The sequence below is a fragment of the Taudactylus pleione genome, unplaced genomic scaffold (assembly GCF_031769625.1).
Source record: "Taudactylus pleione unplaced genomic scaffold, aTauple2 ptg000372l, whole genome shotgun sequence".
Lineage (NCBI taxonomy): Eukaryota > Metazoa > Chordata > Amphibia > Anura > Myobatrachidae > Taudactylus > Taudactylus pleione.
Window position 1 is genome coordinate 13305235 of NW_028284773.1, and position 72089 is coordinate 13377323.

The 72089-nt window shown below is 42.8% G+C and overlaps 1 protein-coding gene across 6 annotated transcripts; it reads left to right on the plus strand.

Moving 5' to 3' along the window:
- Window positions 1–3945: 3945 nt before the first annotated feature.
- TMEM44 (transmembrane protein 44) lies at window positions 3946–58608 on the plus strand. Of its 6 annotated transcripts, none has more exons than XM_088444751.1 (10): window positions 3946–3979; window positions 9706–9832; window positions 11586–11679; window positions 15617–15774; window positions 21518–21604; window positions 39549–39719; window positions 39916–40071; window positions 43697–43798; window positions 44135–44311; window positions 57900–58607. In XM_088444751.1, the coding sequence occupies exons 1-10, from the start codon at window positions 3960–3962 to the stop codon at window positions 58110–58112; spliced, it is 1305 nt and encodes a 434-aa protein (XP_088300877.1). In that variant the 5' UTR covers window positions 3946–3959; the 3' UTR covers window positions 58113–58607. The 6 variants fall into 6 exon arrangements, with proteins under 6 accessions (XP_088300877.1, XP_088300874.1, XP_088300875.1 ...); XM_088444748.1 differs by lacking the exon at window positions 3946–3979 and adding an exon at window positions 4030–4137 and having other exon boundaries at window positions 57900–58608; XM_088444747.1 differs by lacking the exon at window positions 3946–3979 and adding an exon at window positions 4037–4435.
- The last annotated feature ends 13481 nt before the right edge of the window (window positions 58609–72089 follow it).

The following is a 72089-nucleotide window of genomic DNA, read 5'->3' on the forward strand; positions in this document are numbered from 1 at the left end:
CAGCAGTGCAACTACCTTTTAAGTCACAACAAAGATTCTATCCATGGTCCTTATACTTCGTTCCCTCCAACAACACTTCCATACCTTCATAAGTTTATTTCATGTCTACTGCATAGGCCAGAGATACTGAAGGGAGTTTGTTCCCATTATGGAGTAACACTGTTTTCAGACTACTCTTCGAGGAATCAAACAGTCGCCACTCACTGGTATTGTGCTGTACACCAAACTCAATTATTAAAACGTTATCAATCAGTGCACACACACACAAAATTATTCTTTAAAAAAAAAAAAAAAAAATGTGGCCAAAGAGGAATCTTTTTTTTTTTTTTTAATTAAACTTGAAATTGTACCTTGAACCAGAAGGTTCCTCTGTTGCAGCAGGATGGGTAGGGGATGCCGGCGCTTGGAATCCCAACATCGGCATCCCAGCAGAATTTGGATACCGACACCTGTTGTTGAGTATCCCACAGGTTCTCAAACTCGGTCCTCAGGACCGCAAATAGTGTATGTTTTCCAGGTCTCCTCACAGAACCACAAGTGAAATAATTAGCTCCACCAGTGGAACTTTTAAAATGTGTCAGTGAGTAATGAATATACCGCTGCACCTGCTGGGTGACCTGGAAAACGTGACCTGTGTGAGGACTGAGTTTGAGAACCTCTGGAGTATCCTAACCCTCACTCCCCGATGCCTACACCTAACCCTCCTCCTAGTACCTAACCGCATCCCGTTGCAGTCTAGAACCCAAAAGTTTGGCTTGTTATTTTGACCGTTTTAAGTCACAACCAAATCATTTAATTCTTCCTGTTTTATGATGTGAGGTGATGGGTGATACTCTGCTGTAACTTCTGACTCTCTTTCCTCCGATGTCCCCAATTCACTGGTACACACATGCAGGAAAGGAACAGGCAGTCCTCCACTAGGCTCAGGTTTTTTGCGCTGAAGACACTCTGTGATATTTTATAGTGTGCTTAGTTCCACGTGGATGCCCAACAATATTAGTTAGATAAAATGAACAGTCAGTACAGTGGTCTGTAAGCTCACACCATACCATTGGGAATCTGTATGATTTACCGCCGGACCCATGGAATCCCGGCAGAGGAGAAAATCCTGATCGTCCAAGGTAAGTAATGTCTAACCTAATTGTACCCCCTAACCCTCCATTAAGGGTGCCTCTAAGTGCCTAAACCTAACCCCCCCTTCCCTGCCGCCTAAACCTAAGTCCCCCCCGGGGGTGCCTAATGCTAACCCCCCTTCCCCTAGCCTAAACCTAACCTCCCTGGGGGGTGCCTTACCCTAAGTCCCCACTGGGAACCCTAAACCTAACCAACCCCCCCCCCCCCCACCACTGCTATCCGCGCTCGGCGTCCCTTTGATCGGGATGCCGGGCGTTTAGATTTAGACGCCTGTCATTTAACCCTCGCCGGGATTAAGCAGTCGGGAAGCCGGCTGTCAGGATTAGGTCCGCCGGCTTCCCGACTGCATACCTACCATTGGCACAATGAATGGCATCCTTTCAACCATTCTGTCAGATTAGTTACGCAGGTGGGGTGCCCACATTTTATCCTGGTCACCAATAGCAAGTACATTTTATAAGCTGCCTTTTTCAAAGCCCTAATAGACTTTCTTTGACTTTTTGCTGTGAACTTACCGCATACATAACAAAAGTTATCAGGATGGCTTACACACCCAAAAAGTTTTAGCGGCTGCCGTTACTTCACATGTGCTTACAAACAGCGCAGAACATGTACTCCCGAAGATACAAAATATGGAACACAAGAAAAGAATACCAATGATTTAAAATGGAGAAATGAAAATAAAGGTAAGATTGCTACTTGCACTGGTCAGTGGCAGTAGTGTGAGGGCCATATATCTCCTTATGATGATCAGCCAAAGGGCTCGGACACAGAGAGATGGAGGCTCTGTCACGAAGCAGTGTAAAGCATGCTGGCCTTTACACTGACTCCGGGTGCCGTTTTAAATATGTACCTGCAACCCGCCGGGAAGCAGCGGCTTCGTAAATTTTGCCCTCTGTCTCTCCTTAGTAATGTTCCACACTGATATGATCCATCTCCTGCACTCACAGTCACAGGTATAGCTAATGGTGAATACACACGGTCAGATATGTCAGATGAACGATTTTTGACTGTATTAAAATGAATGGAAATCGTCCAAAACTGACTGTAAACACATCAGATGTCAGATATCGTTATCTGACCATCGGGAACGCGCATCTTTCATCGTTGCACACGTCAGATTTTCCTTCAGATATGAACGATTTTTACAATAGTTAAGCTGCATACACACACAACGATTTAGTTAATGAACGATTTTAGTAAACTATTTTCTCCCTTGAAAAAATGAACTAAAATCGTTTACTAAAGTTGTTCATTACATTTAAATGAACATAGTAAATGAACGATTTTCTAGAACTACAAACGATTTTTGCATATTCCCTTACTGAAAATCGTTGAGTTGACAAGTCTGACTGAACTACAAACTACAAACGTGAACGCGCATGAACGAAAATCGTTCATCGTTTCACTCAGAAAGTGAACGATTTTTACAAATGATTATCGTTAAACGATATTGTTTAACGATAATCGTTCAAAAAATCGTTGTGTGTGTATGCACCTTTATCGTTCAGATCTGAGGAAAAATCTGACCGTGTGTATGCACCATAAAGCTGCATACACACACAACGATTTTTTGAACGATTATCGTTAAACGATATCGTTTAAGATTTTCTCCTATGTACTAATGCTGATTGCTCCCCATTAGAGATGAGCAAAGCTGCAGAGTAGTTTCACAGTGGAACAGGCCATTTTGTGGAGGTGTAATGTTTTTGCAATGCAAAATTCCACTTTGCTATTTGCCAGTCTACTGGGTATATTCGGGGTTGGAGTTTCACTGGAAAAGTGAAAAACCCCACAATCAAATTTGAAATGAGGCAAAAAAAAAGTTTCAAACATTTCACTCATTTGGCACATCATTAGAAGGCCCTATAGCAAAAGTTAGTAAGGGCCCCTATGTACTACCAACCAATGGTGAAAAATGTACACAACACATGTTACCTTGATAAGGAAGATGGGCTCGGCCCCATAGCAGCTGCACCCTTTGCACCTATGGTAGTTACACCCATGGGCACATGTAGTATTAAAACTTAAACTGGGTACACACTGAGCGATGTGTCGGCCCATCGGATCCTGGGTACACATCAGAACTTATTCCACTCCATTACACTGCATGTGCTAATGTCAGGTTTGATGTGTAACACATAAAACCTGACGACGTCGTATGTGACCATAGGGGCGTGCATATCCACTGTATTGAATTATAAAAATATTTCCAATTGCTCTAGTTAAATATTAGACTACATTGCAACATACTATATGTTGTATTTTATACAAAGATTTGATTGCGTTATTAGCTTAGTCGTGTTAGGGCCGCATCTAGGGGGGGACTGGAGGAGCACGTGCAACACTGCCAGTGTCCTCCAGCCCTGTGCCACGTCCGATGAGATTTTATTACCAGCGGGCGTCTGGCTCCTTCCCTGCAGCGCCTCGGTAGCCGGAGGCTGGAGTTCTCTCTTGAACTCCAGCTTCCGGCTCTCCCCACGGGCACTATGGGAGAGACGGCATGACTTCTCTCCCATAGTTCCGAGGAGCAGCCAGGCGGACCGGACGGCGGCGGACGTAGTAGTGGGGTTTATGGTAAATATTGTTTTTTGGGGGTTTTTTGTGTAAGCGGCACTACTACAGGGACATTACCATAGGGGCACTGCTACAGGGGGCATTACTATGGGGGAATTAGCAGGGGGATGTCAAATTACTGTCTTGCCCCAGGTGACAAAAATCCTAGTTTCTGCCCTGGCCGTGCAATTAAAATATAATCACACCCGGTAATGTTTTGTAGAAAACTGGCATTTACAGCCGCAGAACTAGAAAAGGATTGCAATGCCATGTCTCACATGAGCAGCAGGTGAGAGGGACAGACTTCCTGCTGCACCTGATTTCAGGGTGGGGCTGGGACGGGAGCCTGCAGCACTTTATGTCCTGCACTATGCAGGGACGTATATACGACATTTATATACGATTGTGCTGCCCGCAGTGTACACACATATCACCACCTACACACAGGTAACTGATGTGATCACAACATGCAGGAATCACGTTACACAGACACGATATAGATATATACTGCTAAGGACTGTGCGATCACACGACTAAACATGGGCTGGCATCCAGTCTCCATGGCGTGAGGCTCCCGGAGACGCATGGATAAGGTCCGTAATGCCAGCGTGGAGGACGGTCGGAACTCTAATTTCGGACTGTGGAGCTGGGACTACTTGATCACCTGCTTCGCGGACGAGAAGATCTGTGTGTCGTTCGGTCTGTGGCTGCTGTCCTGTCTGTTCTGGCTCACCTCCACCGCTCTGTAATGCTCCCTTTCTCTTACTATGCCCAGTCAGTGCTCTGCTTAGGTCATTAACTTAGTGTGCAAGATGAAGCACCGAGGAATGGGGCTCTAGCAACATTCTAATGGTAGTTAAAGCGTTGATGCCTAATGTGGCGGTATCTGGAAAGAATGGGGTACTGAGTGGAGTCACTGCCGGTGCGCACACATATACAGGGACGGATAGTGCTTATATTGCAGTGCGACAGTCGCAATGTTTATTGAGCTATTAGTGATTCACGTGACAATATACTGTAGAGTATAAATATGGGTTTTGTATATTAAGTCTATATTTGTAATGTTGACATATGGTCATATTGTGGACACTGTTTTTTTAGATAAGTATGCCTAGCCCTAACCCCATAGCCCACAGGTTCTCAAACTCGGTCCTCAGGACCCCAAACATTGCACGTTTTCCAGGTCTCCTGACAACATCGCAGGTGAAATAATTATCTCCACCTGTGGATCTTTTAAAATGTGTCAGTGAGTAATGACTGCATCTGTGCAGCAGTTGGGTGACCTGCAAAACGTGAACTGTGTGGGGGTCCCGAGGACCGAGTTTGAGAACCACTGCCATAGCCTATGCCTAATTCTTACCCAAATGCTAATGTCGACATTTTAACTATTTGCCACTGACAACAATATGACTGTATACCTAAAATACTAATGCAAGCACTGTCTATCTGCCTTTATGAGCTTTGTGATCTTTGTAGAAAACAAAACTTCAGTCTTTATACATTGTATTATCCAAAGTAGAGAAAAGCACAATAGAGTTGTATTGCATACCAGAGTAACCACACAATGCAGGATGATTATATAGATCTGAGTGACAAACAGGCGGAAACACCACAGATAAAACCATATATTTAATACAAATTCTCGGTGTATATACTGCACAAACCAATATCATAAAACGTTGGGCACTCCCTTCAAATGTTAACTCATTTCAGATTGTTTGTCCTTGAGGACACACTAACTACAATTGTGCATTAGTTTGCATAAACTTTGCAGTAGTGAATCTAATATATAGGGGTTGGCTACAGGATCCCAGCAGTCAGAATACCGACTCCTGAAGTAAGTAGCCTAACCCGACGTATCGCGGAACATTGAAGGCCGCCGACTGGCATATCTGCTTTTCCGATCCCATCGCTGGATCCCGCGGGCGTCTGTAAATGTATGAGAGCCCTAACCCTCCCCCTAGAGCCTAATACTTACCTTCTGGATTCTGGCGCCGGTATTCTTAGCGCCAGCAACCCAACTGCCGGGATGGTGACTACATCCCATATATAGTATGCTCTAGGACAGTGTTTATCAAACTCGGTCCTCAGGACCCCACAGGTCACGTTTTGCAGGTCTCCCAGCAGGTGCACAGGTGTAATCATTACTCAGTGACACATTTTAAAAGGTCCACAGGTGGAGCTAATTATTTCACTTGATTCAGTGTGGAGACATGGAAAACATGCACTGTTTGGGGGTCCTGAGGACCGAGTTTGAGAACCTGTGCTCTAGGACAGTGTTTCCCAAACTCATTACTCAGGGAGCACTAATGGTGCATGGTTTCATTTTTTTTTTTCTAATTTGGTATATTCATTACTGGCAGGGCCGGATTGAGGATCTAAAGGCCCCCATACATCAGTAATCGATTGTGGCAATTCTGCAATCGATTGTGTATAAAAATCTACAATGTATGGCAGTGATTCCCAACCTCGGTCCTCAAGGCACACTAACAGTCCTGGTTTTAGTGATATCCATGCTTCAGCACAGATGGTTAAATCAAAATAACTAAGGTACTAATTAAGTCACCTGTGCTTAACTATGGCTATCCTTAAAACCTGGACTGTTTGTGTGCTTTGAGGACCGTGGTTGGGAACCACTGATGTATGGGCTTCACAGATCGCAGATTGCAACCAAAAAGTGATTGGAATTGTTAAATCAGATTGTCCAACATGTTGTGGGGCCTATCCATCAGCGATGGATTGCCACGATCCAGCGATGCTGCAACCCGGGATCGCAGAAATCCAACATGTTGGATTTTGTCGATCGCGATCAAAAAATGATCGTGATCGTCAAATCGAGGACATTTAACATGTAATATTTCAGTGATCCTGCGACGGATCACGGAACTTCTATTTTGGTCGGCCAGAATTTCCACCCGGCAGATCGGCATTTCCGCAATCCTGCGACGCGATCAGATGTATGGGCACCTTTAAAATTTCACAGATCGATTGGGGCTGTAAATTGCTAGTGTATGGACATGATCAGCAGATTTTCAGACCGTTACTAGTAAAATGATGGGCCTTTCAAGATTGTCAGATCTGTGTTTGCTGCAATCGATCTGCAAATCACTGAAAAAGATCTGTAATGTATGGGCGCAGATTGCTGGATTGGGAAATCCTAACATGGTGCAATATATCTTCAAATTGTTCAATTGTGGTTTTCAGATTGCTGATGTATGGGGGCCTAAAAAAACCTCCAAATTTGGACCCCTTACCAATCTTGCGACAATGTACTGAGCGCTGCTGAACTCGCTCTTAATTCTCAGTGGATGGCTGAACAGAACAGCCAACATGACCAAGACAAGAATGATTACGTGACCCTCAGTGGACACTGTGGCATTTTACCAGTTACTAGATTCTAATTTAGTTGTATTCTAAGATTAATGTATATCCTTAACCCCTAGTATTACTATTTTATTATTGTGTATATAGCCCATTTTTGTGGAATCTGGTTTAGCTGCACCATTTGTAGTTTTGCACCATATGGTCAATGGTAATTCCAGCAGTGGATAATTTCTGTGGTGCCCCCCACTTCCCTTGATGCCCTAAGCATGTGCTTAATGGTTAATCCAGCACTGATTACTGGCTGACACAGGTGGAGCTAATTATTTGTTATTCTGTGAGGAGAACTGGAAAACATGTACTGTTGATGCTCTCTGAGGAAAGAGTTTGGGAAACACTGCTCTAGGAAATCTCTGTAGCCTGCTGTCATTGGTGCAATTATAGATTTGGCTGCTGTGTGGGCCAGAGATAAAGGGAGGTCTTTGTCATTTGTATCTGCACCGAGCCCCTAAAATAATAAAAATGTCATGGTTTATGGCCGATGTCGAACCAGATGGTTTCCCTTCATCGATGTCTAAGCGTTACCGAATGTTTTATTTTTTTTACAAGTTGCCGTGACACGGAACATATCTCCGGCCCCAGCACCCGCAAAGCCCCATCCCCAGGTTCTGATTGGCCCACAGGCCAGTTAGTCAGAAAACATGGATGACAATCGGTTGGAGAAACCATCGATGGTCATCTGTTGCATGGTTGGTAGCCATCGATGTCTACTTGCTATTTAGCCATCGATGGTAACATACCGATGGCCATTCCTAGTTTCTGCTGCTGGTCTCTTTGCAACCCCTTTCCCACAATTCCCCAAACAACTCGCACACAAGACCAATCTATACCTGGCTGTTAAGGCTCCTGCATTGGAGACCTAATTAAGGGTCATTAAGTAATGGATTTGACAACAAATACAATTAAAATGTAATATTGCTATATAGAAAGATAGATGTATGTGTGTATTTTTATTACAAACTTTCAATAATAACTTTTTGTCCATAGAAGCTTCTGCTCAGTAGAATAGAGCACATTACAGTTTTGTAAGCATTGAATCAACAGACCTCCTATAATTAAAATAAGTTATAGTAGAGGTTCTCAAACTCTGTCCTCAGGACCCCACACAGGTCACATTTCCCAGGTCACCCAACAGATGCACAGGTGTATTCATTACTCACTGACACATTTTGAAAAATCCACAGGTGGAGCTAATTATTTCACTTGTGATTCTGTGAGGAGACCTGCAAAACATGCACTGTTTGGGGTCCTGAGGACTGAGTTTGAGAACCTGTGAGATATAGTTATACATTTCTAGAGCAGTGGTTATTTCAGTTTTGATTCTGTGAGGAGACATGGAAAACATGCACTGTTTGGGGTCCTGAGGACTGAGTTTGAGAACCTGTGAGATATAGTTATACATTTCTAGAGCAGTGGTTATTTCAGTTTTGATTCTGTGAGGAGACATGGAAAACATGCACTGTTTGGGGTCCTGAGGACTGAGTTTGAGAACCTGTGAGATATAGTTATACATTTCTAGAGCAGTGGTTATTTCAGTTTTGATTCTGTGAGGAGACATGGAAAACATGCACTGTTTGGGGTCCTGACGACCGAGTTTGAGAACCTGTGGTCTAGATCACAGGTTCTCAAACTCATGTTTTCCATGTCTCCTCACAGAATTATAAGTGATATAATTAGCTCCACTTGTGGATATTTTAAAATGTGTCAGTAGTAATGAATACATCTGTGCAGCTGCTGGGTGACCTGGAAAACGTGACCTGTGTGGGGTCCTGGGGGCCGAGTTTGAGAACACCTGGTCTAGAGTGACATTTACATTTTCATAGGAGCTCTTGTAGAGATGTGCAATATTTTCCAGTTTGTTTGGAATATTTGCCTCATTCTGTATTTGGACACGCAGTTCTTCACTTTTACTAAAGGAATTCTGCCTTTCGCTGCTCTGTGTGGAATTTCTTCTATTATTTTTTTTCCAGCCTTCCTTTATGTTTCTCCCACATTACAGAGCAGAATGACATAGTTATTGACACAGCTTTATTTATACTTCTGCTAATTTAAAGCAGACTTGGAAGAATTTCTTACCTCTACAAAACAGAATGTTCTGCTCCAAAATTAGCTAAACAAAATTCCATCAAAACCTCTCATCTGTTGTCTTATCTTTGCTGTGTTATCCTTCTTTTTTTTTTTTTTCTATATAGTAATGTTTACTCATGGCGCACTTTCCACATTGTAAGCCTGATGCAGAGGTGGACGCTCATCCCATCGCGGCTGTGTCTGTGTACGCAGTGGTACTGAGAATTTATACTAATGCCGCAGCCCACCAGCTGCATCTCTAATTCACCACTTGTTTACAAAGACCCACAATCAAATCTTCTGAGCAGCTTAATTGATTTAAGTAACTCAGGGAGATGTATCAAAGTTTGGAGAGAGATAATGTACCAACCAATCAGTTCCTAATTGTCACTTTACGGGCTGTGTTTGAAAAATGACAGGCGCTGATTGGTTGGTAATTTATCTTTCTACAAGCTTTGATATATCTCCACTAATTACATAAATCAATAAACTTATTACTATATCTAAATTCCACTTTTGCCTCAATAATGCTAACAATGTCCTTTTCATTCTTCATATATCTTTCAGACAGTTATACTTAAGATGCAAATGTAAATCCAGCCATGAAGAATCAATATTTTGGAATGTTTATGGATTTTTTGGTTCTATGTGTAATACAATTGGGGCCCTTTTGTCAAAGCAGCTCACCATCCAGGTATGTACCATAAAGTAGTGTATGGACGTTGCTGTGAAAGGAGACCTGTCCAGTAATGATGTTTCACACTAAATGCCATTTAAAAGGATGTAAGAATTAGCCACAGCTAGAGGTGTAGCGTGGGTGGACCAACCAGAGCTCATACTCCGAGTGACGGACACCCAGTGGGCTCTCTGCAGACACCAATATAACCTCCCTGCTTAGCTCAGCTGTGCAGAGAAGTAAATATACTGTAGCAGTTGCATCTACTGCACCTAATGCCCCTTTCCTCCACGCTGCTCTTATGCTGGATTGCAGCTTATGATTCACTGATAGGCAGGGAACACAGTGAGGAGGTCCCTGAGATCCTAGCCTATGTTTGAGGCTAGATCCGAGTGGGTAGAAGAACCTGTGACGTCACGGGAAGGGGCAAGACCGATGAGCACTATCCATGTGGACATAGAGAGGGAATAGTAAACTGCCTGAAGCGTGACGAGTGTACACTTTGGGTCCCAATTTGAACCTTGCTCCTTCCCCCTACCATCGCAGGTCACGTGGTTGTGACACCAAAGGTCCCCCAGCCCAGTTCACTTTAAACCTAACTTCTAGCCTATCAATGATAGGGAGGTGCATTAAGGGGCGTCGGAACGATTTTATGTCGGGACGGGAAGGGGGATACGCACTCCGCGCAGGGACTGTAGCGGTGGCCGTGGGCGGTCGTGCTGTGCTTTATAGCAATAGGTTGCACAGCCACTGCAACGCATGTAGGAGGTGGTGTAATGTGCGATGTTTTAACTTAAAGACCGCACATTACACCTCCTCCTTAGGTATGGTCATCGGTGGTTTTCAATCGATTGTGCCATTGGTGATAACCATTGATGGTACAATAACCATCTGTGGTGAACCATCAATGGTTTGCACCACTCGATGACCACCACTGCCGGGTGCACGGCAAGCCGCGTGCCAATCAGAAACTGGAGCGGAGCTATTCGGCCAACAGGGGGCGGGTCTAAGCGCCATTTCATGAGCGGTAAAACAAAACCATCAGGGTGCCATTGATGTCAGAAAACCGTTGGCTCTCTGCAATCGTTGGCAAAACTATCAGCCATAGGTAGTAACCCATCCATATTTGTTAACTAATAGATGGTTGATGGCCATCCCTACTCCTCCTCCTTGCGGTGCAGTGGCCGTTCTGATGCCCATGAGTGCAGCAATAGCTGCAGGGTCGGACTCCAGCTTCTCTATCTACGCCGCTGCTGAAGGTTAAAAGCAACGGAGGATGGGGGATTGACAGGTTTGTGTTTGGGTGGGCAGCGGTGATGGGGGCTCTGAGTGCCATGAAACGTTGCTACACCACTGGTCACATTAGCAAAAAATCCAATGCTGTGGAGCCAAGTGGCTCTCTGCAATATGACTGAATCAATTTATTCAGCAAATAGTGAAGACAAAACAAGTGAATATATATGGTCCAGAGAAGTGTGCATCCAAATGGACCACTTAACATAAAATAGAAGACAAACTGATGTGATAAAGCTATTGTTCCTCCTATAAATCCACTTCTATGTAAATATTGCCATACTTTGATATAACTTGAGATATGTGAATGTAATTAGTGACCCATGTATAGAATACATTTAATAATATGCCAGGACTAAATAGCATACACTAAGTTATTAGTTTAATATTTGTATAAATATTTAGATATTTTAATATAAAGTATTTTTAATGGGTAAATTCAGTTTGTTATATTTGATTTTTTTTCTTGCTTTGATAGGTCATCACAGGGGCGTATATGGCATTATCAGATGTAGTACACTTTATATTAACATTATTCCCAGCATGCAACTTCAATTATAAAGTGAAATCAAGTAGGTACTATATCTCCAGTTCACTCCAAGTACAGAAAATGTACCATTCACTACTGCAACCATTATTTATTTTGGTTTAAACTGATTACCGTTCACAAAGAAACATCATGTCATGTTATGGTAACTATTGTAACAAGTTTATTTGTATTTAGAGTGTACTATTACCATATTGGTTGTATGGGGCATCTGGTCTCTCTTTTTTTTTTTTTTTTTTTATATGTTTTATTACCATATTAAAGACTACCTATACTTGTGAGATGGTATATACATGGTGGACGTAATTAAACTTCTCACTATTCGTCTATAGCTTGATCTAACAATGTCCCCAATTTTGTTAAGGAGACTAATTAGGACAAAAATATCTTTATGAAAAACCTTCCATAAAAAAGAAGAAAGCGCTATCAGTTGGTTAGAATTGAAGAATTTAATTATTTAAAATTAGTAATACCTTTAAAATAAGTGTTAGAGATTGTATTTGTTGTGGACCCGGGGTGGTAACAGGAGTAGACACCAGAACAGGTTTAAACTGAAAGGTGGGTTGTTTAATGTGAATGTTGGTAGACATTAACAATAAGATAAACTAAAGTCCAGTAATAAACAAACTAATATATGTGGCAGGAGGGAACTGTAGTGAGTGGGAATAAACAAATGTCCAGATCAGTGACAGAGATGAATGAGGTGAATCCAGATAGACTGTAAGAGTGAAGTGGATATCCTGGTATGCTGAATAGTGGCTTAGAGGAATATCCGGAAAAGCTGTGATGATGGCTGAAAGGGAAATCCGGTAATGCCGTGATTATGACTGAAAGGAGAATCCTGTAATGCTGTGATTATGGCTGAAAGGAGAATCTGGTAATGCTGTGATGATGGCTGTGCAGGAATGGGTTAACTTAGGAGCCAGGTTCAGGCAGGAGTGAGTCTGGTGGAAGGGGCGGGACTGATCTCCAGTGGAGTGCAAGGCAGAGCGGTGCAGGCTATGCAGGGAGCCGGAGGCTGACAAGGAGCTAGGGCAAGCACTGGAGCAAAAATCTAAGGTACAGGAGCGCAGAGAACTCCCTCTCACAGTTGATGCTGTGAACACGTTGCACTGGCAACTACAGGGCGCTCCAATCACCCTTAAGTACCCAGTAACGAAACGTGATAGGCCAGAGAGAACAGGTCACCCACAGACGATTGGCCTGCTATATCACATGGCCAAAGAAAACATGGTGGCGCTGTGACGCCGAGACGCCACTAGACTTACCCTTGCCAGGATGGCCCAACATTGCGTACATGCAGTGCCAGTCTCCACACACCTGCTCCCCCGCCAGAAGGACTGTGCCACAGCGCCCTCACCGATAAGGACCGCAAACCTCCATGCCGAGAAACCCTAGTCGTGACAATAAGGAATGGTCCTAAATCATGACAATGGTCAAAAAGACTCAATATAATCCCATATATGAGAAATGTCAGATCAATACATTTGTTCAAAAGTGGCTTTCCAACAATTACATAATACACATATTAATTATTCCACATTATCCCGTCTTAGTCATAACTTATACACATAATAATTGACAGATTTATGAAAAGTTAAAACATTAAACCTTGAAAGCGTACTGCAAAAAATCTCAATAATAAGGCCTTATTTATGTCCCAAAAAAAAGGGAATTCCCAGCAAGAAAAAATTGTTGAATATACAGTCCGTTCAATGACTCGGTGATGATGGAACTACTGCTAATTCTGGGTACACGGGCAGGAATCTGCCTCCTCTCACCTCCAGGCCCCAAAGCAGCTGCATCCCCTCCATCACCCCTGGGACAGATTTTAAAGTGATGGATGTTTTCTGATTTATTATTGCATCCTATACAGAGCATTCTGCATCGGATAACCGGTCAATCATAAGTGTTCCAAAGGTGTTCTAGTCAGGATGTCGACAATGAAAATGCCGACACCATAATGTTGACATTTTCAAAATGCATGTTGACAGTCACAATATTGACACATGGAATTATGGTTAGGCTACAGTTAGAGTTAGGTTAGGCTGCAATTAGAATTAGTTTTAGGCTGTATATAATCCTGAATGAAAACATTCAGAACATATCGACATAAGGAATATCGACATTCTGCATGTTGACATATCATAGCACCCCTGTTACAAAGCATTCCCAGTAAAGCGCAATGCGTGTAGGTGTACGGATGTAAAGTAATGTGTATATAAAAGATAAAAATAGACTGCGCTAGTCAACAGAATAGCTACTATTAAGAAACCGGTATTTTGTTCAAAACACAACACACTTTAATATGTGAAACATACAGAAATGCATAAATAGGTTGAGGAGTCGTCTTCTATTCAATAACATAAGGTGCTTGATTAAAAATGAGATATTAATGCTGTTTCCAGTATGTCACCCCAAGATTATATTCTATCTACGGTCAGAGGCTGTCGGGGTGATAGAATTCCCAATATGAGGTCCCTCTTTGCTACAGCTTTGGTGGTCAATTGAAGATGTCTGTGTCCATTTGCATGCATGCTAGTAGTAGGTGCCAACAGTATAAGGAGCCACTTCATCTAAAGCTCAGGCATTGGCTGGTTATAACTCCCATGTGTCTGTTCTGGATAATTGCTGATCGGCTCACCAAAGGGCTGGTGCAGGGCAATACAGGGCAAACCATTGACGCGTTTCACTATGAACGAAGGAAAGTGACTTGCTCTGGAAGTCCATTATACCCCTTTCACACTGAAAATCCTGGGTAATTCACTTTTACCCGGTAATTTGCTAAACAACCCAGGATTTTCCCTGTGTGAAAGGGTCATCCCGGGACTAATGTACCGGGTCTCCGAGCTTGGTTTTTTGCAGGGTCGTAGACCGGGGAATTAAGTCCTGGGTTGACCATTTCACACAGGGAAAAATCCCGGGTTGTTTAGCAAATTACCGGGTAAAAGTGAATTACCCGGGATTTTCATTTTCTTGTGTGAAAAGTGTATCAGACCGAAAATGGCGAAATGCCGGGTAAAAGCTGGGGGTTTTTGCCATTTTTTTCTGTCTGAAAGTGGTATTTATTCTCATCGCAGACATCCCTAATTGTTTACTCAATTGCATTCCAGATGGATCCGGTTGTTTCTTTGATTACAATCCGCTCTTTTGAAACCTACATTGCCTTACAAAGCTATCATAAAAATCAGTTTAATCATAATTATCTTTTTTTTTTATGATTAGAATGTATGCATGTATATATATATATATATATATATATATATGTATATAACAATATTTATCTGAAATAAACTAGGAGAAGATTTTAACTCAGTTAGACTTATCACCAAAACAGTGTATCCACGAAATGTGTATGCACATTTGTATGTAATATCGCATTTATACCGAAATTCCGGGTCTGATCCGGAGGTTGGAACAGGGTTCCAATCCGGATTCAGACCCGGAATTTCCCTGACGCCGACCCAGGATATTCCCGAGTCAGCGCCGTTCACACCGGATCCGGGTCTACATTGACCCGGCTTTTCCAGCGTTGAAGTGGATGCTTGGAGAGGACATCCTCTCCAAGCGCCACTGAAGGCGGGCAATCGGCAGGCATGCGGCACGATCCAGGTCACCCTGACCTGGATCGCGCCGGTTACACTGCAGGGTTTTACGGGTTATTCCCGTGTTAAACCCTGCAAGTTACCTGGGTTGGATTGCCGGGTCACTCCACCCGGAAATCCAACCCTGTCCCCTTTTACACCAAGGAGCTACCTGGGTTAACCCTGTAATAACCCGGGTTTTGGCTCTGGTGTAAAAGGAGTATAAGAAAATAACTTTGAATAAATGTAGCCTTACTGTCAGGACTTATATAAAACACTTATGAAGGTCATATTAGCAGTAGATATTAACAGGTACACTTTATGAAATATTTTACAAGAATTTCAGAATAAACATATATTTTTTTAATTATTCTGTAGGTCGCCGGAATTCCAGAGCACGAAGACAACTGAAGCCTATCTTACCTGCTCTGTCCCTCTCTTTGTGTATAAGTTTGGGGTATTACTCGTTATTTGTAAACGATCCACCTGTAGTTCTGCATTCTCCCCATAGACGGCTGCTGGGGACAGCTCTGCAGGTAATTATCCTCTGCAACTTAGTACATACAACTGTATAGACAAAGTAGTGAGTGTGATGTTTAATCTTTGGCAGGAATAAATATTGTGCCTCTGCTGATCAGTGCTCTGTTATAGAACAAAGACATTGTTGATATATTCAGTGTTTTCTTTATTGTGCATCTTGTTTTAAAACACGTCTGATTTTACGTTAAAAACCTTCTCAAAGACATTCAGAAAAATATATTTCAATACTAATTATTGGAAATTATGTATTCAAGCTTTATCAATTGCAAATATAATTTCTAGTTTAATACCGATAATCGTTATCTGGATTGGTCTGAATTAAACTGTGCAGCAGTACAAAATCCATTTATTTCCAAACTTTTCAGGAAGAATTGTAAATATTTCCTACAATACCATTTGTTGGAATGCACATCGGGGCTTCTTTGGCAACAATGGTGGAACTGTATTATTATTAATAATATGATTATTATAAAAAATATAGAACTTACAAAAATAAGCAGTGCTTTATAATGACACAAACAATACAGTATTACATACAAGGACATGAAACAGAAGTTGCTTAGATTACAAGAGGAGTGTTGGAACACTTGGTATGTAAGGTAGCGGAGGTTTATGGTCATAGTTTCTCTACAATCCTAGATCCATACTAGGATTTAACTTTAAGGCGTCTATGTACTAATAATCACGGTACTGCTGCGATTATTATGTACTTGACTCGCCAGGGATATTTTAATTTTTAATAAAAATATCCCGGCTATGTACTACAGGGAACTCGCAGGGACAGTGGTTACGGTAACCACTGTCACCGCGAATTATATCCCTGGAATATAGGAGACTTCTTTCACTGAAGTGAGAGACTTTCCCGGGGGAAGCTGACACTGCGCCTGCGTACAGCGTCAGCTTCCGGAACTGCCCGGGGCTGCGGGGGAGAGATTGAAAGATCCCTCTCCTGCACCAGGAGGCCCCATAGGCAAACAGTAGTTTACACCATCTGAAGATGGTGTAAACTACCGGTGCTAAACTGTGAAAAGCTTCGCTATTGATAATAATGGGGACCATGATCTGCAGCGCTAATTAGCACTCTGCCGGAGTTTTCTGTGAAATCTCCTGCATTGTGCTATTAGTACATAAGATAGATACATAAAATTATGCAGAAACTGCAGTTTCTGCATAATTTTATGTGAAAAACGGCTTGATACATAGAAATCAGTATGGCCGGCGGTTCGATAACAGCAGAGTTCCCGGCAGCGGAAGCCCGACAGTGCTGGAAATCCTGATCATGGATAGGTAAGTACTAACTAACCCAGTGTTGGCTAACCTTGACACTCCAACTGTTATGGAACTACATAACCCAGCACGCACTGCTACAATTTTGCTATTAGGGCACGCTAAAACTGTGGCAGGGCATGCTGGGATATATAGTTCCACAACAGCTGGAGTGTCAAGGTTAGCCAACACTGAACTAACCATAACCCTCCCGGGGGGGTGCCTAACCCTAAGTCCCCCCCCCGAGTGCCCTAAACACCCCCCCCCCCACCCCCAGCGCGGCTGTCCGCTCGCGGTGTCCGGCATCTCTTCGATCGGGATGCCGGACGCCTGTCTCCCGGCGTTGGGGAAATGTCAGGCGTCTACATCTAGACACCCGGCATTTCATCCCTCGCTGGGATATGACAGTTGGGAAGCCGGCTGCCGGTATTAAGGCAGCCGGCTTCCCGATTGTATACCGATACTTAGGCCCCTAAGTCTCATATTTATTATCCTGCTTGATAAAAATATCTTGTAGAGAACACAACATGCATTTATTCTCTCATAAAAATTGAAATTCGACAACCTTTAATCATTCGCTTCACATCTGGAGCAGTTTGGTTTCATCTTTCAGCCATACATCCATTAATGCAGCTGTCAACATTATTTAATAAACTGAAGATTCATCCTGTGTCCAGTATACTGATCTCTTGTTATAGAGTTTTTAATATGTGGTATTACCAGGCTGGTGAATTATCTATCTCAACATTGCAGCCATTGTTATTGATGCATCAGTGAATACGCAAAGCCTTGTGTCTGGCAGGAGTCCAGTCTATATTACAGCACAATGAAACTTTGTTATCAAGGGACATGCAAAGACTATACTGTATTTATTATGTAAGAACATCTAAGATAGCAATAGAGGACAAACATAAAGAATACAAAGATAATGTACATCTATTTACTGAGCCTTTAAACTTTTGCTTCTCTTTAAATACTTTTGTCTTTTACATACAAGCAAAAAACCCTCAGTTTTAAAGTTATATTAGATAGAAGAAAGTTTGCATTATCATTTGCAGATATCATAAATATTTCATTTCCTGTTCAATGCTATATTAACCAAGTAATTTCTCAAGATATTTGTGGGTTTAGGGGCCTATTTATCAAGCTATTTCATAAAATTATTTAAAAACTGCAGTTTCTGCATAATTTTATGAATTGTAGCTTTGTACTAAGGGGCCTATGTATTAATAATCGCGGTACAGTCGAGATTATTGACAATCCAACTCGCCATGATTATTGTCATTTTTAATGAAAATATACCGACTATGTACTACTGGGACCTTGCGGTAACCATTGTCCCCACGAGTTATATCCCTGGCATTTCGGAGTAGCCTTTCACTGAAGTGAAAGACTTTTCCAGGGGAAGCTGACACTCCGCATGCGCACAGCATCAGCTTCCGGGACTGGCTGGGGGCTGCAGGTGGAGAGGTCAAAAGATTTCACAGAAATCTCTGGCAGAGTGCTAACTAGTACTGCAGATCGCAGTCCCCATTATTATCAATGAGGGACTGCAATCTCAGCCCCAAGTACCAAGCTCCAGAAAGCAAAGGTTTTCAGAGTTTGGCCCTGTTAGCTTACACCAGTGTTTCCCAAACTCATTGCTCAGGGAGCTCTAAACAGTGCATGTTTTCCAGGTCTCCTCACAGAATCGCAAGTGAAATAATTGGCTCCACCTGTCGATCTTTTAAAATGTCAGCCAGTAATGTCTACACCTGTGCACCAAGTAGGAAAAATGGAAACCATCCACTCTTATGCTGGCCATACACAAGACCAACTTTCATCAAACCATCCAACTAGTTGGTAGGTTGGAATGAAAATCCGGTAATGCATGGGAACAAATGACAATCAGCCATTTGCTCCCAAACACTGGAAAAGGGATGAAAGCTGTTGTTCAGACAGTTGTTTAAATCAAACCGATGTAACCAACTTCCCTGAATGACCTTTTCCGTGTTTTCTGGTGTTTGGGAGCAAATTGCTGATTTAGACCCTCCAACTATACCGATGTGGCCGGTACAGTACCGTTTTTTAATGGTCTGTACCGGCAAAACAGGCGCTGTACCGATTGTACCAGATGAGTACAATCTCCTGAAATCTATAGCAGCGCTGCGGGGACACAGACTCCCACAGCGCTGCTGAGTGACAGGTGGCTCCGTCCGCCGTAGTTCTTGGCAGCAGACGCTGACATTACCACCAGGGCCAGCTGCCTCCAGCCTTCAGTACCCGTGGACACGCCCCCTTTATATATGACCACGCCCCTGTACCGGATCGCAACTGAAAGATGTTGGAGGGTATGCTGATTGTCATTTGTTCCCGTACATTACTGGATTTTCATTCCAATCAACCAACTAGTAGGATGGTTGGAGAAAAGTTGGGCTGGTGCATGGCCAGCTTTAGTGTTCTCTGAGTAATGAGTTTGGGAAACACTGGTTTACACCATGTTCAGATGGTGTAAACTGCTTTATGCCTATGGAGGCTTACAAGCAAGAGAGGGATCTTCCAATGTCTGTCTTGCAGCATATCCGGCTGGTGGCGGTAATTGATACTGTGTGCATACGCAGTATCACCTTCACCCAGAGAAGTCGTTCAGACAAGAAAGACTTCAACTAAATGCCTGGCTAATCACTCGCAGGGAGAGCAGTTTCCTTACATTGGCTGTGATACTGAGTTGAGACAAATAAAAATGATTGAATTAGCACCTGGACAAGCCATGTTGCAATGCAGGGGGTGCAAATAGCATTTTTTCATGCCTGGTAAATACTGCCTCCATTTGCATGTAGCCCACAAATACTGCACAGCTTTATTTTTACACTGCAATTTAGATGTGAGCTAGAACCCGCCCCTCTCAATCTAAATCGTATAAAGTGTGAATTAATCCCATTATATTCGTGAAGTTTTAAAGTAATAGTAATAAACAAACCACTGACACATTGGGTGGGTGAGTGATGCACTATCTCTATGTGGGGAGGGGGGGGGGAAGGGTAAACAGAACTGTGATTGTACTGGGGGTGCAAATAAGGCCGAAGTGGGGGAAATGTAAATTTATTTCTAGTACTCTTGTACAGACACAGTGCTGATAACTAGATAATTTCAGGTGGAGTCCTTTTGGAACACCCTTTTAAAATAGTATAATTGTAGTACACCATTATACTCTCCAACTGAATGTGTGTTGGCATCTCTCCAGTAATTATGTTTGCTTTACTTGTATATTGTGTCTGTGGTGGGCGGTGCCTTGGGGCCTCCAAAAGTGAAACAACCTGTAGGAAGTCACGTATTAAACAGCTCGTGTAACCACCTAGTGGGCATGTATGCAATGTGCTCCCAAAGAGATGAATATACTGTACATTTTCAAGTGTGGTGATATGGAAACTGAATAAGCATTGTTCAAGAAAAACTCAATACAATCATGCTTCAATGCAAGCACACACAGACACAAGTACAAAAGAGTATGGACATGTAGAATAAAATAGATTTTTATTTCTTTGGGATGTACAGTATTCCACAAGTTAGATGCATCGTTTCAATGCCTGTAGGTAAATACCCTACAAATGTAATAAACTATAGACATATAATTTTTCTTTACGTTTTAGTGCCACATCATTAATGTATCCAGAATTATTTTTTAATTTTATTATGAGTAGTAGCAGCAGTTTTTATGTGTTTTTACATATATTGGGGGAGATGTTTCAAACCTTGGAGAAAGATAAAGTACCAACCAACTGTTAGAAGCTCTCCCATTGTATGGCAAACGTAAAGAATGAGCATGTAATACCCCTTTCACACCACATTCCCGGTTCGCAACCGGGATTTTGTACACTGATCCATCCCGGGTGAGACCCCTTTCAGTCTGGTGGCCCGACCCGGCTTATTGCTGGGCCGATGACGTCACCTCCATCCTGTGCCGAGCCAGCGGATCATCTCTAAGCGCCAGCTCTTCCTATCCTGTGAACAGGACCCGGGTCGCATAGACCCGGGTTACCCGTTCACACTGCAACACGAACCAGGTTCAACCTATGTTCAACCCTGCTCGTTACCTGGGTTGAAATGCCAGGTCGCTGCACTATAACCTGTGTTGCTGCGCATTCACGTGAAATAACCCAGGTTATTGCTGTCAGTGTGAAAGTGGTATTGGTAACCTATTTCATTCATCTATTGTGCAATTTCTCTATTTGTATCTTGTGTACTGTATGTACAGTCACATTGTCTAAATGAATGGACAAATAGTACACCTACTATTGGTTACATAGCCTTACCACTATGGACTGCATTTAAATAAGTAACAATATTACAAGGTAAAATGTTTGGGTCTCGTCGGCAGCTGCTGTGAGGATAATATTGACAAATAATACTCCAACACATCTGTGCAACTATCGCCTAATTGAACTACCTCACTGGATGAAAGACTTAATAACCTATGTTTTGTTTTTTTGTAAGGAAAATACAGATGTTGTGGGATTTACACTTGGGATTTTTGCTGTTGTTGTATCTTGGACAATAAGAGTGCCTGTCATCACTGAAGTAGTAAGTAGACCTCTCAATACGTCATCATCGGCATAGTTGCCTGTTGTCCATACAGTAGTTGCAGACATTTTGTCCCTGGAAGTTTTGTTTCTAAATACGTATTTTCATAATGACCATTGAAGCCACGGGCCTGAGCCATATGGCTAAAATGGCGGAAGCCGTTAAACTTCCCATGCTGTGGTGCCATCAAGGGGAAATGTTTGCGCTATGCACGTAACTTCTAAATATGTAGACAAATGCTGGGCAATGGGTACTCCCATTTTCAAACAGTTGATGGCTGGTGCAGAATAGTTAAGGGGGAGATATATCAAACCTTGGCGAGAGATAAAGTACCAACTTATCCGCTTCTAACTGCAATTTTACAGGCTGTGTTTGAAAAATGATAGTTATAAGCTGATTGGTACTTTCTCTCTCCACTTTATTTCTCTCCAAGGTTTGATACATCTCCCCCTAAATCCCAGTGTTGTGCAGCTTGGTGGCCCAGTGATTAGCTTGCTGCTTCATAGCACTAAAGTATTTGGTTCTATTCCCACCAGGGCCCTATATGTGTGGAGTTTGCAAAGGTTTCCTCCAGGTATTCTGGTTCCTCCCACAATCCAAAAACCTACTGATGGGTTAGTTGGCTTATGGCAAAAGATTAACCCTAGTGTATATGTATGTGTACACTGGAGCAGGGACCGGTGTGGATGACCAAATATTAAAGTGCTGCAGAATAAGTGTGCGCTATATAAATAACTGTTAATAATAAATGTACTGAATTTGTAATAATAGTATTTTTGATAGTCGTATTTTGTGATCGTATACCATCAGACCATGCACGACGACCATGGTCACTGTGGCTGTGAAAGCTATTTTATTCAGCTGGACCTCATGGGCCTCTCCAAGGTTATCTACTGTTACACGGCTACTTATGGAACTACTTTGTTTTGATAGAAAAGCCACCGTCCCTGCTATTGAACAGGGGGTAGTGTGGTTTCCTAGGAAATGGGATTTTTTTATTACTCGGTGGGATACCCAGACTCAATCTCACATGTAGAAGCTTTTTGAAAATACGACATGGTACCTTTACAGAAAATTGGATAATGCCCCCTAATTGATCCTATGTCTGCTTTTTGTATGTGCTACATCATTTGTTAGTTCACATCACTTGCTTCCCCCCCCCACTCCCCCCAATATTTTTATTTATGTTGTTTTCTAAGTGTTGCATGCATTTTTGCTCTTCTCTGACTAGTACTGTATGTACGGCACTTCTTGTGTATAGATGGACGTTTCTTGTGCTTGCCTTGTGCACTTTCTTGAAAAACAAAGACAAGTTTAAAAAAAAAAAAAAAAAAAAAGTGTTGCAACACGTCTAATGGTAGGTACACACTGGGCGATATTACTGAGCGACTGCACGATTACGACATCGTAATCGTGCAATCGCTCAGTAAACGTGCACAAATCGTGCACTTTTATGTCGGAAACGACCAGTGATGCGCACTCCCGCTGGTCGTTTCCGACATTGTCCATCGCCTGAACATGCAGCACAACCTGACGACCTCGTCAGGTTACTGCATGTTGGGGAATGGGGGAGAGAGCCCGGCGCTGAACGATATCGTTAATGATATCGTTCAGCGGCTGTGCTCAATGTCACGAACGACATTGAGCACAGCCTGCCGGGGAAACACTACACGATATCACTCAGGGAGCATATTGTGTAGTGTGTACGCACCTTTAGACCCTGACATCTGAACTGCACAGGTTAGTGCAGCTGGAAACATACATGCTGTGTATGGAGGAAGGTGACGGGCTGGACTAAATTGCCTGGGAGGACACATTTTGCCCACTCCTGCTCTAAAATTATTCCATGTCAAGTGATCCAGGACAAAAATGACCTTACCATTTTATTTTTATTCTCTGCACACATTTATTACTGTCTGTAAGAGTCTCAAATATATATATATATTTTTTTTTCAATAGTAAAAAAAAAATCTCCTGTAGTTTCTGAGTTATAAGGGTGTGAAACGTCAACAATCTACAAATTGTGGCACTTGCGAGCATACAAAATAATAATTGTCTCGGACATATAAAAAACAAATTTTCTTCAAAACATAACAAGCTTTAATTTGATATACCATATGACTAGGTATAAGGAAGTCAACATTTCAAAGGTCACAGTTTCAAACATTTAAATTTAGATTGACCAAAATCTATGGTTTAAAATAAAAAAATAAAAAATTGTTTATTCCTTGATGTTTTAAGATTGAGATCCCAATTTTAAATTCGGTATGGACAGTGTAATCTTATGGTTTTAGTAATTTTTGCTTTTAGTAACATATGAAAATTTCGGATTTTGTGCTACCTGGTAATCAAATATAAAAAAAAAATGTTGACTGTTTTGGGCTTGCTACTTTCTCTTTCATTCTAATCTGGTGAACACTGACGTTGGTATATGAGGGAGAGGCTGAGGAGTAGGCACTAATATAGTTAACTGCTGAAACTCCCCCACCCTTATGTACCCTACCCCTAGCTCCTGTTATTTTTTAATGCCTGCAGGAGGGGCACGAAGTTAGGTAAGTTTAGGATTTTATATTTAGCTTCTTTATTAGGTGTCTGAATTCCCGTTATTGGATCAGACTAGGTAGGTGCGGGTAAAAGAAAAGCGCAGGTTACCAGCATATGGGAGCCCGACGCCTGGCATACCGATCGAAGTTAAGCCGGGAGGCGGGCGCGGACAGCCGCAGGGGGGAGTAGGTTAGGGGCTCCTGGGGGGGACTGAGGGTTAGGGTTAGGCTAGGGGAGGTTAGGATTAGGCACCCCCAGGGGGAGGTTAGGGTTAGGCCCCCCCCCGGAAGACTTAGGTTTAGGCTGTGAGGAAGGGGGGCTTGGTTTAGGTACTTAGCGGGGGGTTAGGGTTAGGCACCGCTAAGGGAGGGTTAGGGAGGGGTTTAAGTTAGTAAATGGTTAATATACTTAATCGGGATCTTCACTGCCGGGTTCCAGCGTCCGGCGGTATTTCATACCGATCCCCCTCAACCCTCTCAACAACGGGACAAGATACCACTTGGACGAATTTTGTCAGATCCTGGCCTCTATTGCGGGTTGCCTGGCGGTCCTGGCTGCTTTACCCCATATGGGGTTACCTCAACAAACCATCCTTCCCGCTCAGGGTATCCCGCATTGTTTGCAGTCTACTCCTGTTCCACAGTCTGTAACTCCCTACCAGGGATTTCCGCAGTATATGCAATCCCCTTCGGTATCACAACAGTCTGTCAGTCCCTGGAAGGGACTAACACAAGCTATACACCCTGGGTGGATGTTTTCTCTAGTTCATTTCAGAGTTTGGCACCTCCCTCTTCGGCGTTTCAGACCATGTTGCGGAATGAAAGACCTAAGAAGGCATCTAAACGCCCTGTATTGTCGTCACAGTCTACACAGCTATCAGACACAGCAGTGTTGTCGGATGATGGGGAAGTGGATGAGGCGTCTGATTCTGATTCCCCTTCACAGGAGGTGGAGCCTGAATCAAGTTTTAATTTTCCGGCTTTGGTGCGGCTGGTCCGATCCATACTAGATATAGAGGATGACATTCCTGCCCCTAAATCCAAATACCATTAGTTTAAACAGGTAAAGGTGACTTCGGCAGTTTTTCCACTCTCTGATCAGCTGGTAGATCATATGGCGGAGGCTTGGCAAGCACCTGGTAAGAGGTATCAGCCGCAAAAGCATTGGCCTCATGTTATCCATTCCCTGAGGGACACTGTAAGAAGTGGGAATCACCTCCTGTGGTGGATTCTCCTGTTACTCGCTTAATAAAAAGTGCCACGCTGCCCATGCTTTCCATTTCTTCCTTGAAGGATTCTACAGATAGGAAGGTGGAGATGTGACTGAAATCAATTTATTCTCACTCTGGAGCGGTTGCCCGTCCGCCCATGGCTATCTCATGGATGGCTAAGGTAATAGAAGGTTAAGCAAATGTTCTGGAGGATACTTTGCCCAAGGAGGCTCCTGAGACTCAGAGGTCATTGGTGGGCCACATTAGAGATGCGGCTGCTTATATTGGTGAGACTTGTTTGGATGCCAGTCTACTGACCTCCAGAGTATCGGCCGTGGCTGTGTCTGCTCGCCGCTCCCTGTGGCTGTGCTCCTGGTGGGCAGACGCTGACTAAAAAGGGCCTGGAGGCCTTGCCCTACAATGGGGAGATATTGTTTGGCCTGGACCTGCACAAAATTGTAGACACACTGGGGAGATCTAAATCGGCATTTCTGCCATCAGCATCTGCACCTTCCAAGGCTAGAATCTCTTCCTTTCGGTCCTTTTGTCCTCAAGGAAAACCCAAAGGAAAGTCTTTCCCTAGGCAATCTGCGACCATAACTACCATCAAGCCTAAGAAACAAGCCTGGAGTGCAAGACGCCCTGCTTCCAAGTCTGAGGATAAACCCTCAGCCTGATGGGATGGGCTTCCCACTCAGTACCCCCAGTGCTGGTGTCAAACCAGCAAGGATGATTGGTTAAATTAAGTGGCTCTCAGGTATACGCTCTGTCATTCCCACTGAGACCTCCCCACCAGTTTTTCTGTACAAGCCGTCCTTCCGACAAGAACAAGGCCTTGCAGATCCCGGAAGCCATAGAGTCCATGCTGAAATCAGGGGTAATTGTACCAGTCCTAAAGAGGGACTGGTTATTATTCTACTCTGTTTCTGGTTCAGAAGCCGAATGGGTCTCATCGGCCTATCCTCAACCTCAAATCTTTGAACAAGTTCCTCAGCCCAAGTTCAGGATGGAAATTCTACATTCTATCATACTGGCTATGGAACCTGGGGATTACATGGTATCACTGGACATTTAGGATGCTTACCTACATATCCCCATAACGTCTTCTCACCAGCGTTATATATGGTTTGCTATTCTGCACCAACACTTCCAGTTTCGGGCGCTGCCCTTTGATCTATCCACGGCTCCAAGGGTCTTTACAAAAGTTATGGCTGTCATGGCAGCCCATCTGGGGAGTCAGGGTGTACGACTCCTGCCATACCTGGATGACCTCTTGCTAGCGGGTTCTGCAGAGGTGCTTCACCACCACCTATGCCTGACTATCGTTTGTCTACAAGCGTACGGGTGGCTGTGAGGGAATTAGGGAGGACTTCTTCCAATTTATCAAAGGATGGTTCATTTGGGAGCCTTTCTGGATTCTCATCAGTAGAAAGGCTTCCTAACTCCAGAAAAGACCTCCTTGCTGCAACTGCGAGTGCGCAGATCTCTCCGCAGTCGACGGTTGTCCATACACTCGGTGATGCAGGTTCTAGAATCCATGGTGCCCACACTCGACATGGTGAAATACGCTCAGTTTCATTCAAAGCCCCTGCAGTGGCTTACCCTCTGCAGATGGAATGACTTGGCCCACCGGATCAAGGGTCAGACGATGGTGCTCTCTCCGGAGGTGCGCCTGTCTCTGTCTTGGTGGCTACTGACACCTTATCTCACAAACTGTCACCCCTTCTGGATCCTGGACTGGGTACTCCTCATGACGGACACCAGTCTCCGGGGTTGGGGAGCAGTGACCGGGCCGCACTCCTTTCAGGGCCGTTGGACAGCAGTCAAAGCAGCCCTGCCCATCAACATATTAGAACTTCGGGCCGTGTGCAGGGTCCTCAGGTTGGCAAATCACATTCTGCACGGAAAGCCTATGCAGGTTCAGTTGGCTTACATCAACCATCAAGGAGACACTCTAAGTCGGGCAGCTGTGACAGAAGTGTCACGCATTCTGACATGGGCAGATTGTTGTAATTCCCTGCCTAGATGAACTGCTGATCAAAGCTTCATCAGTGCTCAATCTCTGCAACTCTCGACTTCCACGGCTGGGTCCTCAACCTGTCCAAGTCCAATCTGGTCCCTGCTGGGAGGATGGCATTTCTGGGCATTCTCTTTGACACCCTGTGTCAGTGTGTGTTTCTGCCAAGGGGCAGGTACGAGTCATTTTTAAGTCTTCACAGGGTGTCCATACTACGCTGCATGCAGCCACATTTGAGGCGGTTCCTTTTGCACGCTTCCATTCCTGACCTCTTCAGAAATTTATCCTGCAGCATTGTAGAAGGTAGGATTCCTGCCTAGATCATATCCCCACCCCCTCCCCCCTGTCTTTACAGCCGCACCGATCCCTGAATTGGTGACTCTGCACTCCCAAACTGTCCAGGGATTGTCAATTTTTTCCTTGCAATAGGACAAAAGTCACAATAGATGCCAGTCTCCAGGGTTCCACTTCCAGGGGGTTTGGTCACTGGAAGAGAGAAAGCTCTCTATAAATGTGCTAGAACTGCGAGCAGTTTTTCGTGTTCTGGTACAGGCACAACATTTTCTCAGGGGCAGGCCCTTACATGTACAATCTGACAGTGCCACGGCGATGGCATACATCAACAGAGAAGGAGGAAACATGGGCAGGAAGATTTGTACCGCCCATATCAGCCATTTTTATTCCAGGGTGAACAACTAGGAAGCCGACTTTTCTCAGTCGACACGGGGTGAAGGTGACTATTTTTTTTTTTTTATTATTATTATTTTTTTTTTATTATTATTTCAGATAAGCAATTCTATCTCTCTTATACCTGGAGCATTTTTTCCTATATATAAATTTTAATTAGTGTGTCTTTTTATGTCAATTGGAGTCCTATTAAAATATAGCAACACTAATTTTGCTGGGACTTTATGTTGAATTCTTTCAAAAAATACAGATAAGCCATTTATATTTATTTTGGTACGGGTCCACTTATAGTTATTTGCACTCATTGGTGGTGTTTCACACATTATTGCACTAGGAGGCGCCCTTGTTTTATTTCAGATTTTAAGGTGTTGGTGTACACTTGGATGAGGAGCTTGGCCGTCCCTTTCCTATGCATTTAATTTTTTAGATTGTGTTATAATTATGGTGAGCCCAAGGGACCCATCACTTTAAAAAATTGGGGTCCTACTCCACTGTTTTTGGGTCCCATCACCTATTATTGGGGGCTAGGGCAGGCAGCAGTTGGTACAGTGCTAGGGTCAGGTAGCAGTTGGGATAGAGAGGGTTAAGGGCAAGCAGCAGTTGGGGTAGAGCAGGGTGGCTAAAGGCAGGGAGAAGTTGGTAGAGCTGGAGCTAGAGGGCAGTAAAGGCAGGCAGAACTGGTGATAGGGAGGGGTAAGTGCAGACAGCAGTTGCAACAGTGCTGGGGGCAAGGAAGAGGTTAGGGGCAGGCAGTACTAAGGGTAGGGAGGGGTGTAAGGGTAGATGGCTGGGATAGTATTGGGGGCAAGGAGGTGGTAAAGGACAGGCAGTGCAGGGGTAAGGTGGGTGGTGCAAACCATTTACAGTCATGGTAAATGGGAAATACACACCGCTACGCAGTCGAGGACAAGGGAAAGAATGCACATCGTTCAGACATATCATGTCAGCTGTGCTGCTCAGCAGATGGCAGATATATCTGCAGATATATCTTGTCGTTGTGCTGTGTGTACACTTGCAGCAGAGATTACAGATGATGGTGGTTCAGTGTGTATGAACATCCATCATTTGCAGATATATTTAAGGTCACTCAATCTGCAGATATATCTGTCAAGTGTGTACCCCTCTTTACACAGTCAGGATTAGGGGGGCCTGCACACTGTTACACAGTCAGGGTTAGGGGGGGTGGGGGGGAGTGCGCACAGTTACAATGTCGGTATTGGGGGGTGGCCACAGTAACACGGGGGGGGGGGATGCGCACAGTTTCACAGTCTGGGTTGTGTGGGGGGGGGGGAGTGCGCACAGTTACAATGTCAGTATTGGGGGTGATGCGCACAGTTACAATGTGAGTGTTGGGGGGGTGGCCACAGTTACACAGTCAGGGAGGGTTAGGGGGGATGCACATAGTGACACAGTTGGAGTTAGGTGAGACTCTGCACAATGGTAACCGTAGGCTGTAAGTGAATGACCTATCTTTGCTCAGGGTCTCCACTACTTCACCGGCCATCAGAGCTCGCTATCCCGGAAGCACATCCCCTGTACACGCTGAAAGTGCCCCCAGCAGCGTCCTTCTGACCGCTGTCCCTTTATCACCGCTGGATACAGAGTCCATCTGGAGAACGTGCTGGCGGGCATGGAGGGCCCGCCAGCACGGGCGGAGTGGTGTCAAACGGCAATTAAATCAGATGCTGTCGAAAGCTATTGGTTGATGAGAATCCGTTGGTGTGATTGGAGAAGACAACGCCAGTGGTGATTGGCTGCTGCAGCGCTGCACACAGGCAGCACACACAGCGCTTCCTTAAAACCCGGGTCCCCAACTTGCTGTAGCGCGTATTTTGCGATCACTGCACACACCCTCAGTGGGGGCAGGGGAGCCGAGATGACAGAGAGGGGGATGGGGAACAGAGATGATAGATGGAAGATGACAGATGATGGAAGGTTGACAAAGATGAGAACATTGAGGGATTGGATTTGAAAGACACAAAGGGATGAAGCTATATGGCGACCACAAAAACTAGCAACCTGATAAACGACAGGTCAAAAATACTAGTTAGAAGTTGAGCTTTGTTTTGTTTTCCTGAAACTGAAAAAAATTAAAACCAAATAAATTATTTGGGTGGTAATATAAATCAGAGTATTTTTTTCACAATAATTGCCTGCAGTGGGATTTATTGTTACTTGGTTGTTGTTCCAACGGAAGGATTGAGCATCATTATGCATCACAAAAGAGTCATTTTCTGATAAATCTTTATTCTCATTTTCTTTAAGCTAGTTGTATGCAGATTGCTGTTCATTTATAAAAGAATGGGGTTTTTTTTCACAGAAAGTGTCACCAAAATCTACAGTAAAACTGCACCTCTCAACTGACAGCCACTGATTGTACAGAACACTTTCTTGCATTGCATCTTCCAATTTATTAATCAGTTTTTCCTTTAACTGATCTGTACCTGGACAGTTGTTACGTTCATGCATATGGAATAAATGTGGGCATACCCATTAGTTTGCAAGGTATACTTTTTAGTCGCTAATACCATATGTGTCCTGTCATCCAACAACATCTCATTTGGCTTTGCTCCACCTATCATTAACTTAACAGTCTGTGTAGTGCACCACTTTCACCTGCTAAAGCTAGGTACAGACTGTCCGATTTTTATTTTTTTGGATCGGGCAGACAAACTGGGCAACTTTTTTATGGCAAAACGAAAGCCACAATAAACAAGACTTTCGGCCACACCACAGATTTTGCATACGTCCACCCGTAAGGAAGATGACATAGTCATGGGAAAACCTAGATAATATGGGCAGATTATTGAGAATGCACACACTGCTCAAATTGAGGCTGAGAGTTTGTCTTGGCCGACCGATCGTATAATTGAAGGAATGCGTTTGTGGACTTTTTAAACGGTTTTATCAGTGAAATGCCAAAACGATCATTCATACACGCTAGGCGATAAATCAGGCCGATTATTGGTAAATCGGCCCAATAATTGCATAGTGTGTAGCTAGCTTAAGAAACAGCTATTGGAAGCAGTTCAGCAAATTTTGAAAACCCAATTTTCTGTGTTGGGTACTTAACTTTTGAACAGTTTATATGTTTCTTTCTAGTTACAAAGAATTAGGGGAGAATATACGAAGCAGCGGCTTCTGTAAGCCGCTGCTTCCCAGCGGTTTGCAGGTCCATATTTAAAACCGCACCCGCAGTCCGTGTAAAGTCCGGCATGCTTAACACTAACTCCGGTTGCCGTTAAAATTACTCACTTGCAAGCCGTTGCTTTGTAAATTCTGCCCAACGTCAACGTGATTGACAAGCAGAGGTACAGCACTCCAGTACTCAACAGAACTAGTGAAATGGCAGAATTAGTGATGTGGTCCATAGCAACCAGATATTTTGCTTTCATTTTACAGACTATTCTAGATCAGTGGTTCTCACTCTGCCCTCAGGACTCCACACAGCTCACGTTTTCCATGTCACCTAGCAGGTGCACAGGTGTTTTCATTACTCACTGACACATTTTAAAAGATCCACAGATGGAGGTAATGATTTCACTTGTGATTCTGTTAGGAGCAAAAAATATGGTAGTTGCTCAATCAGCTTAATGATATACTACAGGTGCTTGTAAAGGGCGGGGTTTACACTGAACTACAGAAAAAAAGGAATTTGCCCTCCAGCACACTGCAGCTAAATCAAAAATACTTGAATCCTACATGATAATAGAAATTCAGAGGCATTGGTTACATACATTTGCAAATATATGAATAAGCGCTGGGCCGATGTCAAGGCTCCTCTACACAAGCGTCCCTAACATTAAGGGGTTCATATCCGAGAAGCAAGGCACCCCAAAAATTCCAGCCAAGGACCATCCCCAGGGCATCACACGAAAAGGGGAAAAAAGGTGATAGTGAAGTGGAAAGGATAGATGTGTAAAGATAAATCAATAAGTGTTAATGAAATATAAAAGAATTGAAATTACATAAATAATATACAAACTATTAGAGAAGTGAAAAAATATTCTATGTGAATTAAGTGGTGATGCCATGAGAAAGGTCCAGCCAGAACAACCCCGGGGGCCCCACTCTCAAACGCTCACCCCAAAATAATTATTGCTACATAATAGTAGCACCCACACTTGGGTCATATAATTACAAATTGGTGTACTGCATGATAACCGTACATGTATGAGCTGAGAGTTAACTTACCTTGGAGGTACCCCAAAAAACCTCCACATGGCACTGATTCTGTCAGGAGCAAAAAATATGGTAGTTGCTCAATCATCTTAATGATATACCACAGGTGCTTGTAAAGGGCGGGGTTTACACTGAACTACAGGAGAAAAGGAATTTGCCCTCCAGCACACTGCAGCTAAATCAAAAATACTTGAATACCTCTGAATTTCTATTATCATGTAGGATTCAAGTATTTTTGATTTAGTTGCAGTGTGCTGGAGGGCAAATTCCTTTTATTCTGTGATTCTTTTACGAGACCCGGAAAACATGCACTGTTTGGGGTCCCGAGGACCGAGTTTGAGAGCCTGTGTTCTAGACAAATGATACTTTGATCTGATGATTTATAGTATTAACCAAATACTTTACCAGGTTTTAAATCTTTTTAAATTTCAGAGAAAAAGTTTGCAAGTTATAATGCAGACGTACATATTGCAGTCTTCAAGTTATAAGACCGTTAATGATATTAATTTATAAGAAAAAAACACTGCCAAGATTAAGAAACTAAAAAAAGTGGGGGAAAATAATATTTTTGATTTGATTGCAATATACTGTACTACAAAATCAGAAGTTTAAACCCGTTACTATAAACAAACAATACTAAATATATAAGATTCAATTGAGATCCTTACTTGAAATTTGGTATGGACAAACTTAAAATATTGTGGAATAAGCACAGATTTGGAGAAATGTAAACCATTTGTTATTTCTGAAGTAAGTTTGTAAATGTCTGAGTCTATGAACATTAAATGTTTACTTCCTTAAACCTAGTTGTGTGGTATATCAAATTAAATCCAGTTATGTTCTGAACAACATTTGTTTTTGAAAATATCGCTATACTGGCCTGAGAAAATAAGGCTTTTATATGCTCACAAGTGCCAACATTTGTGGATTTTTGACATTTTTATAACTCAAAAACTACTTGAGATAAAAACATAAAATCCAAGATTTGCAGTCAGAATTTAATTTACTGAGTGCAATAATAATTAGTAACTAAGGTAAAAAAGTAGTTACAAATTAGATCAGTTGATGTGAAATAACCTGCTAATCAAATCTGTTTTTGTTTAGGTGTAAATAAATTGATTTGCTAAATATTAAGTGTGATATCTTTGTGTAAAATGAATGCAGTCAAGAGGAATTTGCCATCTCCCTAATAGAGTTGCTGCAGCAGAATAACCAGACACCCAGAAGGGAATCAGTATGTAATACCGCCGGCCGCAACCTCCCCCCAAGTGCATAACCCTAACTTCCATCTAAGTGCCTAAACCTAACCCGCCCCCTTCCCCGCAGCCTAACCCTAAGTTTCCCGAGGGGGTGCCTAACCCTAACTCCCCTTCCCCTAGCCTAAACCTAACCCTCCTGGGGAGGTGCCTCTAACCCTAAGTACCCCAGAGCCCTAGAACCTAACCCCCCTCCCCGCGCGGCTGCCTGGCTTGCCTTTGTTCTGTAAGCCGGCGTCAGACTCCCGGCGTTGGTTTAATGACAGGCATCAGGATTTCGACGCCTGTCATTAGTATCTTGCCGGGATTAGACAGTCAGGAAGCCGGCAGTCGGCATTTCGAACGTCTGCTTCCTGGCTGCTTCCCCCCAGAAGTAAGTGGTTCCAGGTGCTGTTGTAGGAACCTGGAGGTGGTTGTGACTAAACTTCCTATAATGTAGTAGGAAGAGTTAGCAGCAGGTGGTTACTGGCTCTATGCATTTTTGGAGGTTGGACCTCATTTTTAGCATTGATGCAACCCGCCCAGTATGTGACCAAGGTGGCAGAGTAAGCCTATCTAGTCACAACCATTCACATGTATTCTACTGTATATGTAATTTTTTCAATATATTTTCTATTGTTAGTTTCTTTTCGCCAACAAATTATGGTTTACCTTTAACACATCCTGATTTAGCCACAGGTGCAAACTTCTAAACCTACCACTTTTCCCCTGACATCTACTGCCCTATTGTTTGTTCCACTCTACTATTTAACTTGTATGCTGTTTTCACATTCTGTAATCTGATGACATATGCTCTACCCCCATTGAACTGCACTGTGATTTAATAATAGCAGTAGTATTAATAATAATTCTTATAATAGCAGGCTATGTTACGGATACTTGTGCTATGGTCAGGGGCGTAGCGAGGACGGAGCCGGTGAAGCACATGCTCCAGGTGCCAGAACCTGTTGTGAGTGCCAGCAGTGCCGTTTCCCGGCTGCGGTCGCATGCCTTCTCTGCTCCTCTGGCAGGCTGGTCTATTACTGCATAATGTTCCCAGACTACAGTGAGGGGCAGGGCTGTGATGTCGGCGGTCTGTGACCACCGGCATTACATGTAGTTTCTGTGCCTCAGAATGCCTTGCAATTGGCATTCTGGAGGCGCAGTTTTTAGCACTGCAAAAGTGCTTAGGGGGAACGGAAGTATCCTTCTCTAAGGATTGGATCGCCGGCCGAAGGCACACAGAGTGGGCTTATGTGTGATCATCAGCTGCCTTGAGTGCTGCTTCCTGCTTGTCGGGGACTGACTGACCAATCTCCTCTGAGCTAGATGTCACACGCTCTGCTGTGTATATATGGGATGGAAGGGGGCACATTGAGGGATCTGTAATCAATGAAGGGTATGTGGTGTCACCAAGGCAGCTATGGTCACTGGGGTGGGGGAGGAGTTATATTACTGGGGAAAGAATACAGGAATAAGCCACAAGAGTGGGAACATATCATTACAGGGGGTCAATTATTAAAAAAAAATTATTATATAAAAAATAATAAGATAAAGGTTTGGGGGATAATGCAGAAAAGGCTTTCTAGAGACACGCCCACAGGGATGGGACAGACACCCACTAGGAAGGGGGGGTGCCGTGACATGCACTTGCTCCGGGTGCCGTTGCTCCATGCTACGCCTCTGGCCATAGTGCAAAAATACATACTGTCGATCCCTCCAGGCTGGAGACCACCTGTAATAGAGGAACTCCACTCCAACCAGAATGATCTAGTAAAAAAAAAATACACCGACACAAGGAAAACCCAGACCTTTGCTGATGGTACTAAAGCCATTCCCAAGTCTCGTAGGCAGAGGGATTTGGGTTAATAATAATAAGTAAGACTGCAAAAAAAATAGTAATTTAGTATGTGACATTACAAGTGTATGCTAGCCCTTGTAGAACTGTAGTGTACCCTATTTTATACTGAATAAATAAAAACACACATTACAATAAAGATTCACCAATTCCCTAGATTTATTCCATGCTTATGATTAATTATGAATCTTCAATTATCCCATCTTATATCAATGAAGTTCATTTATAAAATGGATTAATTACCTATAATGAAGTCTATTGACATGTTATGTTTGTACATAAGTATCAAATCATAGTAACTTCCTTATGCTCTAGCCAATCGGAGCAAAGCCATTCTGACTAGATAATTGCAAGCAGGTTCTTGGCCTGTCATGCTCTCTGGGAGAAATGTATCAAGCCTTGGGGGGTAAATTTATTAAGAATCGTGTCTAGTCGAGATGTCCAATCACGGGTGTGTGTGGCCATTTTTTACCACTTGCAAATTGACTAAAGGCAAACTCCTGTGAGAAATCATGAAACTGTCTCTGTAAATCACGGGTGAAAACACAAATAGTAATAAATACATCATCGGCCTAAACTTGCAGGCACTTTCTATAGCCAGGAATACAACACAGGAATTTACCAAGAATCGTGATTGTAATCACTGGTGTAATTTTAGCAAACTCTGTCCTAAATAGAAGTTTTAAATAGACTACCTCCTGAGCTGCGTGTTTGGCAGAAACATACACAGATCAGTGTGATCTGTGTATGTTTTTGCCTGTAATTAGTCAATAAAGGATTACATTTAAAACAAAAAATAATGTGGAGTTTGCCTCCAAAAACATAACCAGCCCCGGGCTCCTGGACTGAGCCAGTCCTGATTCTAAAAATTTTGGGGGGAAATGTCGTGGGGGTCCCCATATTTTTAAAACCAGCACCGGACTCAATCTAGCCGGAGTGTAATGCCACAGCCAGGGGGACCCTTTCACCGGGTCACCCCGGCCAAAGCATTAACACCCCAAACTAGTCAGCCCAGGCCGGTGATCTCGGGAGCTCTGCCCCCATGGCCGGTGGGTGCAGGGGTAATAGTGTTAATAATAGATGGGTACTATTTTTTTTTTTACAGTGGGACTACACATGCCAGCGTGTCTGCCCTTTTGCATTGTGGAACTACAAGTGCCAGCAGGCAACCAGCATCGGTACCCCACTGTAAAAAACAAACAAACCACAGTACACACACACACCGTAGAAAGTACAATTTTATTACACACTCACACATACTCCCCTTCTCCCCATTGATTGGTCCCCTTCTCCAGTAGAAATCCATAGTTATGCCTAAAAAAAATTAAATACTTAACTACCTCCTGGCCCAGGTCAGTCCTTTTCTCCAGTAGAGTCCCGACCATGCCAAGAAAACAAACCGAATACCGCTGACCGCTCACACACTGAAGACACCGGTAAATGATGGAGACCGCGTGGTTTCTGTCATTTGCCGGGCCACCAGACAATCAGAGGCCGCTCTAGAGTAAAAGCCCCCATACATTGTAAATTGCACGATTGCTGCAATCAATTACTAATCGATTGTGTATAAAAATCTTTCCCTTTTTCAATCGATTGCAGAGATGCCACAATCGATTGAAAAAGGGAAAGATTTTTTATACACAATCGATTGCAAATTGCACGATTGCTGCAATCAATTGCTGATGTATGGGGGCCTTGAGCTGCAGCTGATTGGCTGTAAGCCGCATGGCTGTCATTCAGCGACCCACTTACTTTAGAGCGACCTCTGATTGGCTGGTAACCCATGAGGGCTCCGTCATTTACCGAGGAAGAGATGCATGTGGAAACGCATACATCTATTTAGTGTCTGTGGTCGGGTGAAACCCCTCTGAAGAAATCCCAAGTAGAAGAAACTCATTAGGGAGGTTACCATGACTTGCACCGCACCACACAACCTGCTGTTAATCATTGTGCTCCGTTTGGCAGCCTGCCACCCGGGTTCATGGCCGGTGGTTCAAATCCCGACAGCGGCATCCCGGCAGCACTGAAAATCCAGATCGTCCCCAGGTAAGTATTCTCTGACCTATTCTATCCCCTAACCCTAACGCTCCCTTAGGGGTGCCTAAACCTAACCCACCCGCCTTCCCCGCCGCCTAAACTGAAGTCCCCCAGGGGGGTGCCTAACCCTGACCCACCCCCCTCCTTCCCCTAGCCTAAACCTAAGCTCCCAGGGGGTGCCTAACCCTAAATCCCCCCGGTAACCCTAAACCTACCACCCCCCCGCGCAGCTGACGTCGCTCAGGCTTATCTTCGATCGGTAAGCCGGGTGTAGGGAAAGTGACAGGCGTCGGGATGTCGCCGCCTGTCATTTAACCCATGCCGAGATTACGGGGTTTTACAGTCGGGAAGCCGGCGGTCGGGCTTCCCGACTGTTTCCCCTGCCACCCGCCACCTGCTGCTGTATAGACGAACCTTCGGTTCAACTTCACAGCACTGCCAGACCAGACACTGTCGCCCACTACCTTCCGCTGTCTACACAACACCTCCAGACCGGACACTGTTCATAGACTGCAAAGTCTAAGGAGGTACAATATTTTTATACCGGCATTTGTTAGTGGTAACAACCTCATCTGCCATATACTGTATCTCCGAATGGTGGTGCAGTGTTATAAAAAAACGCATGGTGCTACCTGCACTGTTGTGATTTCTGAGGAGTAGGGTTCTCCGAAAAACAACTTTAATTATGGATGAACACGAGACTGCATCGGCGGGCATGTAGCTATGCCCTTGTGATCACACTGGTATTGTTCCCCTTAGTGGATTGTGTGAAGGAAATGCTTTGAAGTGAAATCTACTATTTTCCCTTAGTAGCCGGACGCAGCTGTTTTGATTTACAAATCTATTTGACATAGGTACAGCACACAGCCACGGAACATTTACACATACAATTTGAGCTGTGTGCAACAGAACAAGGGACATTTTGCAACTAAATTTATTTTTTTTATTTTGTCTGAATTATTGATGCATTGTTTTATTCATTTATTTGTACGTATATTACCATTGCTGTATTGTGGGTCTTAAGATGAGCATGAATTACTACTAAACTAAATAGATGTTTTACATTCTTCTTATTCTATTTTTTTATGGCACAAATTTAATTTCACTATTTTATTAGATACATCCATAGCGCTGTTATTTCTACCTCTTTTATCTGTAGAAACACGATCTAAAAACACGATTCAGCAAAACACGATTCTTGGTAAATTTTTGTGTGTTTCCACTGTCAAAAGTCTCCCGTGTTTCAGCGATGCTGTGAGTGTTTCTCCTCTGACCAGACATGATTCTTATTAAATTTACCCCTTGGAGAGAGAGAGAAAGTAGAGAAGTTGCCCAAAGCAACTAATCGGCTTCTAACTGTCATTTATCTAGTGCAGTCTATGAAATGACAGGAGCCGATTGGTTGCTTTGGGCAACTTTTCTCCACTTTATCGATATACAAGGATCGATATATCGCCTCTTGAGACTCCTAATGGTCCAAGGCTCTCAACATACTGCATGTTTTTCTTATGCCCTGGACTGCTGGTAGACTGTAGAACTACAGTTTTATAAGAATTTAGGTGTTCAATAAAGATCATAATAAAGGAATGGATGTCTTTTTTTTTTTTTTTTTCACTGTGTATTTTAATTTTGCATTTACTATTTGGTACTATTAGAGGTCCTAACAGCCCCTTGCTGCCATTGCATGGTGGTACTTGTAGTTAATGGTTTGCTGAAACTAGTAGTGAGACATACTAAATTATTTTCACCATTAAAGTGTACATTGATGCAGCTGAATTCCCACACAGTATATTTGGCTTCATGTATCATTAGATATGTGCAGATATAAAAATACATTTGTAAAAGCTCAATTTTGCATCCTGAATTCTACATGTATATTAAGGCTGCAAAATTGAGCTCAACTCTAAATGAGGCCCATGACCATCACTGCTGTAATCTAAGTATATTAATATACTGCCCTTCCTCTTTGTGCTTTGTTGTAATTCTGATAAAGTGAGGAGAAGCAGAACTCATTCATGCAACATCCTCAGGGTTTAATTGCTTCTGCGTTTTTTGCTGGAACACGCATTTACCATGTAACATCACTAGTAAGGCTTATATGTATGGATTTCTTTGGATGTTTAGTATCTTGTTTTGCGCTAATAGGTTAAGCACAATCTTTTTTTTATCTGCAGTGCAAAGGAATGGTGTTCTCAGTGATTCAGGTGTGGGCCATTCTGTTCTCTGCTGTGGCCAGTATGATGTATGCGGCTGCCATCATGTCACATGACCGCCGCCCAGAGTACTTTGTGAAAGCAATCCCCTGGTTCCTAATCTCCATGGGTGCAGCTGCGCTGGATATTTCTGTATCCTTTTAGAAGATCCTTAGCACAGTTTCCTAAATTTACTCCTAAATTCTGAGAGTAATGTTGAGCTTTGAGAACCTGCAAAATATGGATCTTGGTGGATTCTTATTATTTTATTTTCTTACTTTAGCAGTTTGCAATCCTTTCTGGGTGCAAACACCCTCTGATTCATTCCTTGACATCTTAATGCTCACAGTTGCTGTTTCTGTCCTGTATGATGAAAAATAAGCAGTTACAGCAGATGGGACTGGTCATGGATGTAATGTTAGATTCAGAGAGCTGTGAGCTGCTGACAGAAGAAGAGAAGATGAAAGTGACAAATGGTAGTCACACACCTACAGAGAAAGGAGAGGTGGGTTGTGAATGTAAAAGTTCTCATTGCTGTGAAAAGTTAATGTACCCCATCAGTCTGCACTGATGGGCAGGTGGTGTGCGCTGCTCCGTGCTGCCTAGCCGGCTCTGGTTGCAGTAGACGCTTGGAGATGATATAATCTCCAAGCGCCACTGAAGCCGGCCAATCAGGCGGCAGGCGGCACAATCCTGGGTCATCGTGACCCGGATTGTTCCGTTTACACTGCAGGGTGACACGGGAACGATCCGCGGTCAACCCTGCAAAGTACTCGATTTGGATCCAGGGTTGCTGGACCCGGGTGGATCCATTTACACTGACAATAATCCCGGGTTGATGCACGTTCTTGTGCATCAACCTGGGATTTTTAGGTCGGTTTAAAAGGGGTACAAGATGCAGGCATCAGCTTTATTCTGGCAAGTCTACCCTATGTTTTAAAGCAGCAATAATAGAACAGACAAAACCAACCTGGTTTCTTCTTTTAAATGCTTGCCTCTTCTGTCAGTCACAATGCAAACACAAATTTACAACTGTATGGGTAGGACACAATGATATGAGACACAGATATTGATGGGAGATTCACCAATTCAATTACCAGAAAGGTGACTGTATTCCTAAAATAAGAATATGAGCTTGGTCGATGGGTGGACGCCAGACGGAACCTCCCTTCATTATATGTTTTTACATATTTGTAGATTTCAAATATGTAATTGAACTCAGCATTGTCATCTTTTTGTATTATGTATATGTAAATGATTTCCTTCAATTTTAAAATAAATTTATTTCTAAAAAATAAATAAATGATTGCCTCTTTAAAACATTGTTCAGACTTGCCAAATCGTGCCAATGCCTGCATCTCACCGGCTGCTACATTTCTCCCTTAGTGTTCCTTGAATTTATCTTTATTGTGCCTTTTATTATGTGGCATCAGCGCTAATTCATATTGAAAAAAAGGAAAGTGATTTCAAGAGTTAGTGATGACACAGATGACCCAAACTCCCTCTATAATACATAGTTACAGTCAATTGGATTCAATTGTCGGGGTACCCTGGACAGTAGTCCTCATATGGTCTTAAATTAAGTGCCTAGTGTCATCATGCATGAGAGAGAGCTTTAAATATATGTTGTAAAAATTGTCATCTGTGTAGTCAGATGAATTCCATTAAAAAACGATATTTAACAAGTAACCAAATACAATAAAAATACAAAGAGCATCCAGGCAATACAGGAAACCACCTAGTAACTGCCATACAATACAGACAGCATCTTAGTGACTCCCACACAACACAGAGAGCATTCTTGTGACCACCATACAATATAGAGAGAATTTTTGAGTCCGCCATACAATACAAAGAGCAGTCTTGTGACCTCCATAAAATACAGAGAGCAGTCTTGTGCTTGCCATGCAATACAGCAAGCACTGGTATGACTACTGTACAATATAGATGATCTAGTGATTTCCGTACAATACAGATAGCATCCTAGTGACTGCTGTACAATACATAGGCTGTCATACACCCCCAGCTCCGCTCCCCATTGATTATTAAAACTCTTCCAATAAAGAAATATAAAGAACAACCACTGGCCTACCAGGAAAAGTCCCAGTAAGGCATATGCTTTCTAACCTCCTGCTCCTTGCTCACTGTCTCTACACTGTGTGTCACCTGTCTGCCCCATCCTTTTAGACTGTAAGTCTCACCAGCAGGGCCCTCTTCCCTCATGCTTTTCCTACCCTTGATTCTACCACCATATCCTCCCCACTGCCTACAAAAGCACCCAATCTTTGGGTTCTGCCACCCTGCTGCTTATTTGAGTTTTATGACTGCTGATGCAGCAATGTTTAAAAACAATGTCCATGTTCTGCAATGTTCTGTATTGTATCATTTTCATTCCTGTGTTATCTGTTTATACTACTTGTGTTTTTGTACTTTGTAAGGAGCTGTGGACCTCTTGTGGCGCCATATAAATAAAAGATGATGATAATATGCACAATTTACCATGGCGCATGGATAATGGAGATAAAATAATATATAGTTATGAGATATTAGGTCAGTTACAGTGACCGGCTCACTTACAGCCAATAACCTCTCCTCGGATGATGTATCTACTAGCTGGCGACACCCTTACCCTGTCAGACACGCACTCATCACTGGGTGATGTTTGTCTTTCAACAGTACGTTGCTCCCCTTTCTACACACTTATCTCTGCATGGACAATGTTCTCTCACTGAGCCTGTGCTACTTCTCAGTTATTCTGATGGTGTCTGAAGTACAGCTGTTGTGTATGAGCAGACTGGGTTCACCCACCAGGCAATCAAGGCCTAGGTCACCTGGCTGTTGAGTCTTCACTGGATGCGGGAAGTCTCCTAAAGGAAATTACATACCTCCTTCCCTTCCCACTTAATCAGTCTCTGGGTATAATTATGTATACGTAATAGTGTGAATAAAAAGCCAGCAAAATACAGTGGCCCTTTTGGCTTTCAGTGAGAATCTGACTGCAAATTAGACGGGACGTAGTCAGCATTCCAGCAGATGGGATGCCGACGGTCAAAATATTGGCGCAAGAATCCCGACTGCTATAATCCCGAAGTGAAGTATCAGGGGTTAGGGGGAGGGTTAGGTTTAGGGTGTGGGGAGGGGGGAGGTTGGGTTTAGGCACTGGGGAGGGAGGAGTAGGAGTAAGGGTTAGCGTAGGGTACTTACATAATGGTGTCAGAATTCTGACTGTTGGGATGCCGTTGTCGGCTCCTGCCCTCTTACCTGAGGGGGGGCTGCTGCTGCTTCTGGTCCCGGCGCCTGCACAATGAATGTCAGGCATCGGGACATACGCATGAGAGGCTAGACCAGCTTCTCGGGGCTGCATTGGTAGCAGCCCCAAGAAGCTCTGTAGGGCTGCCCGAAAGGCAGAGCAGCTCTCTGCTTATGGCAGCCCAGACTGGCAGCCCCAGGGGGAGGAGACACCTCCCCCTGGGGCTGCCTGTACTGTGCGTGACTGGCAGGTGGCGCTTCCAATAGGAAGCCACCTGCAGTCATGGACTGCATTGGCTCACTGAAGTGGAGGATTTTACTTGGGGTGCTGCAGCCTCGCAGCCCCTAGGTAAAATCCACTACTGATTCTGACCCAAATTAGCCCTGTAATAGACCATGTGTGGCCACACAAATAATTAGTCTGCCCAAGAAAGATCTAGTCGTGGCTGAATATCCTATTTGCAGGTGACTTACATGCGTCCATATCGTTGATGTGTATGAGCACATGCAGATATGTGCACATACAACAATTATGGGCCAAATGTAATTGGGTGCAGGAATCAAAGTGCCGAGATTTTAGCAAGTTAGCAGACAAATATGCTAAACTATCTGAAATCTTGGCACTTTTAGATCCTGCACCCTATTACATTTGGCCTCATCTCTGGCTTTTGTTAGCATTTTAGCTTATAAGCTAGTCTATGGAATATATCTGACCCTTTTTATATATACAGACCAACAGTAATATTTTATTAAGACTCACGTATGTATTAAAAAGTTCTCGCATACTTGCACAGCCATTGTCCTTTCACTGTTGTCCCTTTTACTGTATTCCTTATATATGACATTAAGTGGGTTATTTTAATCATATAGTTTCTTTGCAGAACCCAAGTTGGGCTCCGCTAAACATGGTTCCTAACAGGTGTCTGAGCAACAAGTTCTCCATGGGTCGCTACGTGAGGCTCAGCATTGAGCAGGTGCAGGAGGTAATATACAAATCTTATTTTTCCTTCTTTGGGGCTACACCACTGCACAGCCTACTGTTAGGTAGAGGTCTTCTAGAGGGTTGGGTAAGGAATCCCTGTGCACAGAATACTGCTACTGAGAATTTAGACGCTGGAATCCTGAATGGGTGACAATGGCGGTTAAGTTATCTGGTTGGTCAGTGTAGAGTTCCCTAGAACGCAACTCCTGAACAGGGCTATGTACTGTCTATGGTCGCCACTGCCTATAGTACAGTATTATCTAGCTTATTCTTAGACATGTATGGTTTTAATGTTCCTTTTTTAAAACCGTTATGACCAGCTCTCTCCAATATTTAGGATGGTAGTGGAGCAGTGAGGTTGCCTGGGGATGGACAGACCAATCCTGGGACCACTTACAATAAAGAGCCACTCTATTACCTTGACCTTCCTGTGTATCCTCCTCCTCATATCACACACTCTACAAGTTCCCCTTCCAGTTCATCTGATGTATCTTCTAATTCTACTGACTTAGAGGTATGTGGTCTTCTCTCTTTGTACATTTAAAGTATCAGTTGCTACTACTAAATAACATGGCTATGTGTGTTTTTTGTATAATGAAAGTAAGTTAATTTAAAATGAAGAGAATGTTAGTGGATATGCCATGTATACCATTTACAATTCATAATTAACTTCTATGTGTATTCTTTTGGGTTGGGGTGTATTTTCTTCTGAAAAAAATACCAAGGCGCTTAAATATACACTGTTAATAGTTGTAGCTGCAGCGGTCAATAAAGAAAAGGCGAAAAACTTGCAACCCCACAGAAAACATAAAAATAGAGAAAAACCACGCTAGTATACAAACATCAATATAGAAAAATATTTAATTGTAGTAATCAGATGATATGTATAAAAATGGAATAAATCACAATAAGCACATACAACACAAAAATAAGTTGAATGTAGACAGGTATAAAAATATGAAATAATAACATTGTATACAACAATTAGAGGAGATAATGAAATAGATGATTATTTGTGTCATATAAATGGCAATATATTGTAAATAAATACAAGATTGGTAATATTCTCTGTTAATGAATGTGTCAGGCTGTACTGTGTCCCGGAAAGAAGATCAATGGTCTGTGACTTCTACAAAGTCAAATGCAAGAGTTGCAAAAGGTTATTTTCCACAGATTTGAGTCAATGGTACCTGTAGTGAGACAAAGTATCAGCTTTCAGTGTCAAGTCCGTATAGGTAGATGGTACAGGGCTGAACGTGTTGGTAAAAGCCGCTGTACATATAGCCGACCACGGAGCACCCCGTCAGCCGCCGCAGCACCTAGCCGACATATGGTGAAACGATTAGTGGCAACCAGCGTGAGGATCTCTGGCTGGTGTGAATGGTCTGGTGTCAGGCTCTCTGGTGTTACAGATAGTAATGACAAAACCCAAGACTGTGTCTAGAAAACTACAACACAAGGGCAATGTCCTCCTACCCAGATCATGCATGCTTTCTGCTGCCTGCACTTCTAATTTGTCATTCATAAATGTGTGTGATTGATTTTATGCCCCTGCTAAACTGGCACAGTCGTAACTCTGCTCCCCATTGATTGGAATTGTTTAATTCCAACACATACATCCAACTGATAGGCTATAAATGGTTTGTCCGTAAACTATCAGTTCTCTGGATGATCAGATAGTTGATTTCGGTCATTTCTCCCCTGCACACCCATGTAGTTAGTCTTGACTGATTCATTGGAGAATATTCAGATTAGACAGTGAAGTTGATGCTCTTTTACTGGCTGGGGGCACACAGGCCGGGGCTGGCTGGGGGCACACAGGCCGGGGCTGGCTGGGGGCACACAGGCCGGGGCTGGCTGGGGGCACACAGGCCGGGGCTGGCTGGGGGCACACAGGCCGGGGCTGGCTGGGGGCACACAGGCCGGGGCTGGCTGGGGGCACACAGGCCGGGGCTGGCTGGGGGCACACAGGCCGGGGCTGGCTGGGGGCACACAGGCCGGGGCTGGCTGGGGGCACACAGGCCGGGGCTGGCTGGGGGCACACAGGCCGGGGCTGGCTGGGGGCACACAGGCCGGGGCTGGCTGGGGGCACACGGGGTTGCAGAAACACGGGGGGGGGGGGTTCTGTGGTAGGGAGCGCCCTGCCTATTTTGTCAGTCCCAGGCCCTATCATTTCTGATGGCAGCCCTGTCCATGCTGTCTAACCATTGGTTTTACATCACACCAGAGGTTGCTCTGGAAATGTATAATCAGTTTTGGCAACTATGGCTTTTCTTGCTTCTTACAAAGCAAACTACAGTACAATAATGTTGCTTTATGAAAATGTTTTCACAAGGAAGATTGAGCGCCACATAGGACTGATGATAATGTTGAAGTACAGTATTGTCTAATCCTCTTTTTGGGTTATTGAGGACATGTAATTACAGTCCAGTAGCCCCAGGGTGTGCTATTCTTAAACCCCAAATGATATACTGTACAAAAGACAAAAATAAGGCAGGTCTCTATTTTGTAGCGCACTAATGCCAAAAATTATGACTGGATTAATAAATGCTTTACTTTCATTAATTAACTATTACAATTATTGCACTTCTTTTAGAATAAAATAAATATTATAAAATAGTAAAGTGTTCTAAAACTGCTGTGCTGATTGTATTTATATTGTTAAGGAGAGCAATAGGTGTTATAGGTATGTATCTTGTATTCATACTTGCCTTCTATTTCGGAATTGAGATTGGCAATTTCGGGTGAGATACACCAGTAGAGTAGTCAAGCATCCTGTGTTACATTAACTACTGCTGTGAAGTGGGCGAGGTGTGATGACATGGTTTACATGGTCCTGGTATCAGCAACATATTGCCGAATATCATGGCATTATGTTGTGGAGGCGAGGCAAAGTTAAGTTATCGGTGCCATGACCCCATCCCTCCCCCTGGTTCTCCAGGAGGAAAAGTTGGCAGTGTGCATGTATTCCTATTTCAAAACAATGTGATATGCCAGGGCACTTTTATTCTTGGCAGAGCACTAGGCAAAATACGCAGTGGCGTGCCACAACATTTTGAAATGGGAATACATGCAGAACTATGAGCATATATCAACTGAAACACATGCTTAATTTAAGAATTGAATTGTGGAACTGTGTCTCACTGTACTAAGCTATAATTTATACAATCGTTGTTTGTCACCGACAGGAGTCACAGAGCTTCATGTATCATTTGTACTGATTTATATGAAAATGGCGTCAAACTAACATTTACCATGTATAAAACGTTATAGGGACCATTCTTCAACATCCCAACACCCCCCCCCCACCAAAAGACCCCCTCAGTGTATAACACAGACGTGAATATATGTGTGATGCAACAGTATATTTGGATACACATTGGATAGATCTAAAATGGAACATGTGTTTTGTATATTTTTCCTTGTTACTTATAAAGGGTATTCCATAATAACTGAATATATATGGAGACTATCAAATGCTTTTCAGCAGGGCCTTGGATTTAGGAGAAAGGGACTGCATTTACCCTTTATCTACTGATTAAAATAAACATGGCAGCTTTCACGATCATTAACCAAAGTTGTGACCCAAATTACATATAATAGGAATGGAGAAAAAAAACATCTGTTCATATATCCTTAGTACAAGATGTCCAATATGGGCAAATGAGTTTCTAAACAAGATTATAAATAGCCAGCAAAACAGATGAGAAAACAATTTTAGAACACATTTTTCTATCTTTCACTCTAATATTATATTAAAATAAATAAAAATAAAACTTTTGTCATTCGAGCATTTTGTAACACAGAGCTACTTTCCTCTTTGAATAGTATTAAGTCAAGCGATAGCAATTTTTTAATGCTCCGTCATATCAGATTTTTGTTTTCAGTTCATGTGTAAACATGCAGCCACTAGAGGTCGCTAATGCATGGTCTAAAAATCTTCTCTTGTACTTCTTCATATAAAGGGTAATATATATATTTATGTATGTATACAAACTGTAAAAATTCAATGTGGATGCAAGGTAATTATCTTCAACAAGCCAACATTAACAGATAAAATCCAGATAGTCCAACACTCCAAATATTGGAAAAAAAATGTGCAATAAAGTTTATTTTAGCATCAGTGAACGACCATCTTCCAGGCAGCCGCCGGTCCCACTAGGTGGGGGTTGCTCCCGGCCCCCACCCTGTGGCTACCCCTGCATGTGTACATCAGATATATCTGTCCATCGGCTGTGCAGCACAGCTAACGTGGTATGTCTGTGTCGTTCACTGACATATCGCTGGTACACTGGCTGACAGGCACCAGATATATTGGCCTATCAATTTATGGTGGGGTGTATGATAGCTCAGGCAGGCATAAAATGCCATGTAGAACTCTGAAACTTTCTATAATTCTTGGGAGCCATCTGACAACGGGAATTTCTCCATCTTCATGCATCTCCCTGCAAATAGTCTCACCTTACATGAATCTGTCTTTTTTTTTTTTTTTTTTTTTTCCATTTTGTTTATAAGAAAATTATTTCCCTAAGACTATATTTGTATCTCATTCTTACTGATTTCTGTATATAATTTAAGCAGTGTGAGTCTCTGTGATTCTTATCGGATCCATTTTGCCTGTGTATTCAGCCAATCAATGCTACATACCTGTACTCCATGTTATTATTTGGGTAATTATAACTGGGACTTAATTGTAGTTGTAGGGAGGACTAAAGCTGGCCACACACTAGACCAACTTACATCCAACCAGCCAACTTGTTGATTGGTTAGAATGAAAATCTGGTAACGTATGGGAGTAAATGATGATCAGCAATTTGCTCCTAAATGCCAGAAAACAGATGAAAATGGTCGTCAGACAATTTTGTTAAATGTTTGATCTAAACAATTGGTTCAAACAACAGTTTTTGTCCATTTTCCGGCGTTTGGGAGCAAATTGCTGATTGTCATTTGCTTTCATACCTTACCAGATTTTCATTCCAACCAATCAACTAGTTGGCTGGTTGGACAGATAATCTTTAGATGTGTGGCCAGCTTAAAGCTGGCCACACACTAGACCAACTTACATCCAACCAGCCAACTAGTTGATTGGTTGGAATGAAAATCTGGTAACGTATGGGAGTAAATGATCAGCAATTTGCTCCTAAATGCCAGAAAACAGATGAAAATGGTCATCAGACAATTTTGTTAAATGTTTGATCTAAACAATTTGTTCAAACAACAGTTTTTAGTCCATTTTTTGGCGTTTGGGAGCAAATTGCTGATTGTCATTTTACTTTCATCCCTTGCCAGATTTTCATTCCAACCAATCAACTAGTTGGTCTAGTGTGTGACCAACTTTAAGGCTTCTGATTTGGAGTGAGTAGCTAATGAATCATCCTTAAGTGGTGGCAGAACCTGAGAATTAATAGTGAGTGTGAGAGATATTGGGGAGTATATTAATTTCTGTAGACAGACTAGGTGGTTGGTTGTTTATTAAATCTGTGTCACATTTGCACAAGTGAGTGCTGATCTTGACAAAGTAACTAACAGCGGTTAGAGATTGGAGTATCTTGGAATCTGGTCACCTGTGTAAGTACTTTCTTACACAGGTGGGATCAATTAAGAAATTGTGCCTTTTTCATGTGTGTGTTGTAGCTATTTGCTTGTAAATGTCACCGGATTTTGTGTTTTAAGTAATATAATGGAATGCTTTTGTAATATTTACTTTGATTTGATTGTATCACTGCTAATAACTTTCAAACTAAGGGGCCTATGTATCAAGCCATTTTTTACATAAAATTATGCAGAAACTGCAGTTTCTGCATAATTTTATGTAACGATACTATGTACTAAAAGCACAATGCTGTGAAATCTCCGGCAAAGTGCTAATTAGCATTTCAGATTGCAGTCCCCATTATTATCAATGGAGACTATGATCTGACCCTTATGTACTGAACTCCAAAAAGCAAAGCTTTTAGCTTTTCGGAGTTTAGCCCCGGTAGTTTAACCATCTTCAGATGGTATAAACTACTGTTTGCCTTTGGGCGCTCCAGAGGCACGAGAGATATTGTCGCTCTCTCTCCCGCAGCCCCCGGCCTGTTCCGGAAGCGAACGCTGTGCACATGCTTAGTGTCAGCTTCTCTCACTTCAGTGAAAGACTTTTCTGAAATGCCGGGGATATAACTCGCAGGGACAGCTGTTACCGCAACTGCTGTACCTGCAAGTTCCCGGTAGTACATAGCCGGGATATTTTCATTAAAATGAAATATTCAAGGCGAATTGGATTGTTAATAATCGCAGCAGTTATTAATACATATGCCCATAAAACATTTTTCACTTTTCTAAATTTGATTTGAGGGCTTCATACTCTTCTCAAATGCATGTTACGTAGAAAATCTGATATCTTTATGCCACGACATGCAGCATGTTTTGTGGTGGCTCATGTTCAGACATGAGCTAAGTGGAAAAATGGGAGTACATGCTGATCTACTTTATTATTTATTATTTTTGTTTGGGGGGGTGGATTGCACCTAAAGGGTAGTTGTGTTCTCAAAATAAAGAGACACCAAAACATTTTAATGTCCTGATGTAAAATCTTGTGATAGGTCATCAAAGGATAAAACTAACTACTCTTTAGCACACGGCCGAAGCATCGGAAATGAGATTATCTTTGAAAAACTTTAGTATCTTGTGTATCTGCAAGTCATTTGTGGAAAAGCAGTTGGGGAGGGGGTGTCACATTACTGTAAAGTACACAGAAGCACACACAAACATACATGGCAAATTGTTCTTTTGACTGTATAACTTGCACTTAAAGTTGTTTTGATATTTAGTTTAGAGACGAACAAAATAAACTGTACTGACATAAGATAACAGGCATAGTATAATAGCAGCTTCAAAATTTTTGTAAACTGATGTACACAAGCAGGCAGGTGCATCATGTTATCCGCAACACAGGCAGGATAAAATGGGAAAATACTGTATATGTTACATAGACATAATGTCCTATATAGCTATAGGGAAAGCTGTTGTGTTCATGCTTCTATACGGAAGTGCTTGCTTTCACTCAGAAGCTATACTACATGATAATGTAAACAATTTAATAGATAATGTTTGTCAATGTTTTAAAGTAGTTTCCAGGGGCATTTAGCTGCTGAGCTGGTAAATAGAAGCATGTCACATGCCATATGTCTCAGGGGATCTAATAAGTAAATATTAAAGTCTGGTAAACACAATACAATGTATCTTACGATATATCGTTCTGACGCGGATTGGAACTATATATCGTGCAGTTCGTATAGTGTGTATACTCTGTTGCGCGTGCACACCATTCGTTCATGGCATTGTCCCATCTGTTGTGCTGCATAGCAGATGGGCAATGTGGTGAACGACGCCATGCTGCAACATGCAGAATGGAATTATATATTGCGCGGTCGTACACCGAATCGTATAGTGTGTACAGCATGCGCATATATATCGTTATGTCGCGCCGTCGGCTAGATACACATATAGTGTGTATCTAGGTTAAGCTATATATAGCCTGATTCAGCAAGGAACGCACAGGAGAGAACGCACGCACTTGGCCAAAGTTTTTGGAAAGGTCATCAATCCCTTCTAAGGTTTACGGTAAGGCTTGTGTCATTTATGACTTCTCAGATACAGAGGGGTGACTGTCATTTCAGAGTTACAGACAAAGTGGATCAAATTGCATGCTCATTTAAGATATCGGAGGATAAAGCTGTTGGCACAAGTCCATCTTTCGTACCGGCGGTGGTTGCAGAAAATCATTCTATCCAGGGGTCATCTGTTCACATTTGGGATTGGACATTGGTAACTACAGATGTCAGCTTCATGGGTTGGGGGGTTTGTGGTGGGCCAATGTCTGTTTCAGGTGAGATGGACTCAGGAAGAGTCCTTACTTCTGATAAATGTACTGGAACTTTGTGCAGTATACAATGCTGTAACTAGGACTGAAAGTCTTCTAAGAGGATAACCAGCAGCCACAGCTGTTGCAAACCTGAATCATCAGGGAGGAACAAAAAGTGTTCACACTATGAAGGAATGTTCTAATGCTCACTGTATTTTTCAGGAGTTGGTAGACAGGTGGGGACAACCTGTCATAATTATGATGGCATCCAGGTGGAACCACAAGATTGTTTCTATGCCAGAAAAATGACCCAGAAGTGACGTTGGTGGATGCCATGATGGCTCCTTGGCATTATTGGATAATTTATCTGTTCCCTCTGGTAGCGAGGAAAAGATGGAGATAAAGAGCTATGGTCATTTTGGTGGCTGCAGATTGACCTAGAAGGGCCTACTGTTCATATCTGCTAGGCATGCTAAAAGCTCCTCCGTGGAGGTTTCCACTAAAAGGATTTGGTCCATTACATCATGCAGGGTAACCTTGGCTGACTTTGACGACGTGGTTGTTGAATCTGCAATTTTAAAGGCTAAAGCTGGCCACACACTAGACCAACTTTCATCCAACCATCCAACTAGTTGATTGGTTGGAATGAAAATCTAGTAAGGTATTCAATCAGCAATTTGCTCCCAAACGCTGGAAAATGGACCAAAACTGTTGTTTGAACAAATAGTTTAGATCAAACATTTAACAAACTTATCTGAATGACCATTTTCATCTGTTTTCTTGCATTTAGGAGCAAATTTCTGATCATCATTTACTTATATACGTTACCAGATTTTCATTCCAACCAATCAACAAGTTGGCTGGTTGGATGTAAATTGGTCTAGTGTGTGGCCAGCTTAAGAGTTTTTCAGATGCTATTTTCACTATATTGAAGGCTAGGAAACCAGTTTCAACCGCAAAATATCACTGAGTATTGAGAACTTTTATTTTCTGGTGTGAGAAGAGTGATTTCCCTACTTCTACTTTTTGGTTTTCCAGATTGCTTATTTTTCTGTAGGAAGGACTTGGTTTGTACTGTGTACTTTATTTGAGTCTAGGTTCTTTAAGGGGAATCGCAGATATTCCAGAGGACAAGACTTTTTTTTTTTTTTTTTTTCAGGCAGTTGTTAACATCATACCTCCTTTACTACATCTCCCATGAACAACCAGATGCACATAAATATAAAACAGTATTTCTTTTGGCCATGGTCTCAGCAAGGAGAGTTTAAAAATTAGGAGCTCTGTCTTGGAGATTACCCTTCCTCCATTTTTTTTGTGTGTAATTCTTCATTTTCATCAATATTAAATGAGATATACCACACAAACAGTTTAAACATGAATGTTAGATGTGTGCTATTTACAGAAACGTTATGTACAATAAGTTGCATGAACATAGAAACCAAGTATGTATAACATATCCTTTATGTGGAAGGGGGGTGGAGAGTCCGGACTGGCAGTAAAGATAAACAGGTTTGCTCATGTGCTCTGTCTAATTAAGGGAGAGAAAAGGAGGGTTCGGAATGTGAAGGCAAACAAAATAGAGGTTGAAGCTACCATAATGGGAAATGACTGTAGAAGGGACAGTATAAGGTCACATTGCACATGTCTGACTGGATCACTAGGGAGTGGAGAGAATGGGTAGAGAGGTGTCACAAAAAGAGTGCCAGGGAGCCCATACCTGGGCAAACATGTGGCCCTTGTTGTGCAGGTTATAAGTGGGTTTCTCCATAACCGCAATCTGCCAGATTTTATTTATTTATTTTTTTAAGGACAGAAAGGAATGGAGGGAGCAATTCTTCTAGTTTATTTTTTTTTTTTTTTTGCAACAGAGCTTCTTTCAGCGACCAATTTGTGAGAAACTAGCTTGCTGAGGTCTTGAGTAGGGTAGCATAAGTGAGAGACCGATAGATCTTTTTGTATTGGGGCCTCAACTAGGCTATTCAGGAGGGCCATGAACCACTGTCCAGTAGGTCACAATCACTGGACAAGACCATCAAATATGGGCTAGGGTATCATGGAGGCTGCAGTTTCTCCAGCAAGTGAGCAAGGCAGAAGGAAACATGTGGTTGAGTCTCACAGGGGTATAATACCATTTGATAGTACAGTAAATCTTATGATGGGTGAAGAGGGAGCTTTTAGCTATATCTAATATGTCCTCCCAAGCCACCTCATCAGGAGTGAAAACAAAGTCTCTCAAGGATGATGCCATACACTTGAGATGTCATGCCTTTGAATTAAGGCAGTATCTACATAAGCATTCAAGAGGAGTAAGGAGCAGGGTTTGAGGGAGTGAGTTAAGGAAATGTCTTATCTGGAAATATTCAAACTGGCTGAGTGATTAGGGGAATTTTGTTTGAGGTCTAAAACAGGCAGTCAGTGGTCTGCAATTCCAAATGGAACAGAATGATGGACTGGAGGGGGGGGGGGGGACTGCAATCGGGAGGATCTGTAAAAGGTACAACAATTTGGGAGTGATGTACATTTTGATGGCTTTGATCCTACCCAGCCACCCTTCCTCATTTTCCATGAGAGAGTGCAGTCCTAAGGACTAAACGTTCCTTTGCTGCCACGGTGGTTTCTAGATTTTATTTGAATCAAATGATCATAGTCTCAGCCTTTCCTAAGGATGGTCTGGAGGTAGAAGAGGGTTCCATTAATCTTTTCATAGTTAGAAGATTTAAGGTTTATGTACACCAGAGAGAAGAGGTTTGCTGGATGGATGGGTCTGTAAAGAGAGGCTGGCCAGCCTCCAAACAAGATGTTTATGAATGTTATCTGCCAAGCTTATTTGGGTGCAGGCTTACGCTCTTCAGATATACTCAAGGCTCGCTTTACCAGATCTGTAGGGGTCTCGTAGGCTGCAAGACATGGCATTGTGGTGGAACAATTTTGCAAAACAGCTACTAGGTCTTCCTTGCATACCTTTGCAAAATTTAAGTTTGATACCTCTGCATCAAGGGATGCTTCATTTTGGGTGGAAGGTGCTGCGCACCAATAGCACTCCCCACCCTTAGGGGCTGCTCAGAGAACTATCATAGGTTCCAGTATTCTTCATCAGAGGAAAGAGAAATCAGGATTTTTTACTTACTTTAAGCCCCTTTCTCTGACTCCATACTGAACACCCTCCTTAATGCTCTGTGTTAGTTTCTAGTTTTATATTACTTTTCTCTCCCTTGTATACATGCAAAACTGACAGCTGTTGCTGTTGTGGGGTATATAGAGGCCTGTTTCAGTGCACCGGTTCCTCTCTCCACTCATTATATCCCAATGGTCCAGTATTGCTTACAGAGTCATAGAGAGGGTGGGAATGCAAGTACAAAAAAAATCCAGATTTTTTTTATTCACACACATTGTGTGTACTGTACTTGTGTGTCTACATTTTTGTGCTTTACATTACACAGTGTGCAACATTATAAGAGTCTCCTTTGATTGGAGACTCTTATATTGCAAACTAAGGCTGCCCCTACTCCTTTTTATTACTCACTCACAATATGTAACACACATACATAACAAATGCATGGTCCTCTCCTGCCAACTGATTACTTCCTCCAACTCCCGCCTCCAAGATTTTGCCCGTGCTGCTTCCTACCTCTGGAGCTCTCTCCCTATCAGACTCTCCACCTCTCTACAAGCCTTCAAACAGGCTCTCAAGACCCACTACTTCATCATAGCCTTCCTGTTGTCATCCTCACCTGCTGCTACATGCTCCTTCCTCCCTGTCTATCCCATCTGTTTTTACGCCTATTTGTCTGCCCCTACCCCTTAGAATGTAAGCTCTCACGAGAAGGGCCCTCTTCCCTCATGTGCTTCACCTTACTGATACTTTCATCTACTCCTTACTCCCCTCAAGGTTGCTTACACCCTACTGCTAATTTTGAGTGTTCTGATTGCTAATGCATCTACAGTATGTGTATAAACCATGTCCTTGGCCTGCATTGTATTGTACTGTAAGTCACTGGTTTCTTGTTCACTAATTTGTGTATGTGCTTTGTTAGGCGCTGCAGAACACTTGTGGCACCATATAAATAAAGTATAATAATATATAAATACTTGCCAATGACACACAGATTAACAAACAATGGGCAATATCATCACCACTCCTGTTTATTAGAATAGTGCATGATTTTGATTTATACATTCAGCAGTGACGCAATCTTGTTGGCACTGGCTGCCGCTAGTTGAGTACTCCTCTATCACGCACAGTATGTAAATTTAAATTAGGCTTTTCTATACAAACCCAATCATTTACTAAATTCTTATATAGGGAACAGAGAGCTTGATTCAGCAAGCAACACAAAGGAGAGAACACACGCACCCGTCCGCTGCGAGAATATGCTAATCAATGCATACGCAAGGAGACAGCAGCACAAGATGCAGATGCCCAGCCCTATATTACGCCACCTATCTCCCTTTACTCAAAGCCTGATCAGTGCGCAAGATGGCGTAAACATCGAGAACCATCCACCTCGCGCTGGATCTTGTCAACTTCCTGTGTGCATGTCTCATCACTGTGTCCATCGCCGCACTGGCTTAATTATGGACGCTCCTAAAACTGCGTTCGTCTGACCACCCCCCCATCAGCACCCACAAACGGCACTTCCTGTCAATCAGTATTGGAAGGGGTCTGCGTACACGCTGCATTTAGTCTGCGTATATTTACCCAATCGCACTTACACGCAGTGCGATGCACGCACAGTACAAAAACATTGGCCGAGTGCGTGCGTTCTCTCACTTGCATTGCTTGCTGAATCAGGCCCAGAGCTCAAATCAACTTCAACTAAAGTAGCCTATGATGAAACCACCAATTAGAGGATACTGTATCTGCAGTCTCCACTCTGCTGTACACAAAGTACAGCAGTGACAGGCTGGACTACTGCACCACATGTTGCCTACCCATGTTTTAAAGTTTGTCCAGATGATCTGTATCTTTAGTCCTGATTCTTGGTTATGTAAACCTGTGTAAAATCACAATTTCTACAACAAACCTTTCAGAGGTTTGTTACTTCATTTGAGATAAATTGCAGAGCAAATGTTATCTAAACACGTTAAGACTGCACTTTGCACCATAAATACATCCTTGCAATGGAAAACCTAGCCACAGATCAGTCATCAGTCACAATTCTTTCATGCCGTTGATTTACCATTAATTTACTAAAACCATCAATTTGTACGGTCCATAGAGTTGCGTGTTCTGAAAAGAATGGGGCCTATTCAGATGTTCCAGAGAGAATACTCTCATTAAAGCTAAGTGGAGCTACGGGTTCTCTCATGTCAGCCGCTGGGAGCAATAATCAGTGGAAAATGTTTGAAGATTTGTCCAGCATTTTTTTTATGTCAATTTCCATAACCATTTTCACAACATTCATTTTATTAACTAGCTAATTGCTTAGAACCTAGTGAAGAAAGTTATAGTATGATCTCAGACATATAGGGCCCGAATCAGAGATGGACGGTATAGCATATATTTGCCACACACAATTAACTCTGAATCACGGCTACTTCGCTGAATTCTGTACAGTCTACTAACAGAGAAAACAGAAATTGGCAATGATGGGGGGGGGGGTCAAGTGACGTTGTACTGCACAACGCATCTAATTGAATCGACTCCATTGTTTGGTAGCCAGACCTCTGGCTATGAGCAGACTAAAACTTCTCTAAGGTGATTCAATATAGAAAAAGATCACATATTGTCTCCATTTTCGTTTCATTTAGGGTATAAACTGCAGCAAACTGTCATTTATTGTCTCTAACTTTGTGGATTGTTGATACTTTAAATCATAAATAAAACTTGTGTTTTAGAATTTTTGTCTGTTACTGATATAATATGTATTGAGCAAGATGAAGCTTTATGCATGTGTTTATTTACTACGTACTTAATGTTTTCACAGTTTTCAACCTTTAGGCTTCTTTTTCACAATGTGGTATTATTACATACCTTTAGAAAATCCTAGGCATTGTTCACCACAGACAGCAGTTATGTTACTTATATAAGGTACACATCTCTTATAGCTATGTTGATATGTAGATATATATTGTGTTTTACATGCAGTTTGTATTAATGGCAGCTGCAGTTTGATTTTGCCAGAGAGTATACAATGCTTAGTCCAAGGTGTGTATAAACTAATATAGGTAGGCCCACAATTCATGTAATAATACTGTAGTATGCGGTATCTGTTATTCTACTTTACTTGTGTCTCTAAAACTTCTCTACTTTCAGTGGGACTTTGAAGAGTTTGATCAAAATTGGAATAAGGATTCCGATGTTCCAAGTATCCAACCAAATGACAGTTCTGTGCTGAACGCCATGAATGATGATCTAGAACGCCAGTTCCCATCCACTATTTGGCCAAGTTTCAAAAATCTTGAAGCCATTGCAAGCAAAAAGGATAAATCTCGGTCCGTCATTTGGCCAAAAATAGAACAGAGGTGAAAAAGAAAAATGGTTTTCCTCATTGAAACAAAGTTGTTTTGACACTTTTCTCTGTCGATCATTGATCTTGAAGCAGTTCACTTGACTTGCCACAAACACTGTGCAATATACAGGATTTGACACAAGTAAATTAAGCAAGTTGAAAATTATAAGCAAAGTTTGGTATGACCCATGTTGAACCCTACAACGTGCACCTAGTGTGTGATCAGCAGACAAACATTTTTTAATCAACCGCTTTTATATTTTGCAACGCCGTGCAACAAATTTCTTCACTTCAATGAAGCATTGCTTGGAGATTGTAGAACATCAAAGATCTTTGTTCTGATTTCTGTTTTTTTTTTTTTTCTTTATACAAAATGTTCATGTTCTGAATATAATGAAATTCAGAAATATTCAAGACTGTGTCATTTGTTCATATACCTTTGCGAAACATGGTGTATATAATTTGTAAGACCTCTTTTAAAGGAGATGTCCTCTAAATAAAACATTTTGATAAATTCATGTCATTCATCTGATTTGCAAGTAGTCATTCATTTTGTTTTGCTCCCTTAATAGTAATCCGCTCATCTACAGCACTAATATTTGCACCTCTCTTATTTGTTTACTTTTTGACAATTGATGTGAGGTTATATGGAATCATTCATAGAAAGCACATGGCCATCTTAGGAAAAGGATGACCATGCAGGAACATTGAAAAATAGAGCATCAGAGCTGTAAGTAGACATTTTTGAGCCCTGTACCAGAAAAAGCATTTGCGGTGGCACATGTCGCACCACCCTAGTTACGGATTTATAGAGTATTCTCTACCTTTCATCTCAAGGCCGAATTAAGGGCCATATGGACTTTGGGCTGAAAATTATCCCCTAATATATGAAGGAGGTGTGGTCAGTGCCATTTGGGTGTGTACATCCCCTAGACTAGCAGCACCAATGTTTCCCTGAATATAAAATAGAAAAATTGCATAATTTTGTGAGGGAAAATAGAAATACAGTTTTAATACTTACGTTATGGCCAACCATGTGGCTAGCTGGGTTCTGGTCATCATAATGCTGTCATGCTAGGCCTATTTTTATGTGGAGGCCTGGAGCTGTATTCCCATCCGCCCCATTGTTAATCTGGCCCTGATTCCTGTTGTTCCGTTTGGCGAGTGCTTTATGCACTGCTGGAGCTCAAGGAGCAAATGTAATATCTTCCAATATGGCAAAGTGCAGATTTTTTTCTGTGTGATCATCTGCCTATTCTCCATTCACATTTCACTAAATGGAAGAAGGATATATTATAAAATGGGCTCAGTTCAATTAGGAGCGACTTGCCGGCAACGGAACTCTCGTCCTTTGCAGCCCAATCTCTACCCGAACTTGTGGATTTTTGTATGCAGCCCTATGGGGCTGCGAACAACAATCCATGAGTCCAGCGGTACTGTAAGTGCGGCATATAGATGCATTTACATAATCGCCCCTTATTCAATTGATCCCTATGTGTCAGAGCTGCACTCATTTTTTAAGCAAGCTGCAACTTTGGTGCATCAATCTAAAAAAAAAAAAAAAAAAAACACTGCTACAATTGTAGCTGAAAAATGATATTTTAGGTAGGTGGTGTGTGTGGGGGTGCTAACTAATGCTTAAAACTGGACTGATGTGCCAGCTGACATCCTCAGTATATAATTACAAAGAAATAAGACCGTTTGGATATGTACAGCGGTCTTTGGAGCATCATACTAAGGTTTTTAATGGTGCTACAGTGAACACATTTGACAGCATTGGCTATGAGGCTTTAAAATAAAATGATTTATTTACCACAAGGCAATTCACATTAATTTGCAAATCACCTTCTCATTTGAAGCATCCGAAGTTTTCAAAAATGTTACGGAGTAGTCATTTTGAACCTTTTAAAAACATTACTAATTAACAAAATTTGAATGGAGTAATTTATTCATATCTATATACTATCTTAGGATTCTCAGCAAGATCAAGATAACTTTAAAAGAAAAATAAATACACAGCAATAGAATAAAGTGGCACATATTCACTTTACAAGCAAACACTAGTAATGCATAAAGATCACTAGTAAGTAAAACAAATGTAAGAACCTTATTTTTTTGCCATCTTTGCTCATTAAAAATAAAGAGCTAAAAAAAAATGGCAGCACAATATTTATTGTATCCTCAAAATGACAAATGATTTGGAAATAATGAACTTTTCTTCTGCCTTCATGCATTCAAACAGTTTATTAGGAAGGCATTAAATGTCTTCCTGGTAGCTGGTCTTTAGTCCGACTACAGCGGAGATCAGCTCCTCTGGTGGCTAATTCCCCCCCCCCCCCCCCCCCCCATCCCCGTGCTGTTATCTTACTCCCTTCCTCGGCTTCCACATGGGCCGTCTGCAGTGTGCACAGACCATGCAAGATTCAATCAGCAAACAGTGGAGTCTACCTCACATATGGGTATATTTACTAAGAAGCTTAATCCAAATTATAAAGCGGGTTACTGCTGAGAAATTAGAATTTACAGCATCCCCATAGGAAGGTACATGGATTGCTTTATGTTGTCAAGATAATAACCAGAGATAGTAGCTGTCGCCAGCTGTCCTGGTTCTGGCACTACAGTCCTGGTTATGGTGATCTGTGACCTGACTGGAAAGACCGTCAAGTTATATGCCCTTTACCATGCTTCCCCAATATGCCTCTGCCAGCAGCACTTACCTTGTAACGCAGCACAGTAGTGTATATGGATAGAAGATTGACAATGTAAAGGTCGACAGTCAATAGGTTGACTAATTCATATAGTAGACACATTTTTTTAATGGTTTTTCAATATATTTAAGGTTAGGGTTAGGCACTTGGGGGAGGGTTAGGATGTCGGAGGGGAAGGTTTAGGCACTAGTGGGAGGGTTAGGTTTAGGCACTACAGGAAGGGTTAGGTTTAGGTACTAGGGGGAGGGTTAGGTTTAGGCACTAGGGGGAGGGTTAGGATGTCGGAGGGGAAGGTTAGGGGTTAGGGTAAAATATACCTAGGATTAGGGTAAAATATAAAAAAAAAAAGGTTCAAATGGTAGACAGTCGCCCTTTTGCCCCTTTCATCCTATTGCGTGTCGACCTTTTAGATTCTCGATCTTTTGTACCACTCCCAGATTACCAGTGCTGGTTCCAGGGTTTATAGCACCCTGCACCGACTCTTAAGAGGACCCTCTCCTGTCACTGAATGGATGCCACGCGCATGTGCGCAACTTCCATTCATACTCCGGGATGTGGTGGTGGGTGTCCCCAACCTCCCGATTGGACCACCCGCGGGCCGGAGTGGAACAGCGGGACAAAACATTGGGATGTTGGAGAGGGGTGCGCCCTCTATGGGTGGCGCCCCTGTGCAACCGCACTGTTCGAACACCCCTAGAGCTGGCCCTGCAGATTACCATCTGCTGCTTCATTATGCAGAGTGCTAGTGACAAAATCAGTGGGAGTCACTGACACTCTGCCAATAGTACGTTTCTACATGGAACAGAAGGCATGTGAACTGCTGTGAATACCATTTTCCCTCCTTCACCGCACTTTGCAGCATGTAGGAATCTGTAGGGTGGGAGGTGGGAGTTTGCTGCACATGACAAGGAGAGAATGGTGTGGAAGTATATGTGACCAGAGGAGGGCAAGAAGTAGTTGCCTTGTCAACAAGTAGTATAGGGACACCGGAAGGCAGAACTGTTATATTGACAAGTGTGAAATGGTAATGAAAGCATTTTATATACGCTTTGATATCTGCTGTGGATCCCTTCTACTTACATATTTGAGTTACTTTATTTTTGGAGTTTTACTGTGAAAATGTCAGTTTTCAGGGAATTTCCTGCTAAATTCTTTTGATTGAATATCCCCCTAAAACTTTACTGAAAAATAAAGTGAAAATAATCTGTGCCCTATAAGAAAAGTGAGAGGATGCAGCCCATCCGCAGCTCCTGCACGTTCTTGATGATCAGCGGAACATGCAGAAACACAACGGCCTGTGAATTGCCTACATGGTGGTTGTGCTAATTTCCTGGGCTGTTTTGATGTGGCCGATCAGCTGAGCTCTGGAAATAGCACAGAGAGTGGAGTCACGCTGCAGGAATTAAAGTGGGGATTTGCAGTCTAAAGTTTATATCAGTAACAAATGTAGCAAAAGGCTATCTTCATGTATGAAAGTAACTGTAAAGTTTAACACTGTTTATACTTAGGAATGACCATTAGTCATATACTGTATAGCTGTAAACAATTATTATTATCCTCTATTTATATGGCGCCACAAGTGTTCCGTAGCACCTTCCATAGTGCATAAAACTAGTAAGTGAACAAGAAACAAGTAACTTACAGTGCAAGGACACGACTTGTATGCATTGCTGCAATAGCGATTAAAGCACTCACAATAAGCAGCCGGGAGTTGGCAGTCACGTGTTAGGTGCCCTTATGGGGAGTAAGGAGTAGAAGAAAATGTAAAGAGAAGCATATGAGAGAAGAGGTCCTTGCTCGAGAGAGCTTACATTCTAAAGGGGAGGGGCAGACAGACAGACGTGACACAGATGGGGAAGATAGAGAGGAAAGAGCATGAAGTGGGTTAGGATGAGAGCTGGGAGGCCTTGATGAAGTAGTGGGTCTTGAGAGCCCGTTTGAAGATTTATAGAGAGGTGGAGAGTCTGATAGGGAGAGCATTCCAAAGGTGGAGAGCAGCACAGGCATAATCTTGGATGCGGGAGTGGGAGGAAGTAATCAGTTGGCAAGAGAGGCGGCATGCATTTGTTGAGCGAAGCGGGTGGGAGTGTGAAGGGAGATATGGTCAGAAATGTATGTGGGAGAGGATTTGGTGAGGGCTTTGTAGATGAGTGTAAGAACATTGAATTGGCATCTGAAGGGGAAGGGGAGCCAGTGTAGGGCTTGAAGGAGAGGAGAAGCAGTTGTAGAACGTCTGGAGAGGAAGATGAGCCGAGCAGCAGCCTTGAGAACGGACTGTAGTGGAGAGAGGTGAGAGACTGGGAGGCCAGCTAGGAGAAGGTTACAGTAGTCCAATCTGGAGATGACCAGCGAGTAGATGAGGGTTTTAGTGGCTTCGTGGGTGAGGAAGGGTCTAATCCTGGAGATATTCTTTAGGTGGAAACGGCAGGACAGCGAGAGGTGCTGAATGTGTGGTTTAAAGGAGAGGGAGTAGTCTATGATAACTCCAAGACACTGCACTTTGGGGCTAAAGGAGAGAGTTCTGCCATCAATAGATAATGAAATCGTGGGAAGTGAGGTAGTGGAAGAGAGTGGGAAGATGATCAGCTCAGTCTTAGACATGTTAAGTTTAAGAAAGCGCTGGGACATCCATTAAGAGATAGCAGAGAGACAGCTGGAGACACGGGTGAGGAGCGAGGGGGAGAGCTCAGGGGTGGAAAGGCAAATTTGAGTATCATCTGCATAGAGTTGATATTGGAGGTCAAAGGAGTTTGAGTTCACCTAAAGAGGTCCAAGAACAGAGCCTTGGGGAACTCCTACTGTAAAGCTGGCCACACATCTAAAGATTATCTGTCCAACCAGCCAACTAGTTGATTGGTTGGAATGAAAATCTGGTAAGGTATGAAAGCAAATGATCAGCAATTTGCTCCTAAACGCTGAAAAATGGACAAAAACTGTTGTTTGAACAAATTGTTTAGAACAAACATTTAACAAACTTGTCTGAACGACCATTTTCATGTGTTTTCTGGCATTTAGGAGCAAATTGCTGATCATCATTTACTCCCATATGTTACCAGATTTTCATTCCAACCAGACAACTAGTTGGCTGGTTGGACAGATAATCTTTAGATGTGTGGCCACCTTTAGTGGAAATGAGGGGGAAGAGGAGTCATGAGAGGAGACAGAGAAGGAATGATCAGAGAGGTAGGAGGACAGCCAGGAGAGGGCAGTGCCACGTAAGCCAATATAGTGAAGGATTCGCAGGAGGAGAGGATGATCTATAGTGTCAAATGCAGCAGAGCGGTCAAGGAGAATGAGCAGAGAGTAGTGGCCCTTGGATTTGGCAGCATGGAGGTCATTGCTGACTTTCGTGAGGGCAGTTTCAGTGGAGTGGAGAGAATGGAGGCCAGATTGAAATGAGTCAAGGAGGGAGTGGGAGGAAAGAAAGGTGGTAAGGCGGTTGTAAACAATACGCTCAAGGAGTTTGGAAGCAAAAGGGAGAAGAGAGATGGGTCGGTAGTTGGAGAGATTGTTAGGATCAAGGGTAGGTTTTTTAAGAATGGGGGAGACAAGGTCATGTTAGAATGCAGAAGGGACAGTGCCAGATGATAGGGAGAGATTAAGGAGATGAGCAAGATGGGAACAGGCAGAAGGAGACAGGTAGGAGAGGAGACCGGAAGGGATTGGGTCAAGAGGGGGGGGGACCGGATGAGGACCATGACTTCCTCTCCAGAAATGGGAGAATGATGTCAGGGTTGGTGAGACAGAAGGGGACAGGTGGTCAGGGGAAGGAGTGCTGAGGGTCTGATGGGATATGATGCCCTCACGTATTGAGTCAATTTTAGATGTAAAGTAGGTGGCAAAGTCAAGGGCATAAAGCAAGGAGGGGAAGGGCAGAAGAGGGAGTTGAAAGTGGCAAAGGGGTGCTGGGGGTTTGAGGACTTGGAGGAGATTAGGTTCTTGAAATATGTTTGGAGAGGGACAGGGCAGCACTGTAGGATGAGAGAATAAATTTGAAATGGAGGACGTCAGCCTTAGAGCATGATTTTCTCCACTGACACTCGGCAATTCTTGAACACTTTTGCAGGTATCTGGAGCATTTGGAATGCCAGGGTTGTAGTGTGGATCTGCGTGGGTGAGTAGTTATTACCGGAGCAACAGAGTCCAGAGCAGAAGTAAGGGAGGAATTGTACAGGGAAGTGGCTTGTTCAGGACAGGAGAGAAGAGAGTCCAGCAGGGAGGAAAAAGCAACAGTCAATAGCCTCAATGTTACGCTTAGTAATGGTAGCCTTAGGAGGTAAAGGGGGGAAGGAGAGAAGGATAGGTTAAAGGAGAGAAGGTGATGGTCAGAGAGGGGGAATTGGAGTAATCAGAGATATCACAACAGTGAGTAAAGACCAGGTCAAGTGAGTGCCCACTCACATGGGAGGGTGATGAGGTCCATTGGGTGAGACCAAATGAAGAGGTTAGGGTAAGAAGTTTGGAAGCAGAGGATTCTGTGGGAATGTCAATAGGAATATTAAAATCACCTAGGATAATGGAGGGAAGGTCTGAGGAGAGATAGTGAGAGAGCCAGGAGGCAAAGTTGTCAAGGAATTTGGAGGGAGAGCCAGGGGGACGGTAAATGACAGCTACTCTGAAGTTTACTGGTTGGAAGAGGCGTATAGCATGAACCTCAAATGTGGGGTATGTAAGGGATGGTTCAGAGGGTATTAGCTGGTAGGAATAACTGGTGGATAGAAGGACCCCAACACCACCACCATGGCGTTTAAAGTATTTTCCAGAGATGCTGCTGATCAGGTACATGTAAGTATTTCACTCCCTTTATAATGACAGGTTTGCATGACTTGGTTTTAATGTTTTTTTCTTTTCGTATTTTAAATACTTCTGTTCTCATCAATGTAATACAAGTCTATAATCAAAATAATAAATATAGTAGTCTGTTAGAGTATCCTACAATGTGTAGAATAAGCAAAACTGTACAGGGCAGATGGTTAAACATTTAAAATAGGGAAAGATCTTTAAAGTTGCAGTACCGCCTCAATTGGTGTACATTTTATTTTACCATTTTAAAATGTTTGCAGAAGAGGAGTATGAGCTGGACCAATGAGAAGCTGCACTGTCCAAGACTGGGGATTCTCATTGACCCTTCCACAATTCGCACACTGCTGTGTTATGGATGAGTATACACAAACCAACTAGGAATACATTGTAGCAATCATATGGTTTGGTGACTCTTGTTGCCACATCACGGGCTCACATTTGCTGGAATATTATCTACTCCTGTGTGTAATACATCATATTCACGTCTTTACGATTATTACCATGGTGGACTTTAGATATTATTTTTTCCTATACAGGCACTGACTTTTATTGCTTGTTTTAAGTTACATGGACACTTTGTAACATCAACTCCTTTACAAGATATTTTGTTGCCAAAGTAGGCTACAATGTATTCCTAGTTGGTTTGTGTATACTCATCCATAACACAGCAGTGTGCGAATTGTTAGAGGAGACATTACATATGGTGCGCTCATTGAATGAAACTGCTTTTTATTTGTGTGATACCATCATTATATTCTTACCATTTTATATAGAATCCTAATCATTTTCATAGATGGTATATTAAATATCTAAATGAACATACTCAATAGAATGTTTAAGGTGTTTGTGTTTGCAGCTCTCTTCCACCACTTTTTTATTTGACCCAAATTCATGGCTGACGTGTCCAAGCTTCCTAAAGCTGGATGCACAGTAAATGATGTGTGTACCCAGCGATGTCGTCGATGATCCCAGCGCCAACGGGCCGACATATCAGGCAGTCAGTACACACTGGGCGATCTGGTGCCCGCCCGCCCGATATGCAGCCCCCCTGCATAGCGCTGCACGGGATCGTCAGCCACATCGCCTGATCCACGACCCTATTCTACACATTAACGATTGGTCATTCCGATGTTTTGGAATCAGCCAAATTGTTAAAGATATTGTGTAGTGTGTAGGGGCCAATAGCACAAGGTTTACTATTTCTAATGACAGCCCTGGTAGTAATTACAGCGCATTGAATACAGAATGCCTCCCACAATATATGTGAATGCAATACAAAAAAATTGTAGAACTGACCAGCCTGCTCCAGAAACTAGAAACTTCACACAAGTCTTCCTTTTTTCAGCAAACACTTTATCAATTAGAAGCAGTGAGAACTAACAGGCTCTGAAAGATTTTATGAAAGAGGGATAAGCTGATAAACTTTTAGTACAATATTTAAGATCCAAATGACCCAATAAATATTTTCATAAGTACAAATATGCATGGACATGGTCACACATCGCCCTGCTAGGTAGGGCTGGCAACAGAAATCATGGGGCCCAGTACACACATATTTTGTAGGGCGCCCCCATCCCTGGGTCCCTGGCAGGTACAGGCCAGTTGCTTGAGAGTCTTCCTTACCTATATGTAATTTCTCTGGGGAACCTCTGAAGAAATTGCTCCTCTCTGGGCAAATGGTGACTTCAGTCGGTATTCACTATTCATGTAGGAGATCACATGGTCCGGAAGAAGCCTCTTTCTGTAGGAATATAACTAATGTCATCGCCATATAGCAGAGGTTTGACCAAATAAATACATAGTAACAGAAGTTTTGGTGCAGGGCTAAATGTGAACTTTTCACAGCTCTGATCGGGCATCGTTCGCTGTTCAGTATGCAGAGAAAGCATTAGTTTGTCTAAAAGGTGCTAAGCATTGTTCCGTTTCGGAAACTCAATGCATTGGAATCTGCAAAAAAGTTTCACCTATGAATAGGTGTCGAAACAAAGTGCAGAATTGGGGTTTTGGGGTGCAAACTTCAGAAAACCCCCCTGCATTCTTGGGACAGTCCCCCAAAGGTAAACTGTCAAAGTTTAAAAAATAGTTTAGGTCACCCCAAAAAAGTACTTTCATTTTGGGGGCGAAAAAGTCCAAAGTTGGGGGACAAACTTGCGAAATAGACTCCAGGGGGCCCCCCAAGTATGCCCCAGGTGTTTTTAAGTGTGCAGGTGGTTGCGGCAGGTGGATTTTTAATGTTTTTTAAAAGTTCACTTTAGCTAGCACCCATTTTCATGTACCCCAAATTTGCTGGGACAACTTATTTTCACCAGAAAAAACTGCTAAATGCTATTCTTCACCACTTATGGAAAGATGCTAAATAGCAGCTATTGAGATCATTTAAGGACCCCAAATACCTTCAGCAGGCCTATTGGGTAGGTCTAGTGAACCCCAATGTCGGTGCATCTTTTGGGGGGGGTGTTAGGCTGATTTCCCCAAATTTGACAGTACTTTTCGCATGTTACAGTTTCGCTGGGTCCCGTTTTCACTGATTTCTAATTGAATACAGGGATAAGCGGGGATGAGCGCGATACTTTTTCGCACTGAAAACCAGCGATGTCGGCAAAAAGTACAGGACTTTTCGTGGCTAATTGAATATGCCCCTATCTGTCAATCACCAGTAACATATAAAAATCTAAGCGATGCATGGAGGCAAACTCCATTCACAGCCTAGAGTTGGCTTGAATGAAGCTCGGGTGGATTGGATAGGTTTGAAAACCAAACCTAGACCATTCTTCAGCTGTTTTACACTGAATAATAATCATTCAAACCAGTAATTTAGTTGGATGATTTGAATGATTATTGTCAGGGCCGGCGCTACCATTAGGCAGCTTTAGGCACCAGTATCTGGAGGGCGCCGAAGAGTCCATCTAACAAAAAAAAAAGAAGGATGTCTCCCAGGAACCTCCGTCTTTTACATGGTGCTGGCAGAGCCAGATTACTGGTAGGGCGGTTGCCAGCGTCCCCCTTACACAGGGATAGTCACCAGGATGGTGCAGCGCCTGGACCCCAAGCCCCCATTTGCTGATGGTACCTGTTCCCAGCAGTGTCATGGTCGCGATGTAATGACGTTGTAACGCTGCCACTACAAGTCTGGGCTGGAGGAGCCGACTGCCGAAACACAGCTCTGCAGGTCGTTAGGTCAGAGGAGAGCACTGGAGGTGCAGCAGACACAGATGAGGAATGGAGGAGCAGAGCACGAGACAAGAGGATGGCCCGAGGTAAGTGAACAAGTGGATAGAAAATTGGGGGGGGGAGCAGGGGCGGCAAAGTGAAGCTTTGCCTCGCACCGACCCTGGTTATTGTGCAATGTATGGCCAGCGTTTTACAACAGACAATTTAACCCCCTTAGTGCTAAGGATGAGTGGGACTTGTCTTCAATATGTTCATTTAAAATACTGAAGGTGAGTACCACTCATCTTCAGAACTGCAGGACTTCAAATTTTTGAAAATAAAAAAAAAAACATCTTAACTAGCCCACACTGGTAAATAAAATTGTGGCGATTTGCAATGATGAAGAGATAAGGATTACCCAGGACTACAGAAAATAAAACCTGAGTATATGAGATATAGAAGGGTACTTTTTCAAACTGTGCCACCCTACAACTTGCTGTGTGGTAAACAACTACACTGCAGAAAATATAGAGCAGAATTCCCCATCCTGCCTTCATTAAACTCAGTCCTCTCTTTCAAATTATGCACCCCCTGTAATCACCAGACAATAACATTACATTATTCAGAGATGAAGGGTAGGCACTTAAAGTGCCCTATCTTTCCCATGTTGGTATGCTGGAAACTCCTGTTTCAAAGAATATATCTCTTAAGTATTATTGTCTGGTAATCACCAGACCCTTACATCCAACACTATATAAACATCAAGTTTTCCAGAAATGAGGGAAGATTGACTGCCCAGATCTCCCCCATCTTGTGTCAAATAAAAACAAGGGTCCCATTATTTAATGTGGTAGTTTTTCTAGTTTTGGGTAGATTTTATTTGCCTTGTTAGAAAGCGTAAACATGTTTTGTTTTTTTGAAAATATAAAGTCTTCTGAATAAACCAAGGTATAATTTGTGTAGCTGCAGCATATACTTATATAATAGGCTCTGCACAGGGGTGAGAAAAGGGGTTTATTACAGCATTAACACTTCACCAGCTACAAAGTAGTTACTTTGAGATTAGTAACGCTGCACATTTAAAATAAAGAAAAATGAACATACAAATTGTATAAAGTTTTAATAAGATTAAAGTGATTTATTTTGGTTTGAGTAACTTAATAATAATAAACTTGGTAATACACAAATGGAGAGAGATAGTACTCTGTGCAAAGAATACCATAAATCTAATTTCACGAATATATATATATATATATAAAATAAACAGCCAGTAAATGACAGAATTATTTTGCGTTGATCCACATAAGGGGGCTGATTCTGAGTTGGATGATCTTTGTACATAGATGCTAATGGTGAGTTTAGGCATACAGCGCATGCGTAGATGCGAATTTACACACTTTGTGTATGTCCGTCCTACTTGGAGTTGGCCGAACTTGGTGGGATCTGTCTTTATGTGAAATTGGCTGTTTCAGTGAGAGAACTGGGCGGTGACAATGAGATCGCAGGGAACCATTCTGACTTATGAAAGTGTAATGGTAGTGTCATGGGCGTGTAGCTAGAGCTCTGTGTGAGTCTGAGCTGTGCGTACAGGGAAGGGAAGTCTGTTTCTGACGGATCTCTTGCATCTAGCATCCTACTGGTGCACGTGCTGATGCTTATGATGAGCGTTGTGGCAGCTGGGGTAAAATCAATCGGCAGCATGGCTTTCTGCTCGCAGACGCATGGACTTTCACATTAGCTGAACAGAATCTCACATTATCACGAGGTAGTAAATCTGGCTGCTACAGCTTCATGTACAGCCACTTTGTATGCAACTTACAATCAACTACAAGCTAGGCACACACTAACGATCCGTCATACAATATATCTTTCCATCGTAGATTGGAACAATATATTGTACAGATCGTGGAGTGTGTATGCCCAATCCCTTGTTTGCGATGGTAATTCATTGCATCTTCCTATTTGCTGTTCTGCACAATAGATGGGACGATGCAATGAATGATGCCATGCTGCAGCATGGTGCATGGAATGATAAATCGCGCCATCGTACATTGGATTGTGCAGTGGTTATTGTGCTCACAATGTATCATTACATTGCATTGTTCCATCGCTGGGTACAAACATCATACTGTATAGTGTGTACCTAGCTTAAGTTTAGCTTTCTCAGATGGCCAGTTGAAACACTGTGAGCAATACAGAAGGCAGTGGCGGAACTCCCAGGATCAGTGGCGTAACGTGGGGGGTCAAGCAGGGCACATGCCCTGGGCACCGTCGGACCGCCGCCGGCCGCGGTCCAGGTCACTGGCTTCAAGTCAGTGTAGTGCGAACCACACGGAGTGCGGTCCGCACTACACAGTAACAAACACAGCCGCCGGATAGTGCAGTCGTACTACCCGGCGGCAGTGTGTTTGTTTTAGCAGCCAATGAGTGTAAGGCTGCTGCACCCTCTGCCGGAGCCAGACTGGAGCTCACTCATGAGCTCCGCCTTCTGGCTCCCGCAGTGGGTGATGGGAGAGGCATCTTGACATCTCTCTGTTAGTGCCGAGCGGGAGGACGGAGGAGCGGGTGGCAGCAAGCGGGCGTAGGAGTGGGGATTCAGGTAAGTGTTGTTGTTTGTTTTTTTGTGTGTGGCTTCTATGTATGTAAGGGGCACTTCATAGGGGGGACCATTACTGGGGGCACTGTACACTTGTGGTACCATATAAATGATAATAATAAGGGGCACTTCATAGGGGGGGACCACTACTGGGGGCATTGCATAGGGGGGACCACTCCCGGGGGCATTGCATAGGGGGGACCACTATTGGTGGAACCGTATAAGGGGCATTGCTGGGGGCAGTGCATAGGGGGGACCTCTACTGTGGGCACTGAATAGGGGGGACCACTATTGGGGATACTGTATAAGGGGCTCTACTGGGAGCACTGCATAAGGGGGATGACTACTGGGGGCACTGCATAGGGGGACCGCTACTAGGGGCACTATTAAAGGGGTCACTGCATAAGGAGCACTGCTATTGGGGACATTGCTTAAGGGGCACTACTACAGTGGGCATTGCAAGAGGGGCACTACTACTGGGGGCATTAAGATGCATATGGAATTGAAAGGACTGTTCCCAGAGTGACGAGAAATGGTGGTATGTCATGTTGACATACCCCAATTTTACAGTGGCCATGCCCCTTGTGACATGTAGCCATGCCCACTTTTTCATAGGTGGGGGCTCTGTATTTTTACTTGCCCTAGGCTTCAGATACCATAGTTATGCCACTGCCCAGGATACAGTGGAGTCATTGGCCTCCGGATGCCCACTGTCAGGGGACACCAGGGAGCAGGCC

What these genes read in the sequence shown, in the direction of transcription:
- TMEM44 (XM_088444747.1), top strand. Translation starts at nt 4,275, where the DNA reads ATGGATAAGGTCCGTAATGCCAGCGTGGAGGACGGTCGGAACTCTAAT. An exon ending in TGCTGGGGACAGCTCTGCAG is followed by an intron (nt 15,775 to 21,517) that starts GTAATTATCCTC and finishes TTTTTTTGTAAG; the next exon opens with GAAAATACAGATGTTGTGGG. An exon ending in TGCCTGTCATCACTGAAGTA is followed by an intron (nt 21,605 to 39,548) that starts GTAAGTAGACCT and finishes TTTTATCTGCAG; the next exon opens with TGCAAAGGAATGGTGTTCTC.